This window comes from Coturnix japonica, chromosome 4, assembly GCF_001577835.2.
Source record: "Coturnix japonica isolate 7356 chromosome 4, Coturnix japonica 2.1, whole genome shotgun sequence".
NCBI classification, from domain to species: domain Eukaryota; kingdom Metazoa; phylum Chordata; class Aves; order Galliformes; family Phasianidae; genus Coturnix; species Coturnix japonica.
In genome coordinates, this window is record NC_029519.1 from 74187021 (window position 1) to 74259109 (window position 72089).

General features: G+C 37.7%; 1 long non-coding RNA gene across 1 annotated transcript; it reads right to left on the reverse strand.

Moving 5' to 3' along the window:
* Positions 1 to 17544: 17544 nt before the first annotated feature.
* On the reverse strand, positions 17545 to 28574 carry LOC107313879. The gene is made up of 2 exons (XR_004307251.1): positions 28522 to 28574; positions 17545 to 18406 (listed from the first exon to the last, which is right to left on the reverse strand). It is a non-coding gene; the product is annotated as an uncharacterized LOC107313879 (long non-coding RNA).
* Between the last annotated feature and the right edge of the window lie 43515 nt (positions 28575 to 72089).

A 72089-nucleotide genomic window follows, 5' to 3' on the forward strand; every position in this document is an offset into this window, starting at 1 on the left:
ACAGGGACTCATCTGTGCACTTGGCGCCATTGCTCTTCACTTATCCAGCTCCTGCTGTTGCAAGAGAAACTTTCCTCCTCCTTTTACTTCCATTGGTTTCTAGTGTCTACTGAGGTATTCTATCTGGACCCTGAAGCTGATCAAGCTCTGAGCCAAGTACTAAAACCCTGAATCCTTTTCAGAGGGGGATGACATCAATATACAGCCAGATAAAGGAAGGACAAGAAAAACAGGAGTTGCAGTAAGGCCTCTGGGAGAGTTGGAATTATCTTGGGAAAATGAGAGCAAAATAATAAAAAAAGTGTTTCTGTCTTCAAACTTCAATAAAATCAAATGTGTAAAAGAACAAAGGCCTTTCATCCTGAGCATATAACTCATATCATCAGTAAACATCACACTTTTCATTCTGAAGGCAGTCAGGGAGATACTATCCTTGTGTATTGACAACCATTGAGCCAGACCTGACATAGCAAGAAAAGATTTCCAAGTTTAGGACTAATATCTGAATTAATCCAGCATCCTCCAGTCACTCCTTCAGGCTCTTTCCAGAAAAATCATTCTTTGCCCATCAGTCCACTGCATTTAGTTTGCAAAGCCAAAGGAATCACAAACATCTGTGTATTCACAACTTGTTGCTCTACCTTCCCCTTTGAAGCAATCATCATGGGCCACTTTCCATAAAACCTGCAGCATGAGATACTGTGCAGAGAAACGTAATGAATTAAGGCCTCTGTTTCCAACATTGTCAGGTCAATGATTTTTTAGGTGCAGCATTAAATTAATTTATAGTAAGAAACATCTGCATGCGCTAACCTTTCCTCTATACACTACATAGGAGCAAAAAACCTGAAAAATAATTCATAAGATTTATTTGCAGCATTCATAATCATACTTGCTCAAAAATACGCCGTAAAATGATCCCAGACTGGCAGTTTAATAGCTTTATCTCTGATTACTGTTCCCATAAAAACCTTGAGGAAAGAGAAGAGCCTACATTTGGATGACAAAATCCCCAGCTATTGCGAAGACAACTGAAATTTTAAAACAATAAAGATGTTTCTGTTGTTCCCTACAGTAGAAGGATGACAGACTAAATAACAATGCTAGCATAAATTCAGGGAAAGCAGAGGCTGAGACAGAAATCACTGGCTCCAGGCGCTAGCTTAGTCAAGTACTCATAGCAATCTTCATAGCAATTCTTATTTCAAAGTAAAAACAGCCCAAGTTAAGATACATTTTCGATACTTTCTCAGCTTTTATCTGTTTTTTTCTCTTCCAGATATCAAAGTGCTTGGCATCAGGTTTTCAAAACAGTTTTCTACTCTCAGTACATTCTCCACTCCACACAGGCAGCATAATCACAAGGAAAACAGAAGTCCTGTTGCACAGTTTTCCTTTTATTCCAAAACTGCAACTTTAACGTCCACCCTTCCTGAGCTGTATGAGGGATCTCCCGCTTTCCTTCTCTGCAGGATTCTAGACTTCTCCACGCTCAGACAGAAGGTAAGGGTTTTCCTCACTCTAGGGCACAGCCCTATGCTTCCAAATGCACTCCCTGGTCTCAGTAGGAAGTCACAGCCCATGCATGCAGCAATGGGACAGCCATGAATCTGCTGCTGGACCTCACCTTCATGGAGATATGGAAAGAGGGTTATGCTGAGTTACAGGATCAGGTTGTAGTTTGTGTCATTCCAGATGAGAAATATTGCAGGATTTTGTATCAAACTCGCTGCTTTTATCAGTTACTGCTCATTTTTACTTTCTGGGATTCAAGGTGGAATTTCTCTCTCCAAAGTGAGGCTTTTACAGCTGGGCTGGAGGCCTAGAATTCCCTATATGGCCAGGAAAGAAATGGGCACTTCCATGGTGCCCACGGCAGATTGGCTAAAACACCACAGTTTTTCCCTCTGGTTCATAAATGCAGTTTGCAGAGTTAACTCAGACATCTGCACTGCAGACATGTACAGCTGTGGGGGAAAGAGAAGACAAATCCATGTAGTTGTTTTTTTTTTAAACTTTTATTTATTAACTATCCTTTTTCCATTTTAATTAATCATAATTTAGCTAAGCAAAGAATGAAGGAAAATGCCTTTCTGTTCCTAAAAATAAATAACCCTAGCATGCCAATGATGCTGCAGAGTTCCTTCTAAGAGATCATATTTATTCATCACTACATCACCAAGCCAAAATACAAGTGTGTCTATGGTGTCCACAGTGTTAAAAATTTCTTTGAACCACATTGCATGGCCCAGTAAAATATCAATGATTATATTATTCTAACATCTACAGAAGGCAATAATATTTCTACAAATCATATTATTCCTCCATTTACAGCCAAAGAAATGTCACTCAAGGAATAGCTGTTTGTCACTGGAATTATATCTGCTTTGCTGGTAATCTAAAATGTTCTTACTGGTAAGGTTTTATCTACAAAGAGGAAATAATGATCCTAGGAGTGCTCTGGGCATAAAAGAAAGATATGGGACTCATCAGCGATCGCAGTAAAAGTGTTTGGAAACAGAAATTTCTCCCATGGGAAATTCTAGCATTTGAAATGGTTTTCAGTCTTTTTCAGTCTGAACTTGAGAAGAAAAAAGAAAAAAAAAATATTTTCAAAAAGATGAAAATTGAAACAGAGAAAGAGATTGAATCATAACCAGCAAACCCAGTTATTATACTAATGTGAAACAACAAAGCTGATGGAATGAAATGAGCTATAAATAATTATTTTTTTTATGTCCTGCTAGATAAAGTCTCATATAAATGGACACTGTCTCGTAAAGCTTTTCTGTTGCTGCTACAATCCTTTCTGATTTTTTGCTAAATAAGTTTTTGACCAAACCTGTTCTAAGGGATCACACTAAAGGTGTCAGCAATCCACCAGGAGCACTCTGACATTGTACGTGACAACCTGATCTAAGGACTACAACAAGGAGGTGTTTGGAGAAATGTCCTAGCTTTCAACAGGCAAGCTGCAGTGGGCACAGAACTGGGTAAGCTGTAAAGCCTTTTGTAGGGTGGAAGCAGCTGTCTCCAAAAGATAATTGCATTTGTGGACAATTTCTCTGAGTTGAACTTGGGCTATTTAAGAGAAAGGCAGATGGTGAGTGAGGCATTAGCCACAATGGGAAGCAGCCACTATAGTTTTGTCCCCTAGGAAGTGCAGAGTAGATGGGTGGCTTTTCCCCTACTCACCCCACCCCACAGGTGTAGACTGGAAGAGGATGGGAGAGAGAGAGAAAAGGGATGTGCCATAACACTGATATCTCTGCTGATTTCTATTTTCCAGTAGATATGTGAGTATTACTCTCCCAGCTTGCTTCTGGAGGTGCTGTGTAGGCCTTGTGGACCAAAATGAGGGGTGAGACTGAGAGCAACCATTTCATCAGTAGCCATCTGCCACCCTTTCTGTTTCTATTGGTTATGCATCCCAGCTCAGTCAAATGTTTCGGCAGCCTGCTTGAAACACCAATCTTCTGCACATTTTACATCTAACCCCCTGGCCCAACCCTGCCTCATTCAGTTCATGATTATCCTGGAGAGGTTTGCAAGAACTACTCTCAATAAAATGCGAAATGCAGCAAGCATGAGCTAATCTGCTGGCTTCATACTAGGAAAAAAAGCTAATGAAGTCCAGTAGATAGCAGCAGTTCAATTCAAAATCAAATATTTATTGACACAAGTCCTCAAAGATGAAACAGAAAGGCCAGCAAGGTTTTAGGGCTCATTACTGATTAGAAAACAAGAAAATAAATAAGCAAGTTCAGAAATAAGCAAGCCACTCTTGTGTTACATTTGGTGAACACATGCATCCAGTTCAATTTAATATTTCTGTTAAGGATGCCGATGATAATGTGCAGTTTGCTGTACTTTGAACTTGTTACAAAAAAGAGCTGTCTGTGATTATTTGAGAGAATCATAGATTCATTAGAGTTGGACAAGACCTCTATCATCATCTAGTCTATCTAGTCAACTCATCCCCACCATGTCCCTCAGTGCCACATTTCCACATTTCTTGAACACCTCCAGGGATGGTGACTCCACCACCTCCCTTGGCAGCCTGTTCCAATGCCACAAACCTCTTTCAGAGAAGAAATTTTTCATAATGTTCAACCTGAAATAGGTTATATTTCAATATAAGTTTGAAAACTTGGAAGAAATTGTCTGAAATCAATAGTCAGTAGTGACATGCACTCATTCAAGAAAATCAAATGATACATACAAAACAAAGAAAATCAAATGATACATACAAAACAAAGAAAAAAAACTTCTTAGGCAGCATTGTAGAGAAAAAACTGAAGGAGGTGACAATGGGTCACAAAGTGAATGCAAGTTAATGAGATTTTCTCAGTCTTTGAGAAGTATCTACACAAATGCAGGAAGAGCAATAAGCACTGATGATTAATGTATCCATTTTTGAGCAATGTATCTAAAGATGTAGAATAAAAGAGAGAGAGAGTAACAAGGATGATAAGATGTTGGCAAGAAAAAATATTTGAACAAGAGTGAATATTTGGCATTTAAATATTTTAACAAATAAGAATTTGTACAATATGCTTATCTGGGTAGATCACACTCATCTTAATTGCCAAAGTATTGTGAATTGCCAGCTTCCATTTGATGTTACTGCATTGGTTTTTATCGGAATAATTGGCTTGGAGTCTTGACTTACAGTGAGGAAAAGGTAATTTTAGTGGAAGGATTATGCTTAATACTTAGGGCTACTACTTCATAAAATAATAATTGAAAAAAAAAAAAGTACTTTTTGAAACAGGGACTTGAAGGAACAAGTGTCAGTTCTGTGTTTCCTCCCTAATTTAGAGATAAAATAGTACCGCACTTGGTCCCAGATTACAGAGAATAAGGAACAGAAAAACTAATTGTCTTGAGCTGAGCATAGGGCAAGAAATTCAGCAGTTTTATTTGTAACTTCTTACTGCAGTCTTTGTGGCAGAAGATTTTTCTTTGATGCTAATATAACACTGATAGTCAAGCACTCTGATGGCACTCAATGAATTATTCTGCTTTGTATTGTGCCAGACATCAGCCAACGCAGAGATAAGAAGCTTAACCATGAGGACACTCATCTGACTTGCATCTTTTTTTAAAATGTATTTTAAGGGAAAAAATGATATAACAAAATATGTTCCTTGGCTAAATGGACCTTATCTCACTGCCCTACTGCACTATGTACAATTAACATTACTATAGATACCTAGTAGTGAAATTATCATCAGAAGCAGCTGTGAAATTTGGGGCTAAATTTCTGTCTAATGAGAGCAGAAATAAAACCATCACATATAGCATTTCCCTCAATGAATGACTGAAAAAAATCAATGATTTCAAACCCATTTGTAGCCAGCTTCAAATCTATTTTTGACGTTGATCCATCTCAGAACAATAGCCTGTAACTAAGGGCATGCAAACTTTGTCTGTGGACTTCTGGCTCACATGTAACCTAAAAATACTGCTAAATGTTTCCATTTCATATCCATGTGTTAAACTGATAATTATTGTAGTGCCCTCTACCACCAAACTCTGTCATCTTTATCAGATTTTGCCAACCAATGGCAAAGACAAACAGGCTGAAGAAGCACTTGCATGTGTTAAACCTGCAGCAGAGAGACCAGATGGAAGCACCGGTGTAATTTGGCACTCTTAAGACTGACCTACATTATAGGGGGTTGAGACCACTCCTTTGTAAATGAGACATGTGAGATGACAATGTGATAGTCAAGGCACTAATTGGCTTACATAATATTTCACAGTTTGGAACATACTCTAAACATCTTCTTCACAAAAGGCTAAAAAGGGTTTGATATGTTATACATTAGGAGCTGACAACTGTATTGACAGTATTTTTGCAACAGATCTGCTTTGCAATTTTGTGCAGAGAACAAAGATGTAGCAGGAGAGAAATCCACTTGAATATAAACAGACTTTGCACACAAAACCCTCACAAAATTTTAATGAAGTGAAATTATTTTGTTTGCAATTTGTGCAGCACAGTTACCTTCCGCATTTCCTATAACAAGCCTCCACAGTAAAATTTCCATGTCTTTAACTCACGCATCATTATTACCTCATTTGTCTAATGTTTAACGGCTCGTGATTGTCATGTACATAATAGTACACAATAAAGCTGGGATCTAAATCCCAGAACTTTTACAAGCCAGGGCAAGTTCTTTCACCTCCTGGTCTCCTCATCTGTAAAGTCGGATAGAAATGATACTTCAGAGAGGCATCGAGGTACCAACTCATCAAGTGTTCAATGGTTTGTACAGAGCTCTCAGAGAAGTACGGCTAGACAGTATTCACAGCAATGTTGAATAAGAACTTAAAAATAAAAATTGTCAAATAAAAGAACTTGAAAAAAAATTCCCTCACCTGTCAGTTTCAAAATTCCATTGCATTAAAATTTAAGGATTTGGGCCTAGATAGCTTGCTCAGATATACACTGATCTTGATTTTTCAAAAGACATAAATGAGTGTTAATGCTCCAGATTCCGGCAGTTTAATGTAAATTCCCTGTCCCAGCTGAATTGTCTGTAACGTCCCATGTTTACTTCCATAGATCTCTTTATCTTTTGGTCAACAGCAATCTCTGTCACCAACGCACTGAAGAGCAGAACTTAAAACTTTTTCTTCTCCATTCAACACACATTTGCCATATCCCATTATACCAATTACCAGCTTGTGATTATTTACTTTCCTTAGGAGATTTTTGGAAAACACAAGGGAGAAAGTCTTTATTTGAAGTGCTAGAAATTACACCAGTGTAATTTGCTGAACAACCTTTGCAGCAAATACCATTTTTCCTTTTGCTGAGCTTTCGAATTAGCCTTAGGTTTACAAAAGGGAATATTGAGCCAGGAAGCACCAAACATGTATTAAATAAGTTTTAATTTTTAATTTTGACCACCTAACACAGCAGGAAAAATGTCGGCCATTAGCAGTCCCCCAAATGATAACTGTTTCTTAAATTCTACCAGTAAAATAAAAAAAAAAAATAAATTGGGGTTTCCATATCTATGTTCAACTTCAGATAAGATTTGCAGTGTAAACCATTCCAAACACTGGCATCATGAGTATTTACACTACATAATTTATACTAGTGTTTATAGGTATACTAATGGGAGCAGCAAGAATATTTGGAAAACCAAGAATAATAGCTGGACTAGGGGAAATGGATCCAAGTTGAAGGAGGGAAGATTTAGGTTGGATGTTAGGGGGAAGTTCTTTACTAGGAGAGTGGTTAGGCCCTGGAACAGGCTGCCCAGGGAGGTTGTGGATGCCCCGTCCTTGGAGGTGTTCAAGACCAGGTTGGACGGGGCCCTGGGCAACCTGATCTAGTAAAGGTGTATGTTTGGTGGCCCTGTCAGGCAGGGGGGTTGGAACTACATGATCCTTGAGGTCCCTTCCAACCCAGGTCATTCTGTGATTCTGTGTAATTCAGCAGTCTGGAAGAACTGTTTTCTGTCTTATTGATTACCCCACAGATTGCAATTGTAGGCTTATTTGCATTTCCTTCCTGCAAACATGCAATGAAGGCTTTGAATGGAGGTTGTCTGGATCCACAAAAGTCCTGTCTGTTTGCATTCAGGAATCAGCAGAAATAAGCTTTTAATTTTTCTATGGAGCAGGACTAGGGATTACTACTCTAATATCTGGGATCAAAAGCCCCCAGTATTGGTGAGCTTATACCTGAAAGAAACAACTGCAAGTATGTCACTCTGAAGATAATGCCTCCCATTTCTTTCTATGGAATCTACAACAGATACAAAGAGCACAGTAACACTACTTGATAGAGCAAATTTTCAGATAAAAATATTTCAGATGCAAGGGAGATGAGATTACCTGGGAAAAACTACAAGTGCAGGTCTCTGAAGCCTTCCTTCAGCCAAGAAAATCTCTATCCTTGCTGCAGCATATTTAGTAGACTCGTGGTAAAAGTAAGATTAGGGGAGTAACAGTGAAAAAAATAGTGTATGCAATTAGAAACTGGCTCCTGAACATTTATGATGTTGCTGTGGTCTAATGTCAGGACAGTTTCTATGGTTCTGGCTGTATGAGTAATCAAGTGAATATCCCAAATGTATATTTAATGATAATGCATACATTCACTTGCGAATATGCATGAATTTTTATATTTCTTGGCTAATTTGTTTCCTAATGTAATACAAGCAGTGTTGTACTATGTATTGTAGTGCACTGATCATGAAAAGCACTGATCATGGACTTTGAACAAATCATACTGATGAATGCTTATTTTAGGCTGAAATTAAGCAAGTGTTTTTTCTGGTGATTTACTCCTTTTGAAAGATGTAGTGGCCAACAAAGAAAGATGTGAATAAATCTAAGTCCTTCAGTAGATTGCATCTGAACAAGAGTAAGTTCTTGATTCTCATCTGCAATTCTCCAAACAAAGCACTCTGAAATATTGTAATGGCTATAATCATATGAACAAGCAGAACTCCTATCTGACAATCTCCATGAAGGATATAACAATTGACTAATAAAAAGAAAATTAATCCAAGGCTGGGAGAATTTTACTTCACATCAAAAAGGAACTTGACCTGATTAAAAAGTACTTCAGATATTTAGTGCATTAAAGAAATATTCACAATATTTCTGCATTTGAACTGTTCTGCTTAGCATTTTTCTTTCTGAAACAAGATAATCTTGTCTGCTTTTGGATGGATGAAATCATGTCTTTTTCAGATTGTACTGGGAAAATTGGCCATGCTTAAATAAGTGAGTTACAGATAAAAAGTGATCTAATTTTCTGTATCTTCCAAATCAAGACAGGACGAGCTTAATTTTCATTTTCAATATATAATTCATAGCTATAATACGCTTGATCTTTTCTTCGGTTAGCATGAACTTTTACAAACTGGAAATAAATAACACTATTGTATTTACTGAAAATTAGGTTGACTTAGAAGTTGATTTATTTGCCATTTCTGCAAGAGGGCAGAGTAGCTACAGTGTTAACAGATTGGTAGTCTCCTACTAAATGGACATAATTTGGTTTGAAAGCACTGACTGACTTAGTTGATGCTTTCCAAGCAGAATATGTCAGCAAGTGTACTTCTAAAGAGTAAAATCAAAAAATGTGCTCATAGATTTAGATAAGAAACATCAGCAATATTTCCTACCACATCTATTTTGTGCCAGTTTGAGACCAACAATATCAGTTTTGCTTTATTTCCCCGAATTCCCCGAAAAGGAACCTCAGTCCATCTTAGGACTGTTCAGTACAGAGAATCCAGCTCATGCAAAAAGGATGAATACATTTTGATTTCCAGAAAAAGCCCCAGGTCATCTGAGGTAAACAAAATCCATCCCTACCACATAAGCAAAATATAAACACCTATAATTTTCACTTCAGTATTGCTCCAGACTAAGAGTTGCACCTTTGTTCAGCCACTGCTGGGCTCAGTGCCTGAGGATGCCTTCTGCTTGCTTACTCTGCAGCATTTTCTTTCTTTGTTGATTCTAGAACCATCTTCTTGCATTTGGCATTTGTACCATCCCACCGATAATGACATCAGTGTGTAAGGCAACTTAAAGCAAGATTTCATCTGAATGAACTCTCTCATTGCTATTTGTGATAGATTCTCCTTGTTCTCAGGTAGAATCAAAGGTATCTTAATTGTACCAAAAATTACAGTAGAAGTAAATATTAGGAAATTATCTAATTTAGATGGCCATATCCAGAAATTAAATTCTTTATTTCTTGTCCTAGCTTTAGTGAACGTAGAGAAAATTAATTATTGCCCTATTGATGAAATCTTCCTCCTGGGAAATTCATACTCTGCCTTCTCTTTTTTTGTATTTGTGTGATCCTTTGCCTCTTAATCTGATATACTCTGTACATAGATCCAAAGGCTAACTACTGAGTTTCAGTATGAAAATCTCTAAAAACTGTGTTTTTTCATTTCTCAAATGAATAAAATACATACAAGTCAGGAGAGGCAAAACAGCACTTTACTGCAGGAGTCAGGGACCCTAAACTGTTTCCAACTAACTGATGGCCTTGCATGATCATTAGTAGTGCCGAGTCATTAGTTACACTGCATGCTGAGGTTAAAGAATATTTTTAGTTGGATTTCAATTGTACCACCAAGTTCACTGTACAAAATGAGAAACTCATCTTGTTAGGGGGTCTTCACCTACAAGATAGTGAAGCTATCGGATGAAACTTCTTAGAATCTTGTGGAACTTTTTAGAGTCTGCATATTTTGGCAAAGAAACTTAAATGCTCTCTCGTTTCTCACACTGTGCTGAAAAAAAGATAGCGAGCAATGTCATAAGCACAAGATAGTACAGGTGCAGACACAGTTTAAGATCTGGAGTCTTGTTAAAGGCATCATTACACGCCACTTGTATGTTCATGATGTCAGAATTACATTGCCCATGCAAGCTGTAAATGTCAGTGAAATCATCAACAGTGAAATCAGGAATCAGTTGTCAAGGGAGTGAAATCCATTAAGAGATTAAATGTTGAATGATTCAAAACTGCACATGTTAATAGGCAACCAAAGTTCAGTTTGTTGCTCTGGACAATGGACAACATCAGTGCAAAGATGGTTGGCACTGTTACATGGAAATATCTAGATTGTTTTGTTGAAAATGGATACTGTATTAGATTATGAACATCTATAGATGTTTTATGTATAGAATGAACAGGAAAACCAGATCTTTGCCAAATAGCATAACAAGAAAATTTTGCTTCCTTCAAGGTAAAGCACAGGAAGAAACCCACCATTACCAACAACAGTAGCAAATACACAGAAGAACAACAGCAAGCTCTAGGTCAGGAAAAAAAAAACCAAAAAGCAGTTCTTCAGTCTTTTAAACTGATCATGGTTGTAAGGGTAGGGGTGTCAAGCCTTTTCATTGTAGTGTGAGCAGAATACAATTGACAGGAAAAAAATTCTGACTTGAACATTTGGCTTGGCAGTTTATTAAATAATCTGTCATCTTCAATGAAGTGCTATTAGAAACCTCAAAGCTGCCTAGTCAGCAGCAACTATCAACTCTCTCAAAGCCATCAAATGGATGTCACTAGGTGAAACAAAAGGCATGACAGCTGTTCCTATAAAAGGACATGTTGATGGTTCTTTGCAGTTGGTCACGCTACAGGTGCAGAGAAGGAATTGTTCTGAGGAAGGTAAACTATGTCCTTCCATTTAAAAAACTGGAAAAACCATCATTCATGCCTTGATAGCCTACTGCATTTCAGTGTGCTCAGAGATAGAAACAGTCCTTGGAAAACCAACATACATCTGCCTAGTTAAAGAAATTGCTGAGAATCTGTTTCTGAAGGGCAGTTGCGCTTTCAACATGATGGAGGCCTCACTGGTTAATCCCCTTCTGAAACCAAGGGAAGTCAGGTGAAGCATATAGCAAAATAAAGACATTCATATGGTCTGTATCAGATGAAAGCCACTGAGGTAAGTTACGAATGTCTTAGGAGTTTTGTTGGTGTTTTTTTGAGGGTTTTTTTTGTTTTTTTTTTGTTTTGTTTTGTTTTTGCAGAACTCCTGTTGTACACACAGTTTTATGAATATCACTCACTAATTTCATGGCATAGAGATGAGGGTTCCTCATTGCAGAAAACTAGTTCAATAAGTCACCAAATAAGGTTATATTTGCTTCTTGCTTCTCCATAATTTGCACAGCAATAATGTTTATACAGCAGCAAAGGAAGACTCGCATTAATTTACCAGATGGTGTTTTCACCTTGTAGAAACCCAAAGCAAAATCAAAGGCTGAGGATCAGCCATCTTTACTGATGACTGTGCTTTGCTCACCAACACATACTGAACTGCATAAAGTGCTATAGGCATATAAAAACCAAATACCAGTCAAATAAAGGTGATTAGTAAGAAATAAAACCTTAAGTCTTATACCTTTCCTAATTGTAGAGGACATTAAGCTTGTTGTGATCAGTGACAACACAATAGCTACATCCTGCTACACAGCAGCACTCAGCCCAACACAACTGATGGTGGAGTACGTAGAACGCTGCAGAATCCAGTATGGCTTTCAAGGAAATTAGAGTATCTGTAAAGAAAAAAATGATACTGCTTCAAGTAAAGTGAATGCATACTATGCAAATGTCATTATCGTTTTTCTCTGTCACTGTGAAAAATTTACCATCACCTTATCAGTCATGCACATGCTCTCACAGTATGTCCTTACTAGAAGGAATTTGAACACAAAGTTCCTGGGGGAATGAGGAATCGAAGTTCTTAATGCTTCATTCTGGGCATCTGACTTATGTGTTGGGCTAAAGACTTTCCAAGACTATTTTGTAAGACAAGTTAAATAAGATGCAGGTCTAAAAACTATATTAGGGAAAAAGTCTCAGTCGATGTGCCTTGCTCATAAAGAAAAGACTAAGATAATAGATTTCTTAACCATTTTTATTTACCACTAGGTTCTCTGCAGACAATCTGGGTTTCAAAACATTTAGTAGGCATGCATTTTTTTTTTTACATTTTACAATATCTTTAGCTTTGTTTGCCTACCACATGATACAAAACTCATACCAATGACACATACAGGACAAAAACGCATGCAGAGTCCGCACTGAGAAACTTCAGAAACTATGAGATAGTTTTCAACCTCCTCTACCTCCTACAGATGGTTCTCAAAAAAAAAAAAAAAAAAAAAAAAAAAAAAAAAGACAAAGAACGTAGGATCTATTAATCCTTTAATATTTTTACAACCTTTCCCTTAATTAAAAACAATGAAGGAAACTACAGTGCATTCTGATTACAAGAATATATGATATGAGACTGACAGTTGCCTCCTTTCTGCCCCATGGGTGAAGGCACTGGTGCACTCCCAAGCCTTCGTAAAGATTATTTGACTTCAATCAGAATAAAGGATGAGCTACTGGTCAGTGCCTGGAAAGACCTGTCATTATAAGGAACAGTAAATCATGCAGGGAATTCCTGAAGAAAATTTAGCACTCCAAAAAGCAAACTTTGACTTTAGCCAGGAGATACTGATTGTGACTGAATGCTGAATAAAAGGTTTAACAGCTAAAAAAAAAAAAAAAAAAAGAAAGAAAAAAAAAGGCAAAAATATCTCTGAAAGGTTGTAACAAATGGAAGGAAGAAAGCAGCATCACCACAAATACTAAAACAGGGGAAAATGGGCAGCTGAAGATCAGAAGGAAAAGGCACTTGTTTCCAGTTGTCACTATTCATGTTTGCAAAGCTGACCTAATTAAAGAGGAGTACCTACAAGTGTGAGGATGGAAAAATCCAAGAGCCCTGACGTACCTAGGATATTTGAAGGACAATTAATTGCCATTCTTCAGTTTTTATGAGTAAGGCCTTGTTGGCAATTAAATTTACATCCCAATTAGGCAGAACAGAGCTCGCCTCAGCTGCTCGGGCACTTTGATGATGTACTGAATTTGCAATATTTCTCACAAAGCTTTATGAAGCAAACCTGAGCTGAAATATTAGGCCCTGCTGCAAACATGCAAATCACTAAATGAATCAGGCAACCAGAATTGGCTCCTCCAGCCCCAGTGAATAACCAGAGTTTAATACTCTGAATATTTGATATTTTCAAGAATCTGATTAATGCGTTGGTCCAAAATCTTCTCAGCAAAACACAGAAGAAGCTTAAAAAATAACAAGATATTTATACGAAACTGAAGCAGAAAAATAAAGAATATTAATTTTAAAGCACAGGATTTTGTCTATTAAGAGGAAACATCTATAGTAGCTCAGAAAAATTAATGTGACTGTTTAGTTTACTGTAGAATAAATATGCAAATATTTGTTCAAGAGCCTAGTAAAAGATCCTTTAAATTCTGTTACAGTTCTGAAAGAAGACAGCTCCCAAAAAGACTGTAACAGTGTAAGAGAACAGAGGATTCTCCATAATCAAAACTGTTGGAATAGATTCTGAGCCGGTAGTGAGCATCTCAACTAAGGTCAGAATAAAATTTTACATCATTTCTCCACATGACATCAATACCCACATTCACCTTGGAATGCTATTTTTAAAAGGCTGTTCTGCCAGAGCTTGTTCCTCCTTTAAAATTATCCTATATTTGTGATTAAGAAGTGTAATTCACCTTGCCACTTGATCTCCATTACCCCAGGACAATAATGTCAATCTCTACAACCACGTGCAGTATGACTATTGATAGTAATGTAGTTTTAGCGTCTCCTCAAAACCTCCATGATATGCTGATCACAATTTCTCAAAGTAATTTACACCACCAAAGTACTGTTACATCAAAATTTTAAAAAGCAGGATATCAATTTAGATCAAAATGTGTTTTGAAAACAGTGGAGAAAGCTCTCCGACAACGTTGAAATATCTTGTTTTGACACTTGCAGCATGAAAATTAGGAGCAAGAGCTTGCTAAGCAGGAAGAGTGCTAAATGACTCTGCACAGCTCCAGAAGCTTTATTTTGATCATTTCAAAGCTCTGTTTACAGCAGCTATTATTTACACCAGATTTCTGCAGTGGGGAAGTTAACTCACAGGAAATTAAAGCATTTTGATGCGGACACTGAAAAACCATAATCTCAACCAGATGACACTAATCACCCATGCATGCCTTCAAAAGATTTTGCAAGAAAACAGCAAATTGTTAGTTACAATCAATCATTTTCTTATTCAGCTTTTTTGACAGAATAGAATGAACTCCAACTTATAGGCAGTCATCTTTAAGTCGCAGGAATTAAGGTTCACCTTCCAGTTGGTACACTCTTGTAGTGGACTCCAGTGAATCACAGAATGGCCTGGGTTGAAAAGGACCACAATTATCATCCATTTTCATCTCCCCTGCTATGTTCAGGGTCGCCAACCACCAGACCAGGCTGCCCAGAGCCACATCCAGCCTAGCATTGAGTGCCTCCAGGGATGGGACATCCACAACCTCCTCAGACAACCTGATCCAGTCATTCACCACCCTCCATACAAAAAATTTGCTCTTAATAATAGTGAGCAATGTCTTGTTAGATTTAGGGTGCCTGCTTACGTTCAGCAAAACACTTCAAGTCAGTTGAAATTCTGCCATTGCTGTCCTCATCTCTAGCTTCTCCTAAAAATATAGGGGTTTGTTTGTTGTTTGGCTGAAGTTTTTGTTTTTAGCGTTATTTATTTATTCAAACAACAAGGAGAAAAGGTAAAGCCACGAAATAAAAATTCAGGAAGGAAGGCATTTTCATCAAGGCACAGAATAGTTCTGTGCCTGGGTTGCTCACATACAGAAATGCCAACCAATAGTTCAGAGTGGATTTTTAATTCAGGGTATGTCTTAAGGAATAAATTACACACTGAAACAACTAATAGCATGCAAGTAAAGTAGATAATGAAATAATGGATGAGAGAAGGAAAAACAGTTCTCCTGTGTGTATGGGTTAATTGGTCTGCTTTGTTTTAGACATTTTAGTTTCTCTTGAGCTGTTTCTAGCTAAATTCTTACTTCTATAGCCCTCCACCAATTGAGAATGGGTTGTACACTGTATGTCATGTGGGAAGTAAGACTTAAGGTCAGGTTTATGTTGTACACATAAATACGATCAAATACATTACACTATCAGATTAACTTTTAATTAGTTACAGGATCTACCGAGGAACCATTGCTCCTGGGGATAAAACTGTTCAAATTGGAGTTCACAATAAACAAATGATATCAAGGCTATGGTTCAGTGTGTTGACAAGATAGTCATTATTTGCAAATGAGAAAAGACAGAAGAACAAATAAATATTTTCTATTAAGGTCTGAAAGAACTACTCAGAGTTTCTGATGCTGATATTATGTCTGTGCAGCTGAAATATTTGTTTACAACTGAATTTTTGATGTCATAAGAGTTGCATACAATCATTTTCAAGAGACATAAAAGTATCTGAGAGAATTATGTGTGCTACAGAAAGGTTTATTAATAAAAAAATAAAATAGAAATCTTGTCAAAGGTAGTTTCAAATGAAAACTGATTTAATGATTGAGCCAAACTGAATGCTTTAGGAATGCCTGGGACTTCTCATTCCTACAGATCAACTAAAAAGAGACACAGCTCTTTGAGACTGCAATTAACTTGACGAGCAATATAACTGCCAAGTTTTCATTGCCTTTGCATGCTAAGCTGTCAGCCAATTGCTGCCTTGAAGCTGGTGAAGGACACAGACTCCATTTTAGTCAAGACTGACTACACATCCACGGCCAAATTTATACTGTTTGCTATTCTCAAAACTAACTTTCTGCATAAGAAGACTAACTGGCCAGAGGAGAGTCATGCTCTAGAAAATACCTTAGCCTAAATTCCCTTTTTAGTTATTCATTTTGGGTTGTGCATTATGTTTGAATTGACTAATATTATGTCAGTTGTTTCTGTACCAGGTATAGAAACTCTTGTCACACTAGCAACTCTGGTTGGAAGGAGACTCAAGTATCTTCTAAGCCAAATCAGAAGATGTCTACATACTTATACAACCACTGAAAGGAAATAACTTAATATTTCCTGATAGGTAGCTGGATTTTCTTGTTATTTACAATCCGGCTTATATAGAATACAGGTATGGTTTACACTCTTAAAGGGTATTGGAAGAAGTAGACAATATCATTCCATATATGGAGTCATTCATTAGTCCTAAATTAAACTAAAAATTGTCTGTATGCTGTTATTTGTGATGCTAAAGAAGAACTGAGATTTCTCCAGGGAGCTGGCAGAGGTAACACACATACATGGCCTGAGGGTGAAATCCATTCAAAGATACATCCATCAAGATTTAGGCATCTATAAACGTATTTCTGCATGAAGTCTCTGAAATTCACAACTTATTCGGTGTTGTGGGATCTATTTGTTCTCATTCTGCGCAGCACAGAAGTCAAAAGACTTTTTTAATCAAGTCCAATAAACACTTTTCCACCAATTGTGTTTTTTTTTTCTTTTGATGCCACCAAAAAGATATAAATAATACTTACCCACTTCTGTCAGATTAAGTTTAAGAAGCAGCAAGGGAGGGATTTTTTTTTGCATTGACATGACAGAACACCCAACACAAAAACACTTTATGTCAAGTGCCTATCAATTCTCTGCATTTCAAGAGGGATGCAAATACATCTGCATCTTTTTTGGAGTATATTCACTTTCACTGACATATCAGTAATAGTGAACAGATAATTTCATTGTACCATTGTGATTGAAAGTGACATGAAACGTATGAAGAAGTAAATGTAAGTTAATATTCGGTATGTATTCATTACTGAAAAGTTTGGATATACGACAAGAGAAAAGCATAAAGTAGCTAGTAATAACAGTATTAACATGCTGATAACTAGTAATATCAGCACCTGAACCATTTAAATACTCCATTCTTAACTTAAAATAGGAAGGGATACTTAATTGTTGCATTTCAGAGTCCCAGAACAACTATAGAAATTGCCTGTGAAAACATACTGTGATTTCCCAGGAGTAAATGTACAAGAGCAAATAAGATCAACTCAGTTATTCCACGATAAGCTGATCAAAGGTGTAAGAAAAGATAGAATTATCATTAAAGATAAATAATCTTTATTCACTACTACAAAGAGTTCATCAGTCCTCAGCACAATGCAGATAGTCTGTTAACAATGATAAAATCATGTTTTGGACAGCAAGGACTGGAAATCACATTCTTCTTGTAACAATTTTCTCAGTCTTATCAAACCAGAAAATCTAGGTATCAAACACACACTTCTACTGCCCGCAAAAGAAATAATCAAGATGTCCATATCAGTGACAACATTACAGAAGAGAATCTTGAAAGCTAATAGCCATATAACAACAACAACAACCACCACAAAAAACAAACAAACAAGGCAGGAAGAAAGAAACAGCAGTTTGTGGAGCAAAGCTGAATCAATTACTCTAACACCAACAAGCTGCAAAGTTAAAGCAGAGAAGGAGAAGGTCCACCAGGAGAGTGGTGAAACACTGAAAGATGTGATGGTACCTACAGTCACGGGTCTAGACTAAGCCAGACAAAGCCATGGGGCTTTTGATCATAGAATCCTTAGAGTTGGAAGGGACCTTTAAAGGTCATCTAGTCCAACTGCCTGCAATAAACAGGGGCATGCACTGTCAGGTCACTTCAGATCTTCCTCTCTTCCAGACTGAGCAGCCCCAGCACTCTTAGCCTGTCCTTGTAAGAGAGATGTTCCATCCCTTGGATCATTTTTGAGCCCCTCCTCAGGATGTGCTCCTACAGCTCCATATCTCTTCTGTACCGAGGACAAATGCCCTCAGTACAGGAAAAATGTCAGATGTCTCTCCTGTACTGAGGATCCACTGTTAAATTTACTGCACTTGATCCAGTCTTACTTGGAGCAGGTTGTTGAACTAGAGACTTCCAGAGATCTTGTTCAGCCAACAATTACCTGATTCAAAAAGACAGAGAGATGTACAAGAGAAATGTGAACAAATTGAAAACATTAATCCGTAAAATACAACTGAATGTTGTATGATGTCAAACTGAAGACCTCCCTTTTGTCTAGAAAATGGACCTCTCTAGAACTGAACACAAGTTTGTGTAACATTTCAGAGATGCAATTGGAGAAGTGACAAGAATTCTTCCATCTTTTTGTAAAAAACTCTAAAACAGGATTACAGATATGGAAAATAATCACTCTGACTTTTAGCTTTGACTTGAATTTATTTCTGTGGTTACTTATCTCTTAAAATAAAAAAAATTACGAGCAGAGGGAAGTAAAAATTGCATGAGGTTATGCTTTGTGCCCTCACAAAGATTCATGTAATAACTCCACTGTAAGAACAACATCCTCTGGTCTTCTTGAAGTTTTCCTGATACCTTCCCAATGCACTATAGAAAAACCACTACCATCTAACAATAGGAAGAGACAGATTCACATGATAAAGGTTTGTTTATTACAGTAAAAATCCTTTAGTTTTCTTACTACTCACATTTTATTTCTCCTTTTTTCCCCACACTTGATATGTGGCAGTAGAATGATAGAATAGGACTCAAGTGAATTCACACAGAGAAGAAACAATCCGCATGGAAAGCAAGCAGCTTCAGCTAACAGCACAGACTGAAAATTGTTTCTATACCCTTTACAGTGAATTCTTTTCAATACTTTCACAACTCAAGGTCAACTCCTAAAATGACTTTGCAGGCCTATAGACAGACTACACTTACACTGTATGTTATTTGCAGCTGATAACCTCTCTCATTTGTCTCATTTTGTCCCTGCTGAAGCAGACATTTCAAAGAAGTTCATTTGGTGGATTTTAAGTCATGTACATATCCTGTGCCAACTGAGTCACATGAACATAAAATCCTTCTAATATTTACCTCCTAAAATTTATTCTTTTGCTCACTTAAGACACATGTCTGTCTGGTTAATGAAGTGCTGCCAAATAATCTGCAGTGTTGCAAAATGGGCATAAAGAGGTGGACAAGATAATTACACCATTTATCAAATGGCTTTTCAATCAAAGTCAAGGAGTCTTAATAAACCTTAAGCATAATGAAAATAAAACCTTGGTGTGCATGAAAAGCATTCTTAGGCTCCATTTGCTACTAGGAAGAAAATGCAAACATACCACTTAAATGAGCTGAATGGTTTGTATTTACATAATTATATATATGAAAACATTTATTCATATAAGTATCTATTTCTGGTCTTCCAGATAACTTTGCCACCAAGTCATAAGGGTAGGAGTATATTCAACATAGTACATTAGCATCATGTTCAGAAATTGCAGATCCTCTTGTCACCTTCACACTGAGTTTCATATCTCAGAGTTTCTATTTCTTCTAACTCATATTTGTGAAAATTTGTGACCAAATCACTGGAGCTGGTGTTATACACAGACCTAGTCTGAACAAGCACTGTGCACAAACAGTATATTGAGGGGAAAAATAATATTAAAAAGAACGTTACTGTAATCCACTGAAGTCCTAATATCATAAAAGCATAATTTCTAGATGTAATCCACATATAAAACCCAAATAAGAAAGAATAAGGAAGTAGTTATTTGGACAACAATCTTCTGTCAATTTTTCTCTCTCCCTGCTTGCCACCACTCCCTTTTTTGTTTTTTGCTTTTTTGTTTTTTTTTTTGACTGTCATCACTGAACTATCATAACTTTCCCAAAGGGCTGCAGCTGAGCTTGCTAACAAGCTACATCCATTACAATCATAGAATCACCAAGGAAAAGGTCTCTGTGTTAATCTAGTCCAACCATACATTTACAAGCAATATCTCCCAATTTTTAGTATCCCCACAAAAGGGCAGACAAGTAAGGACCTGCCAGGCTTGCACCAGTATACCATGGGGTTGTTGGTTCACCTGTGCTAGTCAAATCACAGTGAGTATTAGGAAAGGAACAATTTTAGGGGGAGGTAGTCAGAAACTAGATTTTGAAGCATGGAGATCTCTACCGTCTCTGCTATGCAGCTATAAAATACCCATTGCTCATTGTAAATTCTACTAAATAGTTCTTCTACTCTTCCCAAAAGTTCTCTTTGGCAGACCTAGAAGTCTTCTTAGACTGTAAGTATTCCGAGTACAAATTGATACCATTTTTTGTATTCCAGCAAAGTGTTCTGATATATCTATGGCACTGTATAAAATGAAAGTTACAATGCAAGACAAGTGTAGTACTGAGACTGAAGACCTGATTTTCCCTAAGTTTAGGGAAAACTCAAGTAAGGAAACTTTTAGAATAGGATGGTAAATACATAAAAACAGGATATCTGGGTTGCTATAGTACCTAATAAGATACATAAACTGAATCTATCATAACCATATTACAGTGTGAAAAGCACCTGGAAGGTTCCTTTCTATAATACTTGCCTGAGGATGAGTAATTAACAATGTATTCCATTTTGGAACTTGCATTGGACAACCATTTTGTTATAGGATAGCCATGACTCATGCAAACAATTCTTCAGGGAGTCAAAAGCAGATTAGTGATGCAAGTACATTTATCTTTGAAGTTGCATTCTGAATAGAATGGTTGGGGATTGTTTAATTATGAATAGATTATAAAAATCTGCCACTTGATAATAATTCAGTTAGAAACAACAGTCTGAAATTCTATTGTGCTCTACATGGACAAATGTTATAGAGCTTATATCCCATAATGCAGGTGCAATTGCAGATCTGTAGTATCTGAAGTGGGGAGCAGTGCATCGTTCATAAAAATCAAAGGAGCAGAACTGGAAAAAGTCTTAAGTCATTTACTTGTTAACTGCATCATAGTTGCACCCAAGGGAGAATGAAGTAGATTCAGGTCATTAATGAAAGCTGCTTTTCTATCTTCCACCATATTCCACTTCTTCCCTCCCAACACAATTTATTCCTTGCCTTCATAAGCATTATCATTCTTAATTCTTAATGTCCACTATCAATACTCCCAGGAAATTCCTAAGCAAAGTTAAATATCTTTTTGTCCTGACTACTGTGGACAGTGGGAATGGATAGTACTCCTTTTCTTCTAGGTAGTTATTAGAAATTATTACATAGCAAGACTAAATACTTCAGCTAGGAAATCATAACACTGCCATAACAGTAATAATGTTGATGAGGAAAAACTATGATAAGGTCACAGCCTTCTGACTTAGAGAGGCTGCATTCATTTCAGATTTATGAAGTATCTGGAAGTCATCACTTGATGATACTGATGTCATTACTTTATTAGTTTGGAAACAATAAACCCAGGGATGAAAAGTCAGTAACCAATCCTTTGATAGTCTGAAAAAAAATAAATAAAAAACAAACAAACAAAAAAAAAAACACAAAACCACCTACTGTGCTTTCTGGATTGATGTCAAGTAGCAGCAAACCTGTAAATCTCTCTTTTTGGTCTCTCCCCTGTAAAAATTTAAGTTCTGATTTCCTTAATTGCATTATCCTGAGAAAATAAGTCAATGACAAAAGGCATTCAAACATTTTGTTTTCCAGAATTGCACAGAGGACAAAGAAGAGTAGGGAGATGACAATAGGAATTGTAGACAGATGCTTTTCAGTCAGGCAGTGAAGGTAGAGTATAACCAGCCTTTGACACATAAATTGGATTGGCCCCAGGAGTTGGACTCAGAGATCCTTCTGGATCCCTTCCAACTCTGGATATTCTATGGCTCTATGATTCTTTGACATAATAAGAAAATTCAGTTATGGGGGTGGAGAGGAACGGCACCAGAAGATGATTCATATCCATAGACACTGGGGCCAATTTGGAGCAATCATCAGGGAAAAACAAAATCACAAAGAGAGGTGAGATTGGACTGAAATGCAATGAAACCCTCTGTGCTATCTGCCCTGAAAGGTTGGCTTTGAAAACACCTGCTACCAGAGAAATCAGAGGAAGATACAATACCTTCTGAAATGGTAGCTGGAGTATGGAAACCAATGAAAAACATCTGCAGGGTGGCTAAATCAGCATAATTAACTACTCCCTATATTTTTCTTACAAAAGCAACTTTATTGTGAGTTGTATAGAAGTAACACAGTAGGAAATTATCTCCACAGTTAAAAGGAACTCACTGCTGTGACAATTGATATACATTAGAAACTTTCCAATATAACCACTGTGTCAGAATTGAAAATATCCAATTCTGTATCATCCTTGTATGAACCATTACAGATCTTTTAATAGCATAGTGATATACTTTTGGAGGTCACAGTCAGAAGCAAGCATGAATTCAGTTATTACTATTTACTACATGCTGACTTCATAGTGTGGATTGGTTACACAAAAGACAAAGGTGATCTTTGCTCAAAGATGATCTTTCTTCTATGAGGCTCAGAAGCTAGACGTGTTAGCAGGTAGTGAAATATCAGCATTCAGAGAGTTAATATTATGAACTCGGCCCATCCCTCTAACAATTTCAACTACTGTCTTTGTTTCTCTGCATACCAATCTTGTTTTCCTTTCTTATTCTGAGATGAAAAGAATAAATGCTACAGAAGGGCTCAGTTCTCAAGAGAGGTCATGCTGCTCTATGCCCCTTAATCATTGCTGAGGCATTTTTCCTAGGCATTTTATGTATCCTGTGCCACTCATGTTCCTACCATACTTTAATATCACTTTCATACCTAAAATATCATTTATATAAATAGTAATAGGAAATAGAGTACAGAGAGGTATTAAGGCACAATGGGAAGAAAATGTTAATTACTGACATTGAGCCATAGGGTTGAACACACAAGCTCATTCATCACACTGAGCACATCTCCCAGAAAAGGTCTGCACTGACCTGATGTTGAGCAATGTCTATTGGGGGAGCTACGCACCAAATTCCCTCTTACCTTTCTGTCCTGTAGACATTTAATACAGATGTACACCCTTTGAAAGAAGACTACAGCAGGAACTGGTTCTATGAACCATCGTGTGCTGCTCCACAAAGTCTGTGATAAATTTTCTTACAGTAGGACATACCAATTTATATTCTATATAGACAGAATACATTCAGAGGTACTTCTGGGTGTATTTATTCAGCCATTAGAACACAAAATCTGATTCTTTAGCCAGGTCTGAACACATAAGCATCCTTTTACACAACTGGGACCTTGATTGAGGGACTCAAAATATACACAAAAATACTCATTTTCCTTTCACTTCAAAAGTGGATCCAAAAGACCCATAATTCCAGGCTCCGCTTTCCAGTCATTAATCTGAAAAAATATAGTACAGTAATACTAGAGTGAAATGGTATATATAAAAAAAAAAAACCTACAACAAAACAAAACACATCGCAAATACATCCAAAGCTTCTTCTGAGATTTTTCACTGTACTCCCCCCCCCTCCCCCCCCATCTCAAGTATATGAAATAAAAGAAAACATTGCCATTACTCTTCTCCTGCAACATAAATGGGATAAGGCAATTCCATCTCTGTTCTGCTATGTATCCCTGCTTAAATAATTGATCATTAGCTGGACTTTTTTCCCCTCAATCTGTCAAATATCTGAAAAGCTCTCCTCTTGGGAATCAGCACCTATTATATGAAGGTCCTGTTTTGATAACCCTTTACTTTCTGTTAGATTGCCATTTTGCAATAGTTAATTACAACCACAGCAGACCAAGAATAAAGAAAAGTTCACAGGATCATGATGGACATGATCCAGCGAAGTCAGACAAAGTACTGCAGTGTATAAATAGGACTGTAATATGTGGGGTAGAGAATATAACTTTTCCATGCTCCTCAGCCTGCAACTTGTGAATCCGGGGAACAGTAAAAGGAAAAAAACAAACAGCGTGAATAAAAACGTTCCTTGAAGAAATGTGTATAGCATTATGTTTGTTCAGATGTGAGAAAGCTGAGGCAGAGGTGGTGTATCTCTGTTCAAGCAAAAATACCATCTAAGTCCACTACAGAAAAGTTGTGAAGAAAATAATACATTTAAATAGTTTTCTGATAGTTGGGAATTTAGTAAAGATAGGCTCTGTATTCATTGCCTTGCAAGATTGTGAATCAGGCACCATTAATCTTCCCTTTCAAAAGAAATAGGAATGAGATTATAAAATTATCCTCAAAAACAGTAGCTTGCTTGGCTAGTTTTTGGGTCACTTTATAATTCTTTATACATTCATTTTCTCTAACTGAACAAATACATTTCCTGACGATCTAAATGTATTACTTTCTATGCACATACATGCTAAACTCACTTAAAAAAATATATGGGATACTAGCTGGATGAATGCATCCCAGCTTACTTTTGCTCATGCAGCTCATCCATGGGTACGAAGAAGGGTGGGTATATAACAAAATTCCACAAGTCATTTCTCCCCTCTGTTACCACTGGAGACATTTCTTACAAAATGAATAGTACAGTCAGCTCTTAAGTAACAAAGGAGAAAGGATTTCTCCCCCTCACCAGCAGCTGTGACTATTAAGGGAGTCTAAGCAGATACCGCTAAGTCAAGCCCTGAAGCTGCAGCATATGCTATTCAGCTGTTAACCAGATCTCTTCCCATTCAGCCAGTTCTGCTGGCAGACCTCAGAAATCTGCCACCCCAAAGCCTGCTGTCTAATTTACCAAATTTATCTGAAGGATGAAACAACTGAGAAGACACCTGTCAGCTTGAGGCAGTCTAGGTGGGAAGCAGGCTGTCCTTGGAGAGCCTATGAATGACTGTGGAGCTAAACTTGGAAAGGTGAATTCTTCTGGTGTGACAAGTAGTCACATGCGAGGTATGTCTTGTTGGCTTATAACCAAGATGACAACAAAATGTAGTGAGAGTGTTGCAATAGAGATGTTCTGAGTCAGCTGTCAGAAAATTCAACCATGTCAGCTGGATTAGGGCCAGCTGCTCCAAAGGCAAATCACTGGTTGCCATTCTGTCCATGGAGGAAAACTGTAGTCCAGCTCTTCTTTGTCTCAAGATCAGCACCATTTAGGTTGTGACAGAGATAGAAGATGGCAGGAAGAGACCTGTTGCCTTTTAGCAACTGATGGATGGTCCTAACTGAAAGTCGACCCCATTGTTGCCATGATGAGTTGTAGTCCTCCCCTTGCCTTAGCTAAGTCTCATTTGCTCTGATGCTCACACAGTAGTAAATAGAGCACTGTGTAGTTTGGCACACTTTCATCTTCATCAGAAGCCACAGAGATGCTTAGCAAGTGGGGAAAAAAAAAAGAAAAGTATAAACCAGAAAATTTGTCCCACTGCTTTTGAGACCTCCAACACCTTAATGTGAGCACAACACAACCAAAAATAACTCCATATCATGAAACACTGCGCAACTATACATCATGACCTTGTGTTAATACTCCTAAATAGTACTGGCATGTTGGCAGTGCATATTTGTGACAGCTGCTAAGGTCCCCTTCAAGGAGTGATGATCCAACAATTCCCTAATGTATTTGTTGACAACTATCAGTACATCAGTGCTGCCAGATACATGCTCCACACAGTGCAGTCCCACATTTCTTTATGCAAGTACACATTAAAATGAGACATAGTGTACTGTCAGCCTGTTACACTTTTAAGCATCTTTGTTTCTTCTCAGAGGCTAAGTTAAAATGCCTTCTGTTTTGCTTTTACACAATGCAGTTCTGCTCTCCACCTCATGCACCTGGCTGGCTAGACTAAGCAAATTCTGAGTATGCTCTGATCAGATTTTTTCATCCTTAGAGATTCCTGCTCTACAACTTTTGTGCTTTCTCAGCACCTCACTCACTTCCTTTTATTTACTTTAAATGAAGTCTGTACAGTGTGATCTAGTCAGGCCTGGGTATTGGCATTAGTTCACAGACAGCTTGTGAAAAAATTGGCTCTAAGAAGCCCTCGCAACTCATGGTATGCGTTGCATACGATGCTTTTGTTTTTCTTCAGCTTTCTGGGGAAAGCATTCTGTCCCTTCTAAATTACAGTTGGTTTCTTAAAAGAAAAGAAAACAATTTCCCAAGCTCTCATTGTACTGTTTAGCACTCTCCCCCTGTTCAAGTAAAAAAGATTGATATTTTTTGTGTATCCTTTCAGGAATAAAAGTAATTACTTCAACTAGGATGACAAATATCTCTCTCCAGTTACTAAATTTCATTAAAAACATTGGAATTTAGATTTGTAGACTCTTCATTTACTCTTTTATTATATTCAGCTCACATTCACCTTCAGTTCTAAAAGTTAAGAGGGGGACAATTACAGGGAGGTCTCTTTCTCAGAGACTTGTCCAGTCTAAGTACACAGTTTCTGTCCCATGAACAGAGGTGATGAAAGAAAAGGTGAGGAGGCAACCAAGAAACAGGAAGAAAGGAGAGCATAGCCAGAATACAAAAATTGAGTTTCCCTACACTTCCTTGATCAAATGAGACTTTCCCCCATTTCTTACAGGCATGCTATAACTGAGATGTAGTACCACCTATTCAATGCTCACTAAGAACGCAGAGCACATGTCTTTCAGAAGTCTCACACACAGGTGGAGATCAAACCTCTTCCCTTATTATACAGTAGTATGCCTTTAGATCATTGTGTAAGACGCAAATTGACTCAGGTTTTATTTTGTTCCTTTAGCATCATTGATTTTAGATCCTTTCCTGAAATGCGAACAGGTATTCTTTCACCGCTAATGCAACCATTAACTTGTAATTTCAATATTATATTGTGTTCCATGTTCATCTAATTGGCTTCATCTTGTTTAGCTGTCTCCTCTCCACTTCTAACACTGTCTGTTTCTAACACTGGAGAAGTCTTCCATAAAGCCAAATTGCCCACCTCACAGTATATCTAGTCATTTTTAACTCTTATCTGGGACACCTTAATTATGATGGCTTAAAAGAACATAACTAGTGTTCAGTGTGGTTAGATGATATCGCCATTGCTTTAACTATGATCAATGCAGACACTATGAGACACAGAACTGGCTCTCTGCCTCACCTTCCTTTGTGTCGACAAACAACAGTTATAATACTGTAGTGCATAAAATGCTATACCACAGTACCATACTACAATGACCAGACAGTAAATTGAAGCAAATTCAAAGCAGACCATCTCCATTCTCTTTCACTATAACACGTACTTATTGACAGCTTAACTCAGTTCAACAAAGTATTAGAGAATCCAAGAGCTACACAACATTTTGTTGTTCTTTCATCCCCTCTCAATTCATTAGCTACAAAAAAAATATCTTCTTTACACAGAACTGTAGATACAAATCCCCACAGCTCTTTACAATTTAAGTAAAATAACTAATAAACTGAGAAATCAGTTCATCCACACAATAATATTCTCTTTGAGAAACTGAAAGAAACTGCTCAGCATCCAGTATTAGGATCATAGTAAAGAGAAAGGTTTAAATTTGGGTCTTCCCTCTTGCAGATATTCTATCCAAGGCATTGACATTTGAGTCATAGGACATTCCCTTACTGCGTTAGAAGGGCTACTCATTTCCACTATGGAAATATCATTATATATAATTTGTTTCATTTTGGACACAGAGGAGTTTCAGGGGGATAACTCAACTCCCTAGCAGAAGAGGCAAAAATTAATTAACTTTAGATTATCGTGGTCCAGATACAGTGGGGATTGATGTGATAAAGCCTTATTAGTTTTCATACATATCCTTACTGAACAGCTGTAGAAAGCTGAATACACAAAGTTATATAACTTCCTCCCAAAGCTTTAGTTTGGATCTTATTTCACTCACCACTTGCAGTACACTGTGATGCTCAGGTACCTGGAAGGAGAATTATTGCTCTAAACTACTTGTCCAGATCTAGTCTTCTATATCTTCAATTGTAGAGTGTCAGACTTAACATACTGGTACTATCAAGCACCTTCAACAGATGAATGATCTTTTCTCAGGAAAACTGCCTAAAACAAATAAGCAGCAATTCTTACTGCAGTCCTTCTTACCTGTCCCTTCACATGCAATTTCCAAGCTATCCACATCTTTATAATTTTACTGTCCAATTGCTGGTCCTTGGAAACAGTAAAATTACTTCTAACAACTTCTTTCCAATACCAGGTAAAGCATTTTTAGGACCATCAACTATCTCATATAGAAAAAAAGCAAACCTACCCAACTGGTAACAGAGTCTCAGGCTACAGAACGCTCCTACTCAGGCAGCAGCCTTCATCCAGGAACCAATCTCTCTTCAGAGGCTAGCCCTTAAATGAGCCCAGGGAGTTACGTGGGAAGCACAGGTGAATTCCTTACACCTGCACTTCCTGACCCAGCCATCTCCCTTCACCAGGTGCTCAACCATCAGTTCAGGCCATGACATAACAGTTCTGTTACACCAATATAGCAATGCTTGGAGGTTTTCCTCCATTATGAGCAGAGTATTTATCTCCCAGTGAATCTCACAGCATTGTCCTGATCACTCTGAACCACATAGGCACTGATTAGCTACAGTTCCTGTATTTTGGGGGAAAAATGCCAACCAAAAAAATGGCAAGTAACATCCAAAATTAAGTCTTAGTTATTCACTGTAAAATTCACTGTCAGACTTCAGAAATTTGAAGTCTTCATAGAAAAATGTGCATGGTACAATTACATTATAAAACCATTCATTTTGCAACATTATTAATAAGTTCTGGGATTTTGAAAAATGGTTGTCATTAGCTACGTTCTATGGCAGTATTTGTCACTTACTGAACATTTTCTCTAGACCAAAAAAAAAAAAAAAGAAGCAGACAGCCTTTGTTGCTCATTCTTAGTAAGATGCAGTTATTTTCTGCAAGGAAATATGTGATGAAGACATTCAAAATCTCCTCTCATGTGCCTTCAGTCTTATTGAGAAGAACTAATGCCTGTCATTAATTGCTAATTACTTTCTTCCACCTCTGGCTTCTCTACTCCAGGAGTAACTGCTCTTCAGAGGTGAGGTTAATGCACTGCACTGACAATTTCTTCTTTGTCAACACATTCTGTATTAAGTTCTATCAGCACACACTTTGGTGCCAGCCACCATAGTTCTTGCTCCTTTCATTCCTCAAAAACCTGACTCTTCAGGAGAGAGAAGTCATCTAACCAAAGAAGAATGTCTTTGACAAAAAATCTTAGGGCTCCTCAACCTCTCTTCTGCTATTATAGCTGAATTTTTTCAGAGCCAAATGAGCCCCCTGAAGCTCAGTGCCTGAAATCAACATAAATATGAGATTTTTGTTCAGAAATCACAGTTACTTAAATGCTACTTGGAACTGTTTCTGCACTACAAGGCACACCAATCTCTCAATGGCAACTGTCCAGTTGACTGCTTGTGCTGAAGCGCACAATGACTGTACAAAGGTTAATTCAGCAACACGCTATCCAGACTGAAAAGTGCTCTAGGGCAGAAAGCCCAGGTTTACGTTGCTTGCCAGGTGGCCACCTGCATGGTTATTCACACCAGTACCACAATGGCAGGTCGGCATCATGCAACCATTAGTAAAACATTCCTAGATTAAGCATTCACTTTGTAATTCTGGAATTGCCTAGGTTTACAATCTCAGACAAGCACTCAAATCATAAGTGGGATTTAAGGGGACTGGCAGCTTCTTAGCATGTTGTCCAAATTCCTTACCCCTCATGCTGTGATTGGACTTGATGATCATCGACGTCTTTTCCAACCTGGGTAATTCTATGATTCTATGACTGCTACTGAAATTTAAAGAAGATCTACAGCTAAAGGAATCCTGATGAGACTGGCAGTCCGAGAGACAAGGTAGAAAAAACAAGACAAAATGATTTGAAAGTAAAAGAATGGAGCTTTAGAGTAGGTATAAGGAAAAAGTTTTTTTATTATAAAGATGGAAAAGGACTGGAACTGGTTGCCCAGAAAGATTTGGAGACACTCAAGGTCAGACTGGACAGGGCTCTGAGCACATAATTAAGCTGCAAGTGTCCCTGTTCATTGCAGGGCAGTTGGACTAGATGGCCTTTAAAGGTCCCTTCCAACTCAAAGGATTCTATGATTCTATGAAATATGCTTGTAGATACCACAAAGGCAAGGAACTCTCCACACTTGAGAGCCTGCAGTGTATGTACATTTGGGATATGAGTACACAGACAATCAGCAAAGTATCAAAGAGTTCCAGCTGCTCATGGCTGACTCTCTCTTCTAGGAACTCACAGGTATTACTGTAGCTTTAGAATAAAACCCTGAAAGAAGAATTGCTTTCCACTTTATCTTTTTTAAACCAGAGATTAAGCACACAAAATCTAAATATGTGAGACATATATATACACTAATATTACAATCCCAGACAAATCATCATCTTCTGTTTTGTACTCTAAAGAATAAAATCCAGCAAATGGATTTCCATATCTCTTTCTGCAGCAAGAGACTCTCTGAAAAATCAGGCTGCTGGAAAATGTAAAATCAAGCAGCTGCATACTAAATACCAACAGCTGCAGCCATGGGTAACACATGCCACTCACTTTATGTAAAGTTGCTTGGGAGGGAGATTTGTGAAACAGACGGGCTACAAACAGAAAGGGAAACATTTTCTTTCTTGGAGCTGTTTTTAAATTGCCTCTCTCACATCTTTTCAAGGCTCCATTTGCTTTTTCATGTTAAACAACAGCAGAAATTCATATGATAATACTACTGGCATAAAGCCTATACAGATATTTCCTCAAGTCCTCCCTTTTCTGGAAAATCCCTTATTCTCCTCAAAAATGGTGATATACAGGAGTTTTAGCTTTTGAAACTTGCATGCACAGTCTGTGATAGTGATGGCTGTATCGCATACATGGGTTTGTCAGGGTCAACAGACAAAGTTCAGCCCTGGTTTGTGAGGAGGTCCTGCAGGAACAACCTAGAAAGCACAATGTCCAGTTACAGCCTGGGGTTCCTAACATTGGTAGCTCAAGACATGAGCTGGAGCTACCACCAATGAAAGCGAACAGAGCAGAAACAGCAGTCATTTCAGTAAGTTTTTTCTCAATGCAGCAATACCAAAGAAAACCATGGAAAGTGTTCCATTATCATAAAGTTGTTGAGGCCCCAGTGCTTTACTGTCAGTCAAAGAGCTTCCCAATTAACAGTGATCACTGGAGGGATCTCAGAGGAAGCTCCCATTACTCAGAATCCCATACTGTGGATATTTGCAATTATATGGTTTTGGAGTATTTGCCAGTATTTTCTAGTCTCGGGGTTTGAAAGAATGCCAAGCCTGTTTTAGTAAGTTGTCATAAATCATAACTCAAGGTGATTTATGGAAAAATTCCCAAATTCAGAACAAATATGACACAAAAGGAATTATAAAGACACAGGCATGCAGCACTGAGAGAATACAGAGCTGAAAACGTAGATCAAGTTTGAAGGATTCCCCTTCCTTGGGTAGTTCAGCTAATAAGCTAAAAATTTTCTGAGAGTCCTCCCAGCTGATTATTTCTCATATGACTCAAACACTGTCTTTACAGAGGGATTCCAGAGACACCTTTTGTTATACTGTTGAAGACACCCATTTTCCTTCCCACTTTGCCAGACATTACACTTGGCCCTAGACTAAGGAGATATAAACAAACAAGATAATTTCACCACATTATTTGTCCAAACTTCTCCCCAAGTGATGATAGTAAAATCCCCTGCCTAACCAGCCCTAACAAAACCACCTTTAAAATGGATTAAGTATTTTATCCTTGAACTTCTGAGAAGGATTAAGCTTGATAGTCATATTTTAATATGAAGAAGCATAATGGCTTTATTCCAGTAATACAGAAATCTCTGCTAATTAATGCTTTTCCTCTAGTTTTCTGAACAGAGTACACACTTACTGAACAATGCCAGTCATCTCATCACAGATACAGAAGTAGAGAATTTGCATTATTATTATATTTCCCATACATGGAGTGATTCGTCAGAAGCTTTGACAAGCTTCTGATTTATTGGAGTGGATCCTCCTTGGAACCTTTGTTCTGGTACGAAGTGAAATCCTGATGAGACTTTATTTAAGGGTGAAGATCCCTGATTAATTGGTGTAAAAAGAAAACTGTGATGGTACAAATACTTAAAAATATATCTGTAAAAGAACAAAAAGAGTTTTTGCTCAAAACTCTCTTTTACAATGGATAGTGACATCTCTTATATGTGCTGGTATATAAAGGGACTTGATTTTAGTAGATCACATCATGATACCATGTACATTCTGAAAATTCAAGGTTATTTAGAATTTACATTTTTAATGTAAGCAGCTTGGTAATGCATTAAGGAAAAGCCAGAGTGCTACTTTCTTCAGAAGTTTTCCACCTACCCTCAGTGATACAGCTGCAAGCAGAATGTCTAGCATTCTGACACCTTTTCCAATTTTTCCAAATACTTTTTGTTGATTAATTCATCTTATATCATCAAAAAATGTCATACTCCTTAGGTGCTTTGCCAGTGCTCTTCTTTATGAGTGCTGTATTTGCAGCATTCTTCATTTTGATAAATGGTTCTTCACATAAACGTTCTTCAAGCACAGAAAAGGGTTTGAAAAATCATCTTAGTATGCAACTCTGACCACTGCTTCTGAGTCATAGAATCATAGAATCATTAAGGTTGGAAAGTCCACTGTGGTCACTAATCCAACCAATACAAAGTTCACTGTCAAGTAACTGCCCAATTACCTGGTTGGTGTGCAGGGCTCAAGAACATGGTAATGATGGACATATTTAGTCTTCTGACAATCAATGGATTAGAGCTAATCTGCATTTATAAAACTACAAAGCTGATCAAAACCAGGCCCTACCCTCTATTCATACACCATGTATTCTCCAGAATTACTGCAGGTCTAAACCAAGCTCTAACTTGCTTCTACCATGATAATCATTTCGGTACTTTATGTTAACAAGCAGTAAGCAGAGTTTGTGCTGCCATTTTTTCCTGAATCCCAAAGCTAAGTTTCTGGACAATGCAAGTTCCAGAGGATTTTTGTTTCAAGTTAAGGAGCAAAAACCACTATGCAAATGAGAATGGCAGGGACAAAACCTCCATAAATCAAGACAGACAGAATCTTGAGCTTCAGAATCATGTCAGGATGAGTTATTGCATTTATCTTACAGTGATGTCTGCTGAGTACTAACAGACAACACTACAAGCCTGCCAAAAATGAGACCATTAAAATGGACTCCTCCCAAAGTGCTGCTCTCCATAATCTCTCTTTCTGCCTCTCAAGTTTTGTAATGGTCACGTTTATTAACTTAAGAGGGTATAGAAATAAAATAACATTCAGCTATGAAAGCAGCAATGAAAATACTGACATTGCTTGAAAATGCACCATCATTTTGTTGTAGAAATGTCTCCAGTAAAATACAATTATTCAGATATTCACTAATTCAAAGTTCAATGACTAAACAGAAGGTAATTCTACCATAGTCATCACCAGGGCTGCAGCAACACAGAGATCAATCGGGACAGCCCTGCTGTCTGCAGAATCTTTTATCCTCCATCTAATGGATAAAAGCAAAACATTTCATTGTGCTGCTGCAATCTTCTCCTGAAGGTTTTCATCACCAGGGGAACTGAAGAATCACATGTAACTTTAAAAAGTGACTTTTAGGAAACAAAGGAAGTAGGAGCTGATGTTTTGAGAAGACATCCTAAAACTGACATCATGGAGTGTCCTCCCTCCAGCCCAGTCTCTTCACGGTCAGACAAAGACATTATTCCTGAATATGGAGACGAAAGACTAAATCTCTGCATCCAAGATATAAAAATGAAGAGATAAAAAATGTCTGACGAAGGTACATTAGACTTGCCTGCTTCCAGAAAATAAATAAACTGTGCCCAGCCAATCCATCCTCTGATCTGAGGCACACAAGCACTTTATGCCTCCATCAGGCTCATTTTATTCATCTATATATTCTTTTTCTCCTCCTTCTCCCCAAATGCTGTGAAATTCAGTCTTTGTGAAATTCTGTCCAATTACAGCATATAAAGAGTGACACATGAATTCTTAAAAAAAAAAAAAAAAACAAAACAAAACAACAAAAACCACCTTGAAATGTCAGCCACTTTTCTGCTCCAGTTGGTATAAGAATATCAAAACATCTTCCTCTAGTCTGGTCTCATGGCCAAGATATCACATTTAATGAAACATACTGTTTGTTTCTTAAAACTCAGCAGCACTAAATACTTTTTTTATTCATCTAATAAAGCTCTGACAATTGCTGAATGATATAGCTAAAGTTGAGAGAACGTGGACATAAAAAAAGGAGCAAATAAAGGGAGGCTGTCTCTTAAGCTATGATTCTGCCTCCATAGTAGAGTGTGCTACTCATGAATATGATTCCCTCTAAATTCCAGCTGTCACAGAGCCATCAGTGTCTTCATGCTGAATGTGAATTTCCTGCTCCAGCACTCACTCAGCTCCATGTGCTGTTCCTGTCAATAAATGGCTGCATAAAACAGCTTCTTTAATACTTGTGAATTAAGTGCTACATGTGGAGCAGCACTCCTACAGAGAAAATCTGAAATTTGTTACCTTAGCAACAAAAGCATGTTAATTTAATATGTATGTGTGTTTACTTTCACTTATTTCTTCAGAACTTTCACAGGAATAAAAATATACAAGGAGATATTCTCAGTTTCTAACCCTGGGATTCCAAATTATAAGAGTTACAGTCAGGATAAATAATAATAGCATGAGTAGGTCACGTTCCTATTCCCATCCAGCTCAACTCACCAGTATCTTTTCAAAGAGAGGCAACCAGAGATGCTATAAATCACAGCCAATTCAAATGGGGTTTGTCTTTCCTTGTGATTCACAGGATATTTTTGTTTCATGTAAAGGTAGTTCTGTGCTGGACCAATCTGCCACTATCTTTACTGATTATTTGTCTACAAAATGCACTAAAATGCCACTTACATCTGTTCAGTTTTCTAACATCTGTGAAATGAATTTTAAAAAAAAAAAATTGCACTAACTAACAATTTTGGTTTTGATCTGGGTTAAGAATACATTAAGTATGTTAAGGGCTTTATCTCTTTCATACCACCCCATGTCTGGTATGATGCTATGTTTCAGTTCTAGGAGGAAAGCTAAGTTGATAACACATCAGTGATTGCAGTTGCTGCTAAGAACGGTTGTACAGAGCCAAGGCCATTCACAGAGAATGGCCCAAGGAGCTGGGGCAGGATTAGAACAGATGACTTAAACTGGCCAAAGGGATATTCCATTCCATATGACACCATGAGGAAGAAACTTTGAAGGGGCTGGGAGTTCATCTTGCTCTCTTCTGCTGCTTGGGGTGCCTAACTGAGTATGGGTCAAGGGGTAGTGAGCAATTTCTTGTGCATCACTTGTTATATACATTAATATATATGTATTCATAACTATTATTCTTTTCTCTATCTGAGTAAATAGTTTTATCTCAACCTGTGAGTTCTACCTATTTTTCCCCCAATTCTCCCTCCCATCAAATTAGAAGGAGGAGAGCAAACAAACAACTGTGTGCTGCTCAGTCACGTGCCACATTAAAACCACAACACTCAGTAACCTGAAGCATCTAATACAACCAAGCAATTTGATGCTCATTTCAAGGTTCATTTTTGGTTTTATTTTGGAAGGAGGATCTGAAAGGTCTCAGCATGGGTGACCAAGAGGAACATAAACTTTCTGCTTGAGCTTCCTGGCGGAGAAATAAGTGGGGCTCAGACAGACTGTTTTTCTTATCAGTGTGTTTTCCTTCAGAGCATAGAAAACCAGCTAAAAACAGCAAGCTGTTCTAGCTCACTTAAATGAGTAGACAACAAAAAAAGAAGCACCACTGCTTGGCAGCAGCATTTCAGTCCATGAATGACAGACCTGTGCTGTTCTACAAGATCATGATCTGCCCAACTGCAGAGGCAAAGAGTCAGTCACTATCTCCAAAAAGCAGAGCACTGAGCATGCAAATGCATAAACTTGCTCTCAGGAGGCTGAACGTTATAGCAGTGCCTCAAAAGATGGTATTTGTCTTTTCCAAAAGGAAATGTAGAAGGTAGCTGGATGTTTATTGGCTGATTGGTGCTTGAGGAGGAAAAAGAGGAGCTGATTAAATACTATCAATTTTTTATAAAAGAAAGCAAATTCCTGCTCAACAGAGCATACGGATGCACAGCAGGGATGTACTTAAAGTTTTTTGTTCCACACTGCAGGAGAGAAAGTATCAGAATCTGTAGCAGAGGAGACTCAAATCTCAAACCCAAGATCTCAAGTAGGATCCTTTTTGTTGGAGCACAGCCCTAACTCACAGCTCCCCATGCATCTGCTGGCCTCATAACTGTCCCAGAAAGCTGCACTGTCACTTTGATGAAGTGGGACAAATCTAGCAAATTCCAGAGTAAAGAAACAGCTTTTTCAGCTCCAACAAGAAACAACAGCATCAGCAAGTCCTTAATGCCCCATTGACTTAACTTCTGCATGATAGCAGTGCAGATGTTACAGTGAAAAACTGAGAAGAGCTCCACAAAATGCAGAATTGCAGGACAGTTGTGCAGTGCCATCCTGTTGAAATACATCCGTTCAGCTACAGAGACAAGTTGTGCTAGTTGCAGATTTATATAACTGTCTTAAGAAAGTACATTACAGTCTGCAGTAGCACAAGTAGGGGACTAAAAGCAAACACACAACAAACTAGCAGCAAATTTTGACTCACATTAGAAAGAGTAAAACAAAACAAGAAGCTGGGACTGCATTTGAAAAAGAGTTCTGCCATGAAGAGTTAAACAAGGCATGGTTTACATAGGCTTTTATTTAAAGATCAGAAAAGAAAATCAAAGTTTTAGGTTGTACTCCGTATAAAAAAATTCTACTCGGCAAATCAAAATGCAAAATTTCATATTAGCTAGTGCAGATTAAAAACTAGCTAGAACCTGCAGAAACAAGTGAGAATCTGACTTCAATTCCCATCGTTGGATAAAGGTTTTAACATTGGACACTAATATAACACTAATGGTAATGACAGTAGCATTGCAAGGGTGTTAAATTAACAGCCGATGGAATGCTCATGTAATCATAGAATCATACAATCACAGAATGGCTTGGATTGGAAGGGACCATAAAGCCCATTCAGTTCCAACCCCCTGCCATGGGCTGGTTGCTCCACAACAGATCAGGATGACCAGGGCCCCATCCAACCCACCCCTGAACACCACCAGGAATGGGGTACAGTATTGAATGTGTTCTTTAGTAATCAGAATATTCTGCTGAATAATATTTAACACAGCGGAAGCTGGAGGAGGGAGCAGAAGGTCTCCTGCTGCAGCCCAAATGACAAAATACAATGCAAAGAGAACATAAAGCTGTCCAGAGAGAAATGATATTTAATTCTCACATGTAGACATTATTGAGGGCCGAAATGATATCAGGAAGACCAAAGCAGCAATGAGAAGAGTCAATGCACTATATCTTCTCAACTGACAGTGGTAGTTAAAAGAGATTATATGGTGTAACTATATGTACACCTATGGATAACATAATCCTATATTCAGCTATTATTTAATCCTTTCATGTATTTTTACTCCAAATCTAGCAGTCAGTTCCAACCTCTTCTTACTATATAAATCATTGGAATTATAAATCACTGGAAGTGCTGAAAAGTATATGAAGGCTTCTTTATAGAAGATATTAAAAAGTAACATCTCAGGAAATCAATGAATATAACAGTGAAGTGGTGTGTCATATGGTTCCAATTATTACAAAGGACACTTGTCTCCTAATAGCTTTCTGAAAAATAAACGAAAAAGTGGTTAATCTGGAAAATTGAAAGAAATTCATTTCAAAATCAGACTAAACCCATGCAGTTCACTAGTGTGTGTATATATATATATATATAATGTTGGTGGTGGTTTTAATTTTATTTATTTATTTATTTTTTAGTGGTTGAATTTATAGGGCAAAGAAGTTATTGGTCTACTACTCTGGATAAAACGTGTTCCAGTCCTTCAGACATAACTATCATTTAGAACTGGAAAAAAAACAAAAAAAAAAAACTTTAATTAAAAATTATCCAGACAGGTTTTCTTGCACTTTCCTCTAAATAATCCGGCTGCTTGTAGAATAAGAGAGCAGAGTGACAGGTTTCCCCTGAAGTGATGTCTGCTCTTTTTGCTGATGCTCCTAAACTGTGTAATTGGGAAGTGACATAAAAGTCTCTGACATTAGGGATGAAGAAAGTTAGTGAATATTCTACTGCATTTCTTAGTGCTGAATATAGGCTATTAAGGTCCTGGGCATGGTTCTTCATACTAGATTTTTATTCTCAGCTGTTTTCAGAACTGGAATAAACATACTGTTCCTGCACTGGGCAATACCATATCCCTGAAAAATATTGCCCTATAGAGTACAAAAGAACAGCTCAGTTCCTCTGCAGCCCTGCATACTGCACAGTAAGAAGGTAAGTTCACTAAGTAATTTTTCAGTCATCACTTTTAAAGATACTGAGAGAATACAGATGCTGGTTTATAGACTGTAATAACTTGTATATTTCTTAGACTTCTAATTTAATTGTCAGCTAATTTTTTTCCATTTCTCAAAGCTTGTAAGAATGCATTCACATTTTCTCACAAAAAAAAAAAAAGAAAAAAAAAGTTAAAATTAAGGGTAAAGATCATCTGGGTATTTCCAGATTTAAAATATGTATATTTATTAGAGAGATAAATTGCAATTAGTTGCTAGGTGACAACACTTTTACCTGTTCTGTCTGAGTATTTGCAAAATGCTTTCAGCCAAGAACATGAATGTTTTAGGATCTCATCAACTTAGCATCAGGTGAATGTACACAAAAAGAAAGAAAATCATGGATGAGTAGAAGAAGCCAATGCTGGATTTGGGAGGATGTATTAAATTTAGAAATGTAGAAGTAAGGTTATGAAATGAGATTAAATTGATTAGTATGTCATGCATATTGTGGGAGAATATACAAAAGAAAAGATAAAAGAAAACGGAGAGAGAAACATCACACCCACAGATTAAAGAGCCCTTACTGAGTGTGAGAGGATAGCAGAAAAATACAATCTCAGGTTTCACGTACTTGTTAAATGTTCTGGAGTTAGAAGCTGGCAATACAGCTGGTAAAATACAAAGCAGAGCCATAGGAACTGCATTACCTGAAACCAAAAAGGTGCTGGAGGAACTCTGTGAAAGTGCACAAAAGTGGTACCTAGCAATTAAAATGCTACATATACCTTGATTAAGTGATTACTAAAGTAGCATGCAGTGAAATGTTCACATATGGAACCAGATGTACAGAATCACATTTTCATAAAATTTTTACCCCTCCAGAATGCTATTTTAACTCTGTATGAGAGCAAAAGTAAATAATTTTAAACATGTAACAGTCAAATGAAATGATTACTTTTTTTTTTACATCATGAAGACCAAAATTAAATATGAAAAGAATAATAAAATACTTTTGGCTTTCATTAATTATATACAAATTCATTCCCCTCAAAGATATGTTCAATCTGGACATGAAATATAATAATGATTAAAAAGGGAATTGAAACATAAGAGTATTTTTCATATGAAATGTAAAATATGAGAATTAATCTTCCAGACCTTAATGTCCATTTGTGACACTTCCACCACATTTCTAAAATCTCCTGGCACAGAACCCAAAGCTAGTGCTGTCTTTCAGCATGGTAGGAGCCAAATGGCACCACTGCCTTGCTGCTTGCAGACGAGATATCACTAATAGGATGACAATTCCCTGTAGTTTCTGAACTGCAGATACTGGAAATCATATATTGGACAATTACTCCTTTGAAATAATTTAGTACAATTAGTAGTATCTTTCACCTACCAGTACAAATTATGAACTTGGCAGTTACAGGAAAATGACTGGATTTTCTCAGGTCTCTAAAGGGAGCACAAAACAGACAAATGATAAAACACATATAAAGTTTCATTTAAAATAGCTCGGTACATTCATGCCAGATTGCTTTCTTAATTACCTTTGTTCTGCATAGAGCACCTTTCTTAGTCACTCTTTGGTCCTATACATAAGAACCCCCATATAATTATGCTGCTTTAAGATTGTACTATTTTGGATTAGGAAAGCTCCTCCTTTGCTCTTAGTGATAATTGCTCAACTCTATAGAAAGAAATTGGTTACTTTTTTGGAGCTGACACCCATCGTTATATCAAAAATGTTTTTTGATTAGTTAAGTGGTGATAATTTACAGAAATCACTGTGTGATGATTATTTATCTTTTTCTGATACCATCCTTTTAATGAATTTGACTCCAGATGTGATGTCTGATAATTCCCTCCCTGCCTTTAAGCCTAAGTCTTAATAAGGTCATAGAAATAAAATCAGGTTCCTTCTCCTGATAAAAAATCAGAGCAGTTTAACTTCACTGTCACTTTCCTTCTGAGAAAACAGCTCCTACTGAAATTCCTATTCTTTTATTTCTCTTTATTTGAGTGCAATTTGTTAACCCTGTAGCTCTCTGACTGCTCACAAAACATTATATCTAGGCCTAAGGATAGGCTTAGGCCTGCTTACACCATATGGCCTAGTCAAAATGGGACACTGTGACTCTAAGTGGACATGCATTCATATCTTTTGGTAGCATCAGCAAAGAAGTGTAAGAATAAATAAATTGATTCCTAGCTATTGTCTGCCCTTGGAAATTATTGGTGTTGGCAAATCAGGGATGCTGTGGAGCCTGCATGCAGAGCGAAGGCTGCATTGCTACTAACTGCACAGTACTCTGCAGCTGGAAATCCTACTACATCTGAAGTGTTCTTTTAGGGAAATAAAATGGAAACATGCTTGCAAAAAAAACAAAAAAAAGATTGCTTTTACCACTTATATGACCTAAATTTAGAGAAGTATGGAATGACAAACCATGATTCCAATTTTCCCAAGGGTCATGAAAACTTGATCACTGTAAAATATTAAATATGCTTCCACCATGTGTTTCATTCAGGAGTATCTTCAGCTCCTCATTTAAATCTCATTGAGTCACCATATGCTTGTTTCAGATTGAGTTGTGACGTATGGGGACTGAAAAACGGTGGTAATTTATGGCTGAATAGTACTGGTTTGTTTCAGAAGTAATAGAGTAAGTGCCACTATTCCTTGGGAACATATCTGCAACTCCTACTTTATGGCTCCTTTAGAAGACAATATTTCTGCTTTGATGAGGAATACTAAGAGCAGTGGGGCATCTAATGCTGATCTCTTAAGATTATGAAATCATGATGTTCAAAGAACTATGAAGTTCTTTCAAAAAACTTTAACTGCTGAGCTAATCTATTCAATGATGAATTCAAACTCAATATGAGATGAGATGCAACCAGCAGGAACTGTTTGTTCCAGCATCTGTGCTGCTTCATCATAAACAAATACGCACAATAAAATCTCTTTATGTTTAAGAAATTAGTTCATTTCTTTTATTAATTATCTCTTTTTTTTAAATTTTTATGAAATGAGCGCTAAGTGTGTCAGACTGGATCTGCCAAACTAATCTTCAATTATAACAGAAAACGAATATATTTCATTAATTATAAAATTAACTATAAAATCATTGTACCAGTTATCAAAGCTCAATGCGGCAGGAGTGCCTTGGTTTTACTTCTTAAAGAGATAAATGAATTTTATTGTCCTTAGGTTATGTCAGTGATAATTTCTGAAATCTTAGGTACCTTAAATAGCTCATTTTCCCACATACAGAAATTCTTTAAACATAAGTTCCTTATGAACATTATCATTTTACATCTCTTAGGATTTTCATGCTTATTCCCCACATTTGAAATGTCTCTGGATTCTACATAACCTTTCACAAAATTATTGCAATTCTCTCACTTCTTCCTGTTTTGACATTACTTTTTTTTTCTTATTGGCCTTAAAAATTATAATTCCCTGGGAAGAGCAGTGTTGTTTCCAAACTGCCCTCATGTTTGATCTTCTGCCATTAGCTTCTCTGTTCAACTCTCAACCAGTAAATAAATTGCATTCTGCCAGCTGAAAAAGTTCCTATCTAAAATCCCATGTTTTCAAAAGCAAAGTATGATAAGTAACTGCAGTACACAAAGAGCAATATTGCTTCCTTCCCAAAGCTGATTTCTTCTTTCTGAGCCACCTAGTTTCCAGCTCACCCACCCCAGCCCCACTCCAGGCTTTTGCCTGCATGTGAAAGCTCAGATTTGAAGAAAGGAGCATCTGGACTCAAATAAGTCACCACTTCTTTCTGTTTCATGAAACTAACAAGCTGCTCAACCTTCACTCAGAAGAGAGATCATTTAGCAGAAATCAGAATGAACAGTTGACCTAGTCACCAATAATCTAAGCCCCATTCTATGAAAGACATGATACACATCTCTGAGCATGGGGGAACCAAGAGTGAGGGCATTCATTATGTTTCTAGCTGAATAGAAAGCCAAGTCACTCAAAAATGCTCACTGGAATTTGCCCATAGTTTTCTTTTAGCCAAATTCCCAAATGAACAAAGCTAATGTGTTGCTCAGCTACATGCTTCTGACAGAAACCATCAGTGGGTTCATAACAAAACACAAGAAATTGCCAGGGAACAGCACTAAGAAGTTTCCCCAGTGCATTCTCCTACCTTCCCTTTGGAAAAAAAAAAAAAAAAAAATGCAATTCAGGGACTTCCAGACTATTTGTATTCTTATTTTTAATGTTCCTTCCTTCCTTCCTTCCTTCCTTCCTTCCTTCCTTCCTTCCTTCCTTCCTTCCTTCCTTCCTTCCTTCCTTCCTTCCTTCCTTCCTTCCTTCCTTCCTTCCTTCCTTCCTTCCTTCCTTCCTTCCTTCCTTCCTTCCTTCCTTCCTTCCTTCCTTTTTCATGAATGCAACTTTGAGAATTCTTATCTTTCAAGGTCCACATCATCCTGCAGCAATGCAAGAACAGCAGTGCTTCAGCCTGGCAACAAATCACTTTCTTTCTTCTAAATTCTAAAATCCCTATGTGATCATTTCAGTTTCTGCCCGACAGGTCTCATCCTGTGAGAAATAACAAACAGTTGTTCCTTACTCACTCTCTCTGTGATATCTGTGGTTTCTCTCTTCACACTCCCTTTATCTAGAAACTGTTCTGCGCTTTTGATCATCTTCAACAACTGTATTCTATATTTGAGTAAGACAGAAAATACAATATTCAAAACATGAATACACAGTGGATTGTAGAGTGACACAATGGTATTTTTTGATTTTTTCACAGTAGCCTTCCTATTAATTGTTTAATACACTGTCTGCCTTTTTGACCGCTACTGAACATTGAGTTGACATTTATTTTGAACTATCCACAATAAGGGCAGCATATTTTTTCTGCATGATAATAGCAAATTTACAGCCCAATTTTTTTCTGTAGTTTAGTTGATTCTCCCCCTTCTCCTTTCTCCCATTATTTGGAACAAATCAACATCGAATTTCCTCTGCAAGTGTGTCACAGATCTTTCAGCATGATTGAATCCTCCTGCTATCCTGCATAGCCACCTGTTGTGTTTACCAGCCAACAGAATTTCATTCCATCTGTAGATGCTTTCACTTTTCTCATCTCATCATTCTTTTCCTAGATTTCTGATTTTTCATCCTTGCCTAAATGTTTCATATGAACTTCAGAATTATATTCCTATGCTTCTGAGCTTCTCCTACAAGATCAGGATTTATAAGTACCACAGCAGGTGATGTCAGAGATATAATAAATAAAAAGGAATATTTAGAAGGAACAGAAATAAACATAACTGTTGTTTGTGAGGCTTCTTATATTTGAGATTATGCCTGAAAGTGGTTTCAAGTGAAATGAACCTGATTTATCTTTCCTCTTTGTAGCTGGTAATCTGAAGTCTACCAAAGTCAAAACTGTTGATCTCTGAGGTAATGGAAAGAAAAAAGTAGATCTATTGGGTAATTCATGGGTAATTCATTGCCACCACAGTGCCATTTCCATTACAAGCAAATTCTGAGGTTAAAGAGAAGGGGAAAGAATCAATGCAAATTGTTGCAGACAGCAATAGGTTCAGTCATTGGAGGCACTCGTGATAGGGAGACCAGAGATGACTACTATTACTGAACAAAAATATTGCCACCTAAGTTTTTAATTGAGGTTGGAAAAATATCCTCCTCTTTTATTTTTAGTTCCAAGTACATTGTTCTGTATGTGGCAATATTCCTGTGAATGTGAACGAGTTTTTCTTTTATTTCTCTGAGCTTTTTTATTTTAAGAAGCACATCACTTATTCTGCTACCTGATCTCCATTCCCTCTGTAAACTCACTTTATAAAACACTCTTTATAAACAGTCATGTACCATTCTCTCCTCCTCTGGATATCTGCCTCATTTAATGCAGAATCCTTTAATGCTTAAGAAAGAAGTGATGTTCATAGGGCAGTGTCATTTTTTCTTATCCTTTCAAAGAAACACTTCATGTCTTTTTGTTTTCTCCTTATAGATATTTCAATAACATTGAATACCTTAATCTGTGAGCATTTCATGAGCTGTAATGAGTCCTAGTATCATCCTGGGAGATGCTGTAGACTTCAGACTGCTTCACCAACCAACCCCTTTCAGGCTTATAACAAAGTGAACAAGACTGCAAAATAAGGTAATTAGATAACAGTATTCCAGTATTGTGCAGCATGCTGTAAAAAAGGAAAGAAAATCTATAACATTCAGCTCTTCGGTTTTCTGCACTGAAATGCATAATAATTGCAACACATAAGACAGGTACTGTCATGTTCTCAATACACAGCTTTGGAAATGCTCTTGTCTTCACAAGTCAGAGCAGACATTCACATTAAATCCATTAATTTAATCCATTAAATGCCATTAAAAAAAATCAGAGGATGCTGGACACCATTTAGAATCTCAGCACTTACAGAAGTCTTGTAATGGGAAAACCTTCATAATTCACAGAAAAGCTTTCAACCACTGACACACCAAAGTGAATAAAAGTTAAAATATTCTTTTACAGCTTATTTTTATGCTTTTAAAAGGATCTTGGGTCAAAAATGCTTGGCTGGAGTGCAAACTTACAGGTTAGCCATATACACCTGTGGACAAATCACTTTAAATAGCATCTTAACTCACTTGTCCCATACCTGAGTACCTCTTTCCTGGACCTATCTTGATAGATTTATAGGTAAGGATCAGTTGTGGGTTATCATCTCTACTTGTGAGTGCAAGTCTTACTTTATAGATACAAGTTTTTCATAAAAAAAACCCCACTAATTTAAGACTAAAACAAATATTTTCATATATAACACACATACGAACTCCTGCACCGGTTTTACCCCTACAGGGCCATCATTAACAAAGCCCTGCACAGCTAATGTCTCTGCATAGGAATGGTGTGAAAGAAAATAAGTTCTTCTAGCAATTACACAGTCTTTGATTAAAATCAGCAGCCCATGCATATTATGAGCACTTATTTAATGAGTATGAAGCCAAAAATGGAAGAATAGCTATCATCTTTTATCTAAACACAGTGGCAATATGAGTGCTTTCACAGCTATGGACTGGACCCTTCCAGCTATACATTTTGCTGTAGGATTTTTATTGCTTTTTTAATTTTTTCCCCCCCCCAGTTAGGATTGTGATAGAAAATGAGCATAAAATGTCATTGAATTAGCCCATGGATGCCTAATGCAGGGTATCTTCTTCCATGTTGTCCATTAAAAACACTGTAGCACTGCTGGTTTACATGATGCTGTGAATCAAGCTTGTACAAGCCAGCAGTATTTGCTTTGGGTTAGCCATGCCATCCTTCCTCAGTCTGCAGCAACATTTGTTTACCCTTATTAAGGTAGCATCAGTTCCAGATCTTGATGCTCCTCTAACAACTGTGTGGCTTGTTTTAAATCTAAACTCTAAGGAATATAATTTCTGACCATAGAGATAAGCTACTCATCCAAGACAAAAGTTCTCCTTGTTACCTGTGAAAGCACTACACTGTACAGGATGAACAGTTAATTCAAATAACAAATCATTGTCAGTGCAAGTAACATAATGGGAATAATGGTAGCCACCCATTTCATAAAAAATCATACTACCACAGAATTATAGAATGGTTTGGGTTCAGAAGGACCTTAAAGTCTATCTAGTTCCAACCCCCTTGCCAAGGGAAGGGACACCACGCAAGAGATCAGATTGGTCAAAACTCCATCCATCCAACCTGACCTTGAACATTTCTAGGGATGGAGCATCCACAGCTTCTCTGAGCCATCTGTGCCAGTGCGTATTCCCCCTCAGTGTGAGGAACGTAGTGAACCTGATTTAGTAGGGAGTTTGGACTAGGTGATCTTCAGAGTTCCCTTACAGCCCCTACAATTCAGTGATTCAGTGAGTTTCTTCCTAATATCTAACCAAAAGTGACCCTCTGTTAATTTAAAAGCTTTATCTCTTTTTCTGTCACTACAATCCATGATAAAGAGCCCCTCTCAGACTTTCCTATAGGCTTCCCTAGGTACTGGAAGGCCTCAGTGAGATCTGCCTGGAGCCATCTCTTCTCCAGATTGAAGAACCCCAATTCTCTGGTCAATAAAGTCTGTTCCAAATCCTGACTCTTCCTGAGCAGTAGTATGACCCAGATATATTAATGTACTGTGAGGCTCATGAGGAAAGAAGGATAATAGTTCTCATCAACATTAGTATGTACAGTAATTACTGTCTTTAATATAGTATTATAATTTTTATTTAAAAATGGATCCCTGTCTATACATGTATTAAATCTCTGAAGCAGTAGTTAGTAAAGTGTGAAAAGCAAATAGTATAGCTCAACTTTGAGGCTGGCCATTTTTCTGCTCTACTGAAATATGATAAGGCAGAGAGATACAGAGAGTAAATGTGAAACACTGTGGAAAGAGGAAAGAACTGACAGCCTTATCGATTCCCAGTTTCTTCTCATCCTTTTGTTATCCAGTCTTGAGCAACCTAGTCAAAGATGCTTAAAATTGTAGCAGGTTCCATAACACTATAGATTTCTGAAGTTTACACTATAACTGCAAAACCAATTTGCTTCCCTCTCCCTGCACCATCTGCTTTTCCCCCCTCTTTATTCCTCAGGGCAAAATTGCTATCATGGTATCTTCAGTATTCTGCGCTACAGATATGAAGATAATTCTGAGCAAGATATCTGGGGGTGTTAATGAACAATAAAGTAGTTTCCTCACATAGGTTGATCTCACATCTACCAAGTCCAGCAGAAGAAAAAAAATAAATAAATAAAACACCCAAAAAACTGTAGCTACTCTAACAAATCCCACAGCCAGATTGGGGTATTTGGGGAAGGAAGAATAGGGAGAAAGCTGGCGGTGACAGGAGGGAAGGTCACAAGGAATGATGAAGTTACTTGAAGGCACAGCATTGTGTTAAGTTTTTCAGGACTATCATGGCAGGAAACAAAATGGATCAAAATTGGCTTCCCACAGATTTTCCTTTCAGCAAAATTAATCCACTTGTCCTTCAACTCAATCTTTGCCCTATTAACCCTGTCATACTTGTACAAAAATAAAAGTGCCATTTTTTTCTGTGACCTGAGAGCTATATAAATACTTAAGGGTCAACTCTACCTCTGTCAGATTTAGTGCAATGTTTCTCAAAGCCCTCCCATACCTGGACACAGGCAGTCTGTGAGACTGTTTTCCTAGGTCTAAGTTATGAGGTAAAAATATATCTTTTTATCTTTCTGGAAATTAGTGAAAATAGATTACGAAGAGGAGATAGATAGTTTGGGTTCTACTTATATCTCATTAGAAGAACTGTCTTTTAAGCTAAGGTTTGTTAAACCTACATAAAACCATTGGAGTAACTGAGATGGTGCTGAGGGCCAAAACTGGCATGTAACACTTAACACAACTCATCAGTAGTCATGTTATAAAGAACTGATGTTGAAGGAAGAGAACTTCAAGAGTGAGAGGTGACTTTAGAGGGAAAACACAATCCAACTCTCTTATTCTGTGAAACCAAGCACTTTTGTCAAGGGAACCATAAAAAGTTCATGAGTTTAGGACTGTGATACATTTTCATACAGTATATTTACAAAGATGAGGAATATCTCAGCCCTGGGGTTATTTTGATGGAGGAATTTTCCACTCTCAAAAAGTGTGTTCCATACTTAACACCAAAGGTCTGCCTCCTGACAGTACTGTGAGGCTTTGGTTATTTATGGACTTTCTGAGAGCAACTTAAATATTCTTGTTTATACTAAGTCTTGATGGGAAAAATGCTTATTGTTGAGTAGTCCATGTGTACTCAACTTCCAAACTAGAGGTAATGGACAGCACTCTGCCACTCCTGCTCAGCCATCAAGAGCAGCCAGCTTTGCACTAAAGCAGGTAAGTCACCATCCTCCACACCCAACATGTGGGGCAGTAACCATTTGACCCTTGAGCAGTAGGTTGTCTCAGGTACCCAGGTATAGGTACAGCTATTTTTCTGCACTGACTGCACCTGTTAATAACTGTGCTTTAACAAACAGTAATTAGTATGCTGAAGAGCTTGACAGATACCTAGAGTAGTAGCATTTTTCTTATCTGTCTGATGGAGAGGACAGAGTGAGTGAGTTGAAATCTCCCAAACATGATAGAGAGACAAAGGTGCAAAGAAGAAATTTTAAAAGGTAACAGGGAATTATAAAGGGCACAGATATGAAAGTGGTCCAGGAGCCATCTCTAAAAGTATCACAGATCCATCCAAATGAATGCATGTGCAGACATGTTATCAAGTTAATTTATTTCCATGATTCATACAGCTAACAAATCCTCCATGCTGATATTTTAATTTTTTTTTTTATGCAGACAGAGCTACATAGCAATATGTAAGAATAACAAGTAGTTTAAAAAACTATTCTAAATGCTACATCCTGCATTTGCAGCTCAGAAACCAATATCTGAGGCAGCTCTCAAAAGTCCTGCAAACACTCACGTATGTACCCAGTTTTACCCAGGTGGACTATCATTTAGTGTGCACTCATACTGGTGTTCGTATTCAGAGCAGGGGAATGCAGTATACCTCCTAGTTGTCTGCATTCACTCTGCATTGGTTGATATGGTAAAGTTCTGGAGGTGACCTTCCAGCTGTAACAAAACCTAATACAGCTATGATTAGTCAGCCTGAGCAGCCCTCTCTGCCCACTCATAGTGGGAGTATGAACCTCAGACTCAGGTCTAAATTTCTGTTCCCACCATCCTGTACCATCTGCTCGTGGAAGTCCACCTGCAGAACTGGCACTGGCAGCACCTCTCTGGCTGTGCATGCAGACTGTGATATCCATGACACCAACAAAGCCTCTGGACTGCAAAGCAAGAAATTCATAATTCCAGTGCTGGAACAAAGTTTTTTCTGAGCTTGGATGGAGATGGGCACCAATATTTGTCATTATGAAGACAATATTTCAACTCCTGCTCTTGATTTCTTGCTACTCAGGCTTTCAGCACAGATTCACAGGTCAGGAGAGAGAAAAACTGCACTTAAATACTTGCACTATGTGCTCTGTTCCCTGTCACTTCACATTCTGCTTCCTATTTGTCAGACCTGCCCACTGCTCTGCTTTTTCCTTAGAGCTGTTGCTACAATAAACCTTACAATTTTGTAAAATATTGCTACAGGAATATTACTGGGATGAAAAAGAAATAATAATTATGCATCTAAAAAGCAGCAATATACACAAGAGTAAATGCCAGCATTAATTATGCAGAATTATTGATTTTCTTTATTTATTTTCTGTAGTCATATTTTCATCCTTTACTGTTTGAGCAGTTTGAGCTGCTGAATTTTGAATTCTTGTAAGAGACACATTCTAATCTTCTTTTATGTAATTTTTACTGCCATAAACTAACTAATTACACACATTTGGGATACTCATGGCCAAAGATACAACTGAAAGCAATGCAATTAAGGTCATTTCCTTTGCATAACCCTTTCTTAAATGGACCAAGTTATAGTTGTTCTTTCTTATTCTTAATTTCAGGCTGGGTCATAAAGTCTAAGACACTCAGGTAAGAATGAAAATGGCAGCCTATATCATTTTGTTGCAGAAGAGAATTGGTATTTCCTATTGTTTTCCTGAGATCCACAGCAAATGGCCCATGATGTGGGTAGTTCCCCAGCTTTTGCACCAAGGTGTTTTGCCGCACTGTTCAGGGAAACTGTATATAGCTGAGATATGAAGAAGGAAAGGTCTTGAAAAACAACATCCTCATTTACGTTACGGTAAAATTAGCACCTGTAATGCAGAGCACTTAAGGTGTAAAACTCATTTTGCCTTATGGAATTACACTGAAGTCATCCTCTTAAAAAGTCTGAGTCCTAATAAATGCTGAAGTGGCAATCAGAAGGCAAGAGTTAGCAAAGAACTAATGGACATTAACAAACATAAAATTCAGCCCTGGATCCTAGCTTTCATTTTACAAAAAAACCCCACACTAGGATGAACAAAGTGTTACAAAATTATTACTAATTTAATTTCCCCAAAATAGCATATCTACAAAGGTGCTTTAAGGACTGCATCATTTCAGCTCTCTTTCCTTCTAGTTTGAGACAGGACTTCAGGTTCAGCTCTTCACACTTCTTAAATCCCAATCCTGTTTGCCCAAAGCAACTCTTTGGACTTGGTAGTTTTCACACCAATATTACAGAGCAGAAGTTCATTTAATAGCCCAGGAGACCTCCTGTCTTCTTCTTTTTTTACCCTTTCCAGTTTAACTGTGTGAGTAAGTGGACACTATAATCAAAAACCTGTATCACGGTTTGCCTTTAAGCTATTTGAGATGGTGAATAACTGAAAAGTACCAGAGCACAGAGTGCCACCATAGAAGAACTAACCTGCCAGGTTCAGGCATAATTTCTTTAAAATAAAGGCATTATGGAATAAATTGCTTGGGGCTCTCAGGCAGCAAGGCAGGCAAATAGTATAAATCAGCTCCGAAATGTAAAGGGGGCAATTGAAAGTGGGAGTAATAGCAGAGTTTGATCGCTTTTGTTAGATATGTCATTTAAGCCCATGATAAAGAAATGAGCTAATCTGAAAGTGCACAATAGCAACTGGGGTAGCAGAAGGAAAACCTGGGGATGGGGAAGAGGAAAAGAAAATAACAATCTTCCTCCTAATGTCTGGCACCCAACTGTGAAACAATCCTGTTTAAATACTGCCAGCAGCCAGCTCTGCAGTCTCCAGATAAAGATAACTTGATTTTGCATGCTTCTTTTGCAGGGGGCAGTTTTATGCTTCCTTGCTCAGTTCTCATCTTACTGGAAAGGGAGCTAGAGGAGGAGGTTAGGTTTGTTTGGTTTTTTGTGTGATTTTTTGTTCTTGTTTGTGTTTTCTTTGTTACGGGGACAGGGGGGAGTGGGAAGTTTGGTATATTTTCTATAAAGTTTGAAGTGCTCTTGCCTTTTCAGCTCTGTAATCAAATTTCTGAGAGCATGGTAAATTATCTTTCTGACTGTACAGATAGGCCATTTGGTCATAGTCAGATATACTTGTCATCTCAACAATTTGACACCTCCTCCAATGAGCAATGAGTAGGTGTTATGGAGAAATCGGACTTTTTACTGCATGTGGAGCTTGGTCCAAAGCTTCAGTAAGGAGCCACTCAGGGAAAGGCAATGGCACAGAAGGCAAATAAATTCTAACTGAGAAACCATCTGAGATGCATTCAAGTATTTGAGTGAGTTTAAACCTATAAGATAAAGGTATAAAAAATAGAAAGAACCACATTTTTTATGATAATATCATAGAATCACCAAGGTTGGAAAAGACCTAAAAGATCATTCAGTCCAACCATTCACCTATTACCAATAGCTTCCACTAAACCACGTCCCTCAACACAACATCCAATCATTCCTTGAATACCCCCAGGGTCAGTGACTCCATCACCTCCATGGGCAGTCTATTCCAGTGCCTGACCACCCTTTCTGAGAAGTAATAGTTCCTAATGTCCAGATTGAATCTTCCCTGCCGCAGCTTGAAACCATTCCCTCTGGTCCTATCACTAATGACAAGAGAGAAGAGTATTTCCAAATCCTAACTAAGCTCTTGCATCATTAGATTTTTTCATCAATTATGTTAAGCTAAATATTTTTTTCTTCTATCAGTTTATTCTCTAGGCCATAGGCTGATGCTCTTTTGCCAATCCTTTCTAAAACAGGTAAAAATTACTTGACGTTCTTTCTGTTCATTTAGTGACTTACAATACTGGTGTCCAGCACTGTTTTGCAACATAGCAAGGAGGTTTTTTTTCAGTCTTTCCAGCTTGCTCTGGACTTTAAATGCCCCTGAAGTCTATTTGTGTTGTTTGGAATTGTTCTTTTCAGAACACAGTGTGCTTTGGATATGCCAGTTTCAGGGTGAAACTTTAAAATTCACTTTAAAATTCAGACAAGTTATATTCAACCTTAGCTCTTGATCACAATCACAGCAAACAAGAGAAGACTCCAAGAAAGAATAGACAAGCTCCAATGCTTTATTTATAACCCAATGGGTTATTCTTCTCAAACTTGCACAGCCCGTTGGTGCCTGCACTAACTCCTTCCCAAGCCTTTTCCAGCCTCTATTTTTCATTTCCTGGACAGCTCAGCCACAAAGCTCCCATTCCTAACTACACTTCATGAAGTCTGCTTTGTCCTCCCTGCTACTCATAGGTTTGATATCTTCAGCTTCCCCTGGAACTTTTCTGAGAACATATTCACCTTACATAACACAGCTCTTCCAACATGAAGGTTTTTCTCATAGGTCACTGTCCTTTTACAACTGCTACCATATCGTACTTTTTTCTTGAGAAATGCAGCACTTACACCTTAACTCACCATGTCTTCCTAGAGTCCACACTTGACATACTATCAAAGGAGAATTGAAATTAAAAGAGAAATCCTAAGTTACCTTCTCTTCATTTCACCCACACACTCATATAATTATTATAGGCCTGGAGGAGGAACAGGATTGCTAACACACAAGACTCTGGTGCCAATAATCATTATAAACAGCCCCACAATGCAGTTGCGGCATCTGAAATATTTTCTGCTGCTTTCCACACCTCTCCTTTCCTCATCCCCAGGGTGTGCAGCTAAGTGCTGGCTGCAGGCTGAAAAGTAGCATTAGGAGGCAGGTGTCATGATGGAAATTCATCTCACTAGAAGAATCTACTTCATTCAGCTCTAGGATGTGAGGAATAAAATGGAGATAACTGAGTCTCACCCACAAGGACTGCGCAGCCATGCAAAAGTATTTCTGGATAACCACTGAGTTATGCTGTAGTTGTATGAGAAAATAAGCAGTCATGGCCCAAATGCTAAAGAAACAGATTACAAATTGTTACAATTACTTACTATGACAGCAGAGAAGACCTTAAAAGCAAGAAGTGTTTATGGGGAAGAAGCATGCTAGCTGGAGCATGCTGTTTCGTTGAATATTCCATACTCAAGGAGGGATGTATTTGCCCTGAGTACAAGCAGAATTTGGACAGAAAGCATCTCTTTTTCCTTTCCTCTGAGATGAGAATGTACACAGGGCAAGGTCCTTCCTTCCCATGATTAATGAGCTTCTCACTTTCTTTTGCTCTGTTTGCACCATACACAGAGCACTCATTCCTGCCAGGCTTTTTTCCCCATTCACATTTGTCCCTTATGTGCTGCAGGTGTTGATACTGCCAACACAACTTCCTCCATATCCATGTGTTAATAGAAAAAAAAAAAAAAGAAAAAAAAAAAGGTAAAATGATGACTCACACTGAAGATACAGGAGCAAGAGTTTGGGGTGATGGATTTTAACATATTGAAAATATACATCCAATCTTTCAACATAAATCCCTTCTTCAAAGCAACATTTTCTTTTTTCTTTTTTTCCCCCCCCCCCCTTTGTGGGAGGGGAAGTTGGGGAATAAAGTTAGATACACAAATAAGATTTTGAAGTATTTAAATCTTATGTTTCTATGTTGACGTTTTTCTTTTGGATTACTGGCTAATAACTGCTTGTGAAATTTCTAACCTTCCCTTCACTTTCAGGCAGAGCCATGTTGTTATTTCTCTCCATTTGAAAACGTTAGGCAAAACTATTCCTTACCAGAGTTCCAGAGGAAGTCCTTGTAGGGCAGCCTCCAATGTAGTATCCATTACTCAGATTGTCCAGATGAGTCCATGCTCATAGTGCAGAGCAATTAGCTTCATAAGGCAATGAGGTATCTCTGAGTGATACCTGTCTCCCTGTCTCTGCCAGCTCTGCACATGGAAAAACAAACTGCCAGAGATATTTGAGACACCATGCAGTACAAAAACAAGCTGAGTAAAATTTAACCCTCCATAGATGATTTGGTGCAGTAGTTTGGTCACAGTAGTTCCAGATGAACAGAAATTATTTATATATGCATGTTGTACATAAGCACATATGGATAGGTTTATATATCTGATTTCTTGTTGAGAGGCCTCTGTGGAGCCAGGATTTGTATTCAATGATCACTATGGGTCCCTTCCAACTCACAATATTCTATGATTCTATGTACCTACACTTTGTAGACAACAAGCACTTATCAACCCCTTAAATTATACCACAATGGAGCAAGCAGAGGTCAACATTTTTATGGAGAATTGACAGCAAGACTGATTGTAACTAATTAACAAAGCAATCAGGCTGCTGCCAGTTTAGAAATTTTTTACACTTACAATGTGGAAAATGAGTATGTACAGGACAGTAAAGAGCCTGGAACAAGGAAAGCAATTTGGATTTACAGAAGAATGGCATTTATGTGCATTGACAGAGATATAGTAGCTGCTAATGTGCTCCTGGGCTCATGGCAGCTTGCTCTATTTGAACACCAACACATTTTAAGGTGAGAGCAAATTTAAACAGCATAACTTTACAGGCACAGCAGCTGAGCCTGATGCTATAACTTGCTTTGATTTCCTGCCACAGTGGAATGGTGTCCCTTAACTTACTTACAACTTCTTTGGGAGATTCACTTTCAACATTTTGGATACTTGATGAGCCTTCCCCAGATTAAATCATGATTGATTGTGTATTTGTTTTGTGATGGGAATGAAGAACTCAATTTAAACAGCAAGGTCCCTCTGGGAGAAGACATATGAACATAAACTAATAATAATAATGATAATTACATCCAGCTGGAATCCAAATTCCCTTCTGAGCTCCACCAGCACTGCTCATTAAGTGATGTAGTTATAGCTTTTAACTTCTCCATTTAGGCAGCAAATATCAGCATTACCTCAGGAGTATCTGTGGATATCATTACATTTTGAGGACACCATTTTCCCCATATTTTTGAAACATTTGTAGTTGCACGGAAAGATTTACAGGTTTTAATTTCAGATGTTGTTGTGGACTAATCTCCTTTAAAATAACTGATACATCTTATGCATAGCTAAATATTAAAAATGTAAAATAACCTTAATCAGCTACTACTCTAATATTCTCACAGCCCTTTGTAGTCACTTGAAGATATTGGAGAAAGGGAGCTTCCAGCACACTTTTTCCCCTAATGCAGCAAGAAAAGCTTTGTGAAAGCAAATATGAGCTCTCAAGACAGAAGTGATTATAGTTTCATATTAATTTGGTTGGTTTTCTTTTGGTTTTTTTTTTCCAAAGCCAATAATAGTGTTTCATTTCTGTAAGTACACAGCAAAGCAGAAGAGTGCACTGTGGAAAAGCTTCAGCTTTCCTGGCAAAAAAAAACCACAGCATAGATACTGCTAGCATCAATCCATGCTCAGGAAGATGACCAGATGAGCAGTCTTCCAAAGCATCCCATTGCTATTTTTCAGCTATCCTTGTTATGAAGAGAACAAGCATGTAGAATAGAACTGGGACATAAAACTATGTATCAGTTTTCTTAGATGTCATTTAAGCATCCACTGAACAGAAAGAATGAAGATGGTAAACACAATTTTTAGAACAGTTTTTTTCTTTGTTAAGATTATCATTTTCCTATTACTTTTCTTTTCTTTTTTTTTAATATTGGTAGTTCTGATTAATTTAGGTAATTGCAACTCAGTTAAAACAAATTATTTAATTCTGAGTAATATAAAATGACATTTAGGAAAAAAAAATCATGGTACTGTTGGCTGCAATCCAGCACACTTGGGTTTTTGTGCTCTGATGAGGAAAAATAGTGCTATGGTATTAAACACAACAGAATTGAAAGCAATAATGAAAATTCTATGAACGGTGCACTTTTGTTTGGACAGAAAATTTTAAAAAATTAAGAGGCAAATCACAGAATTTTCTCTTCACATTTTTGTCACACTGAAAAAGTGTTATTATCCTCAAACACTTTATAAAGCTTCTTGTTTTCTACAAAGAACGAAATCTCCAGCCCTGGAGTCATTTTGCTTAAAATATTGAAATCCCTGGATTTTTGAAATAGTTTAAAGTGGTTAAATCTTCCAGCAATACATAAACATGCTATATTAACTTCAGATATATTAGACTTCTAGGCTACTATTAATATATTCTGTAATACTAAGATTCTGAGGCTGAAAAAGCAGGTAGACAAAATCCAGGTCATGGAAACATTCAGAGAGACCTGGTCACCTTTGATACAAACCTTTTCACTTGGTATACCTTCATTTTTAGCCACAAGCTCTTATATTTCAAGCTATCATACAGATACGAACAGCATGGTGGCTGTCCCACAGTGCATCTCCGGACTGGTAGTTACAGTCCTTGCACTTTCATAAGACATATTAGATGAAAGAAGAGAAATACAATGACACTGAGCAGAGTTTTGGGTGGTGAGCTGGTAGCTAGAATAATGGGTCTGAGTAAGCTGCTACAGAAAAAAGAGTGTAAATACAGCTCCCCTGGAAGTACCTGAAACAGACCCAAATCCCACAGCAACATTTCTCATTCCATTTGTCATAGAATCAGTAACTGCTCTTATGTATGGAAACAGCACAGTGCACCTCAAGACTTGCACTGCAGTGACTTTACCCTCCTGTTCTGAACAAACAGAAAGGGGAAAATATGAGGTTTTTAATCCTTCTATATAACCTTTTTTCCTTCATTATCAGAAAAAAAAAAATCCAGAGAAATAATTTAAAAGTGAAATAAACACTTTGAAGTAAGAAATACTGTTTAAGAAAGAGAAGTCGGCAAAGGTTCCTATAGATTCTCATAGTTCCTATAGCCAAGAAACCTTTGGAAGCACTAGAGGACATTCAGTCTAGGAGGAGAAAACAAGAACCATTGGCTAAATTGGAACCAGACTTAAATTCAGATGAGATATTAGGCAACATTTGTAACAGTAACTTTATATTCTGCCTTCGGCTTAAGACAAGATGACTTTCTGGAAGATACAACTCAGAAAAACACAAGTTAATGACTGAACAAGGGGTATATTATGAGAAAATTAATGTCAAAATAAGATAATGTAAGGATCCCTTCTGATCTTTTGATCTACCATTTGTAACATCAAACATAACAAATTAATACTGAATAGTCAACACCATGCATTTTGGAGGAAGGTGGTCTCGTTTCCATGGCAACATGTAGGCAAGCCAATAGATGTTCACAAATGTTTTCTTGGCTCCTGTAAGTCTGCCCCCTGAATACTGTAAATGTGACCTTTTCATTTAGTTCCAACAATTTTATGAACTACACAATACATGCAGTCAAATCTTCTGTTTGCATGAGATGTAAGAAGACCTGAGCATTTTCGCTTTTTTCTTGGGATCATTCTTTTCCTCTTTTGTGATTCATAGATTCCAGCAGATGCAGCAAAAAGTTACATAAAAAGCTTTTTAGGGTAATTATGTCTTCAGCTGGAAATTTTGACATTTGTGATCTCTCTCTTTGATTGCTACTATTAATATCTCCTCAGCAGATATGATTTGCCCACTGCTGAGAGTTAACTAATTGGTAGAAAAAGCTATTCAGAGTTGCAGGAGTTTTTGCTTCTTTATTTCAGTTTAACCAATAGTTGCTCAGGATTTATTTGTTTCTCATTAACAGAATACTCAACAGACATGATTATGAACAGAAAAAAAATCTGGTATTTTTGACTACTAGGTAGTATTTAGTTGTTTGTTTGCAATGTGCAGTTCTTTACACTAATATTGTGTCTGCAGCTACAGAGAATTTCACCATCCTATTGCTTTAGCAGTGGTACAGGTACAAAGTAACTGTCCTAAAACAAAAGAACAGATGATATAAAGAAATGGGATGGAGAATTAAAAATGCATAAGTAAAGCAGCTACACTGATAGACAGCAAACTGACAGAGGTCATTGCATCCAGCTACACATTAAGAATGGCAGTGTTATAAACTCAACATCCATAGGTACATAGACCACCTATTATGGCTATCAGTGTGTCTAATAGATGAGTACTGCTTTTGACTAATGCAATCCATACGGTAAAGTTTGCTTTCATGTGAAGTACGATATGCTCTTTATGTTTCAAATATACCACACAATGGTTAGAACATCTGATTAGAATAAACAAGCAGCCTTCTTTCTCTGCCCTTGCTAGAAAAAGATCCTCTATGAAGATATCCTTTTCTTGAGTGCAACACTCTTGTCTAAAATTCTGCACCTACTTACTGTTTTGAACTGTTTATCCTCCACTTAAGATCAAACAATACTTGAGGGAACAAAACCACTGAATCACAACTCATCCAAGCATAAAGTCCTAAATACCCATAAACATGTAAGCATTCATTTAAATGAAGTATATAAATCACAAGCCGAACTGTTATAGCACATGAATTGGTTAGATGGGTTAGATGTGATATGGCATATCCTTTTGCTAGCACAGCACTTTATTACTTCTTTTATAGCTGAAATGTCAGCTTCTTAATAAAAGCTATGCACCATCAATATGGTAATTTACTTACACATCCAGGAAAAATACAGATTTCAAACCCAGCTTTGCCATTGTACATTATTTTTAAAAAGCAGCTTTTTATTTTATTTTATTTTATTTTATTTTATTTTATTTTATTTTATTTTATTTTATTTTTTTCTTTTTCCCCCCTCAAATCTTCTAAGCTTTTCATCATGACCATCCTCCCTTACCCCTCTCACTCCCAAACCCAGTGAAAAATAAAAAGTGGAATTAGAAAAGAGAGATTTCAGTAGGGGTAAAAAGAGGTATTAATGTACAACTCTTAAGGTTAAAGAGGAATTAACTGCTACTAACATCAGAACAAAGACATGCCTCTGTTATCAGACATATCAGATTCTGCCCAGCTGGACCCCAAGACAAAGTTAAATCCCCTCCAGTGCATTCTGAAGCACCTTGGCCTGAGGCTGCCAGGTTCAGCAGAGCTGCATGTTGTGAGCAGCAGAGCATCACCTAAATTATGAGCTACACCAGAGGTTCAATATTGTCCTGACTTCAGGTTCAGAGGGATATAAATCCAAACAAGGAATAATAAATAAATCGTTATTCATAATTTGATTGTTGAAATCATATACATCACCTTTTCGTTCCAGCCTGGGGGTTGAGGTGCATCTATTTCTTCATACACAGAGACTATGCAATAAAAATGAATGCAATTTTGGGGTGAAAAACAGTAACTTGTCTAAATAACAGAACCGACTGCTAGCAGTGACATGTTTATAAGGTTGTGCAATATTAAACATCTCATCCCAATAAAATTCCTGTTGCATCTATGCTGACCAGGCTGGGAGGAAGATCTGCCTTTATTCTGCACTTTAGAAAACTCCTCAGGACACCACTGAATTTGCATTTCAGTTGAAAACCTACATGACCTTAGAGCAGTTATATATGTATGTATTGGCCCTTATCCCAGAATGTTTTCCTTTACTTCATTTCCTTTAGCACTTGAGTTAGTGCTGGCCAATAATGAGACATTAGCCAGTCCTCTGCTCTTTTGACAGCCCTGATGGCTGTCCACAGTTGCAACAGATATCATCTCTGACATAAACTGCCTCACCAGCAGGAAGCTGAAGAAACACAAACTCAAGGTAATTCAGGTCAGAAAAAGGACTGAATGCAAGACTAGGTTAAAATGCAAGTTCTCTAGGAAGTTTTCAACAAGTTCAGAGTTTACATCTCTCACCTGCAGAGGGTTGACTACAGTTCTTTAAGGACTCACTGTCACCTCACAGAGCCAGCAAGGAAATCTCTGCCCTTATTTTGGTAACTGCTGTCTTGGTTCTGCTTAGCAATGCTTTCACTTCAGCAGGAGAGCAATCATTCTCGTTAGATGACAGAGCGAGACAGCAGAGTGCTTTACTTAGAGTACAGCATGCAGAATGATGATTAGAGCACAAGAGATGGGCAGAGCACTCATGAAGTGAAGGGCTACTCCCTCTGGAAATTAAGCAACTGACAGATGTTATAATATTATTAAGCATATACAAGAGCTCAGGCCCTTCTTGCAAAGTTCATTGCTCTATGCAAAATCAGCTAATTCAAGGTGGAATTGAAAGGCATATTTGCATGCTGCAATATAGGTTATTCCAGCTTATCTCATGTAAATGCTAGACTGGAAAGGAAAGTGACAATGATGACCTTCCAAGAACACTGGACAAATAATCTTAGCAGCAGAGACTTTTAAATGTCAACAAAATCTCATCCATAGGGACATGCCAAAAAAAAGTTTTGGACTTCTGCACGAGCAAACTCTGCTGTGCAGGCAGTGCCTTCTTCCATGCCAGAGCAACAGAAGAGTTCTGCCATCATCCCTTGTGAAACAAGCAATTATTAATCGTGAAATTTTATTGACAACAGCCCGATATGAGAATGAAGCTCATGCACATAGTGTAAACCATGAGAGGCAATTAAGTTGTCTTGTTTGGTCTCCTGTATATTTAGTGAGACTAAAGAAAGATGAGCTGCAAGTCACTAAAGAGGAAACAAATTCTTATGGCCACAGTAGCAACTGTTTCTTTGGGTGTGAGCAGGAAAGAAGTACCAGGTTTAGACAGACTTCCCATTTTGGTGGGGAAAAAAAAAAAAAAAATGATTAGAAAAAAAAAATGGGATAAAAAAAGCCTGAAGAGTAGATAGGAGGACCTTCTCATTGCAGGGGAGTTGGGCTAGATAACCTTTATGGGTCTTTTCCAACTGAAATGATTCTGTGATGCCCAGTCCTGAAGGGTAAGACTCAGCAAAGGACAACTGGGAGACAGGAACAAAAGTAATTAGAGAATATATCCTGCAGTATCAGACCTCATATTTTTCTCCTACTAATGCTCTGGAGCCCTAGGAAAAGCATTCGTCTTACCTCGCTTTTAGTGCAGGTATTGACAAGGAAGTCAACAACCACAAGACCACAGCCAATTCTAGAACACTAATATACTCCCACCAAAATTGCTACTCCAGTAATCTACCACTTTTGCACGTGTAGTTACATCATGAACTTGTGTTTGAAGCACAGCATCCTCATCCACAAAGCAGAAAACAAGCTAGTTGTGTTTGCACACTTTGTTCTGTATGATTACTCCTATGAGAACAGACATTATTGTTAAAAAACACACCAAAAAGTTACAATCACTGTAACTATGGAAGAAGCCCTGGATGAGAAGATGATTTCCAAGATAAATGAAGTAGTTTAACACATCTGTCTTATTTATTATTTGCGGGTTTTTTGATAACTATTTGCATTGCAAATACTATGGTATTTTAGTCTTGTTTTCAGCATTGTAATTTTCAACACTCTTACTGTCTCAGTTAATCTAATTGTCAAGAAAGCAATATAAAACCATTAAAATTGGCTCTAATCTCTCTTTTACTGCCATTTACCAGGTATAAAGTAAAACAATTTCAGATTGAAATGGTCCTTACATGAACTTCACTATTATGTCAGAGAAAGGAAAAGGAAGACCTAGTTCTGCACAAACATTTTCCTGGTACAGTACTGTCAGCTTGCTTAGCCCATTGCTCTAAGGGTGGGGAAAACATTTTTTTTCCTTTAATCCCCTTGACCATTCCACTCTCATTACCATACAGCAAAATCTTCCTCAAAGAAATTAAACATTACCTCATTTCCATCAAATACCTCCTCCCCAGCTCATTTATCATTAACAATTCCCAGTTACAACATGAAGTAGTTTTCACATACACACAACAACGTGTGAAACCTCTTCCTCCTCAAGGAGTAAATCCAATCCTGATAGCTATCAATGATGGTGATAACTACATGACAGGTGGTGAAGGAATTGGCACAGCTGACTCCAAGCCAATTTCCTGGAAGTTATGCAAGAGTACTGCAATCTGGCAGTGTAGTGCTGTGCAAGCTCCATTTAATGGAAAGCTGGAGCTGTGTCATGACCTCTTCCAATGCTCTCCCCTCAAGTGAAATATATATGGCTGAGATGAAGCCCCTACTCCATTCTGTTGTGGAGTTAACAGAGTATTTAGTAAATCCCTAGTTTCCACAGAGGAAGAATAAATATAAATTAAGGCAGGAAGGAAGGAGTAAAAAAAAAAGAAAAAAAAGAAAAAAAAAGAAAAAAAAGAAAAAAACAGGCTTAGAGAGCTTGAACTAAATGGCCAAATCAAAAAGTAAGGAGGAAATGGTTGGACTCTCACAACATTTCTCTTCCACAGCAAGCAAGCACAACAGGGCCCCTCCAGGCATAGGCAGTAGAAAGCAGTTGGTTCTGAGAAGCCACAAGTCAGCAGTGAAGCCCTTAATTTCAAGCTATAGCTTTAACTCTTTAGGCTGTATATGCCCCTAAGTCAACAGCAGGCACAGTTCAGGAATTATTATCTTTTCTGATTAGAAACCATATCAGAATGTACTGGTTGTTTGATTATTTCACCTAATTCCCGAGGTTCTTTGACAAAGCACTTAAACTGCTTACTTTAGGTGATCTGCACAGAGCTATGGTGACAGCATCTGACCAGCCTTTGAGATTACAGCAGGAAGGTAAGATTGTTTAGCAGGCAAGATTTAATCTTACCAGAAGATGCCTTTGTTTATTACATACTTTTTCAAGCTGGTGGGTAGCAACAAGCCCACAGCAGGAGACTGGAACTAGATGATCTTTAATGACCCTTCTAATTCAATTCAGTGATTCTATGAAATTTTCAGACATACTTTGGCAACATCCTTGTTTTCTTTTGAAATTGCCTTGATGTTGCCTTTTAGGTTAAACAAATAAATATGGGGTGTTTTGTTTTGTTTTTGCCCCTAGGGTTTGTTTGTTTTCAGGAACTCACTACTGGAAGGCCATTACTCATCCAGTCTATACTCTGGAAGAAGATAATGCTGATTTTTACATTCATATAGACCTCAAATCACCCCTCTAGTTAGGCAATGATTGATAAATCTTGTCTAAACAATTGCAATGTTGGCTTCTCCTGCATGCAGTTAACTCTTCCATGAAGCAGAATTATTTCAAAACAAGACTGTTCTCATATCTATCCCACTGTATTTTCATTTAACAGAAAATCTTTTGCCACAGTTCAGTAATGTCATATTTTCTTTTCCTCACTGCTGAAATATGCTGCCTTGGTTTAATAATGTCAGCAGATGTTATAGAGTACATGAAAGCATGAGAAGCCAGCACTCCAATCCTGCTGTCCAAACAGATGGACAAGAGAGCAAGCCATGGATACCTAGGACAAGAATCTCTAGTTGTGGATGCAAAAAATTGCAGTTTTATATTTATGAAATATTATGATCACTATCACTGAGATTTAGATTTCTTCTAAAGAACGCAAACAACTGAATGGCTCCATTATATATATATATATATATATATATATATATATATAATATATTATATTTTATATATATATTTATATATCTTTTTTCTAGTTCTGTGTTCTAAAGGTCTGTAAGAAACAAGACATCAGCTTTCTGATGGCTGGCTGGCTGAAATTCAAGCATATAGGTGACCTGATTGCATAAATCTAATCTAAAGCTCTGAAAGTGCACAGAAGTGACACTTAATGACAGGACTGACATATAGCACATCTGACCTAAGAAGGCAAAAGAGGAAGATAGCTTCCAAGTCATTTGTAATGACATTTCATAGACTCTCAGAATCCTTAGAGTGGGAAGGGACTGTTAAAGGTTGTCTAGTCCAACTGCTCTACAGCAAACAGGGACATGCACAGCTACATCAGGCTGCCCAGAGCCTGATCCAGTCCGGCCCTGCAAGTCTCCAGGGATGAGGCATCAACCACATCTCTAGGCAACCTGTGCCAGTGCTTCACCACCCCCGCTGTAAAAGACTCTTTTCTTAAATCCAACTGAAATCTTCCCTCTTTAAGATTGAAGCCATTCTATCGCCACAAACTCTGCTAGAGTCTGTCCCCTTCTTTCCTGTAGCTCCCCTTTAGGTACTGAAAGGCCACTATCAGGTCACTTCAGAACCTTCTCTTCAAGTTTGAACAGCCCCAGCTCTCTCAATCTGTCCTTGTAGGAGATGTGTTCCATTGCTTGGATCATTTTTGTGGCCCTTTGCTGGATGTGCTCCAACAGGTCTCCACATCTGGACACAGTACTCCAGATCAGGCGTCACCAGCACAGAGCAGAGGGGCAGGTTCACCTCCCTCACCCTGATGGCCACGCTTCTTTTGATGAAGCCCAGGATCTGGCTTGCTTTCTGGGCTGTAAGGACAAGTTACTGGCTCATGTTCAGCTACCCATACACCAGTACCCCCAGATGTTTTTTTGGTAGGGCTGCTCTCAATCCTTTCATCCCTCAGCTTGTACTGGTAGTGAGGGTTGCCTCAACCCAGGTGCAAGATCTTGCACTTGGATTTGATGAAGCTCATGAGATTCACCTGGACCCACCCTGTCTAAATCCCTCTGAATGGCATCTGTCCATCTGGTGAGTTGACCACACCCTACAGCTTGGTGTCATCTGCAAACTTGCTGAGAGTGCACTTAGAGAACATCTCTAAAGAGGATCTAAAACAGTACCTGAAAGAAGCAGATACAATCCTTATTGAAACTATATTCAAAGAGAATCGTTGTAAAGAATGAAACAGTTAAATCATTTAAATATCTAAACCAACGATTCTACAGCAAATAAAGAAAACTCCAGTGTTAGTGTGGTGAATCAATCAAAGTAAAGCCAATTCCAAAGAGGAAGTCCCCAGTCAGCTATTTTGGTTCACACCATTATGTTTTCTGATACTAACAGAGCTGAGGGTATCTGTGGGACCTGTAGTACCTAACCACAAACTTCATGCCAACGGTGTTTTTAATATGAATGCATTTAATATGAATGCAAATAGTGAAGCAGAAGAGAATGAGCTGTCTTTGCTACTTAGGAGTTTAAGTAGGATCACAGAAGCTTTTGTTGGATGTTGCTCCATGTTGGGACTCTACAGACATATTTAGAAACCACTAAATAATCAGCTGAACTCCGTATCAGTCTTCTCTCTGAAAGAAAACCTGTCAGTTAATTCATTTTAAATCTACACATTGTTCAGGTAAGCTTTATCATTGAGTTCCCATGCCAAACTGCAAATTGAGATGTCATAATTAATCCACTGCGACTCATTGCAATTATCAGATCTTAATAGGAACTCTTTTCCAGAGGTCAGTGTAGATTACTGCTACTTTATTTCTTAAATTATAGTTCTTTATTAATTGATTTATTAATCAACTTATATAGACTATTAAACTGCTACTTAGACCTAAAATTATCCAAGCCTTCTCTATAAAGCTTACTTAACGAAATTTCTTGGCTGCCTGGTTAAAAACTCTTGCATCCAAGTTATTTTAGATTGCTTTTTAAAGTAATTGAGTTTAGTAGTCATTTTCCATTTCAACAGTAACTGATGAGAATGTATCATCAAATATTTTCTCAAATACATGGAACACAAACCAGAAATATTTATCAATTACAACTTTATGTCTGTATTGTTACTAGCCTGTCTATTTTTTGCTACATCTGTCTAACTAATGTCAGTTTGTGCTTCTTAATATATCAATTTCTAGCAGTATTTAGGTCCCAGGATTCCCACTTGCTTTCCTAATTTTCTGTGGTCTCCAGTACCTCTTGGATTCCCCACTTTTGACATTTGAGATCTACTGCATCTTGCACCTACAGCTGAAGAATCATGACAGTACAGGTGATTTCCTGAATCTATTTGGCTTAAAATTACAGAGCACCTCTGATAAACAGCCTGCAGCTGTACCCTGAGAATCAGAAGTATTTAAGAAGACTTGGTCCAAGAACAAGAAAGTCATAAATATCAGAGCTGAAGGGAGAACATTCTAGCATTTCAGTTTACTGTGGAAGTGACTGAATGATGGAACAAGCTGCCCAGAAATGTTGTGAAGTCTCCCTCCTTGGAGGACTTGAAATGCTTCCTGAGCATGGTCCTGCTTAAGCAGGGATTGGACCAGATGACTAAGAGATGTCCCTGCCAACCTCAAACAGTCTGTGTTGCTCTGAACTCAGAATATGTGGTACCAGAGATTGTGTTCCCAAAGCAGAGAGGTACTGACCTGAAGTGTTTTCCTCTGTCTTAACAGAAGCATAGAAAAAATACCAACGAGCTTGAAGTTGAGGAGTGGCTATACTTCATCTATGTCTTTTCACACTCACAGCAACCTTACACAACTCAGCTGGAGGATACAAACACTTTTAATTAGTTTTTCCTTAAAAGTTGCTGATATCACAAAAATCAGAACAAGCCAGTCATGTAACTGCAGAGAATGAGACATCAGGTTGATGGGCCAATAAATCATCAAGGAAATTCTATTAAAAAAAAAATCTCACTTTACATATTCATCAAATAGTATTGTTACTGCTTGATCCATGGAAACTGTACTCAATGTAACAGTTGCTACTGCTACATAAAAATACTTAATCTTTCTCAGTGTGCTGGTAGTGAAATGGTTATAAATGGATAACTTTCTGAACATAACACATTTTCTTGGAAACTCAATGTTTTCTTTCTCCGGCTTTTCTTTTTCATTTTGAAGTCATATAAAACCAACAATAAGGGAGAAGTTCAGATCAGAATCTACAATAATGCCCGCATTTGAAACATCATAAGTTTCAAGCCCCACAGGAGGAAAAAAGTCTCAATAAATGATGGGGAAAATCTATAAAGGGAAAAAGCCAAACAACTAGTGCGTATCTCGTATTAACAGGCTTCACACCCTAAGGAAGATATGAATGTCCTCTGCCTTTTGTCCAGACATTCTTGTATCTCAAACTCTTTATAAGTGATAGGATGGACTCAATTTTTCTGTCATATAAACAAGTTGAAGAAGCAACAATGTTTTCAAATTCCTTTACAGTAAGAGCTTGTTTCAGTTACAAAAGAAATATGAACTGTGTAGGAGGGTTATCAGGTACATGTATTCCAATGATGCTGCCAGAGCTGCTTTCCTAGGACATATTTAACTAACAGTGGACAATAAACAAAGCAGTATTGAAGTGTGATGCATGCAAGAAAAAATAATAATAAAATATGAAATGTGTTCAAGAAATAAATATATTTATTAAAAAGTCCAGTCTAAAGAGGTGCAATAGGAAGAAGAAAATGGTGGATCTGATTGAACAGTCAATAGATCAGATGTCCTCTGCTGTAGATGTCCACGGCATCTCTTAGACAAAAATGCTTTTACCAGTTAGAAGATAAGAAGCCCATAAGAAACAGGCACCGCAGAGAACTGTCTGCGCAGGTTACAGCTCGGATTTCTTATGAGAAAGAACCAATACTGAACTAAGAGTTTTAAAGATGTGCCTTTTTTTTTCTTCTGTTGCAACAGTTGGAAAATTAAATTCCTCTAAAAGCCGTTTTTGTTCACTGTAGAACTACAAGCCAGGGCTGGTCCCTGAAGCTATTTGTGCATCACCCCCACTGCAGGAGGATTAAACTATTTCTCAGTGCACTGAGCCGATTCATTTTGTTTAGCCAGTGCAGCTTCTTTCTGGGCAGGGTAGAATTACAGATTTATGATTCTCATTACCTAAGGCTAAAACTGTTAACGAGGTTTAAGTTGGCTGAGGGAGGTTGAGGGAAAGCACAGCTCTGCTTGCATAGCTGGGCTCAAACAGCCCTTTGGAGAAGGCAGTGGCTATTTCATTTGCTCAATATCAATACTTCTTTCCCAATTCAAATACTGTGGTGCAATTATGGGGCTTTTTCCTACAGCTGCATGTCCTTGCCCAGGTTAGACTGGCTGTTTTCCTTAAGAGTCAGTTCTAAATCTAGACTTAAAAGGAATACATTCTACCTGAAAGCAGACATCCTGAAAGCCCCTACCTTACCACTGCCATATCCTTGAGGGCCTTCTAACTTCAAAATTGCTCCAGCATATAGAGTTGAGCCTTTGTACTCAGAAAAAAAAACCAGATTTAATTGCTCTTTGGGTACTGTTTAGTGGGTATGGTGGTGATGGGCTGATAGTTGGACTAACATGATCTTAGAGGTCTTTTCCAGTCTTCCTGATTCTATGACCCTGCTCATACCTATCACCTGTAGGAAACAGTCATAAACCCACCATGGACCTCAGGCCAGCAGGCACTCTCACATCCACTACCCACTAATGTCTCTTTCAACTGCTGTGATGAGAGCTCTTTTATTTGAGTTAGCTGTGAACTAGGTAGCCTTTCACGCAGCTATTAAACACCCCCTGAGGCATCCCTCTCTGGGTTCTGAGCTGAGTTCCATGTGAAGCATTCACATTTTCCTGCTGAAGTTGTGCCACTGTGGGAAAATAACTCATATCTGCAGCAGAAAGTGTTAGAGGAGCTGGCATATGTGCTAAAGCCATCTCTCTGGACCTGCAGGGAGCTTGTCCTTCCAGCTCTGCACATCCCAGCAGCAACCCCCCAGGGACAAGCTGCTGCAGCGATGGAGTTCCTCTGGGCTTCAGATGTCTCAGAATGGCAGAGAAACTGGAACAGCTTCTTTTGAGCAGAAAATAAATGTGTGCACACAAGGAGAAGGCATTCTTCACAACTGGAGATGAAAAAGCTCTGAGTCAGCTGTCCTACCCCTCCTTTACCCCCGGCCATGTGCAACCTGCACACAGCAGTGAGCTACAGATGTTCAATTTTTATGGGAAAAGGAGTCCAAGAAAAATTACTATTAATGCTCCTTCCTAGGAAGGAAAAAGTTACTTTTCCCACATAAATGAACAGAACTGCTCCATTTGGAGGCCAGTTACATAGTAGAATGCAACTGCTGGGTTGTTGATGTAGCTGCTACAGAAAGATGAACTGCTGCATGAAGTAAGGACATTTTGAAGTAAGGACATTATGAAGTAAGGACTCTTTTCAGCTTTATAGCATGTACCACGGAACCGAATATATGAAACTATTTAGTTGTTACCTACCATGCCTGCTCAAATAGAACAAAGATGACAATAATTTTTCATTATACCACACAAGAAAGACCCATTTTCACTTTCACAAGACAGATGATATTCCTGAGTGCCAGGGAAGGATCCAGCTGCTGCTGCATAACATGATAGACAGCAGAAACTTGGTATTCTTGGCTCACTCCAGTGAGCTACAAAGCTCTTTGGAAGCCAAAGTTCAGCACATTCAGTATTTGCACTAAAGGGAATCTAAAACCACTTAGGAAGTTGATTAAAAAAGCTCAAAGAAATAGTACACTACAGGGATGGGGGCAACACTAGAAATAACAGAGGTGACAGAGCATCTGGGAGTGCAGGTTTCCTTTATTTATAGATCTTCACCTTTAAACTCATGTAAGACTGAGAAATCTACATTTTGCAGACCTCAAGCAAAAGATTTCTCAGTGTTGTTATCATTTTAATCATTGCTTTTGTCACCTACTCAGAGAATTTGGAGGAAAAAAGAAACAATTGAAAAACTCTGGTTTGGGGTTCATTTTTCATATATTACTGAGCCTAAAAAAATGCTTATTATGTAAGTTAGCTGTGCAACAAATGTGCTCTTGGGCAAGACACTGGGCAGAAATGCTGTGAGGTGAGGTGAATTTTACTTCAAAGTATGCAACAACCCAGCTGTGATCAATAAAAAATATGGGTAGACTTGAAAGCACACAAAAAAACCCAAAAACAAACAGTATTGGACTTCCCTGAATTCAGACTTTTAGGGGGGAAAAAAAAAAAAAGCATTTTAATAAGCCAGAAAACCCTACACTGAGGCATTTTGCTATGACATAGAAATTGGTGTTTTACAGTAGGTAGAGCATTTAAAAACACCTTGAATTGAAGTCTTCTATACCAAAAGTATCACACTGTGCCAAGTTTTGCTGAGTGTACCATGGGAAGAAAAATTATCCAGGTTTATTAAAGAAGGATGTCAACTGGGTTACACAGCATAGGTGAGTAAGACTGACTGAGGCTGCTACCAAAGTAAACTATGTCAGAGTGACTAGCACCAAGCACTTCAAATTGGCTTTTTAATCCTGTGTTTTTCTGTCAGACAGAAAGAATTCAGTGAAATGAAATTTTTATCCAAAGAATAGACTTGTGTTGCTTTATAGAAGCTCATAGCTGGGGTCATTTACAAACTCCTGTTGGGTTACAATTTGAAATGAGCATTTAATAACATATATGCTCTCATCCAGAAAAAACAAACAAACAAACAAAAACAAAAAGAAAAACCAGTTTAATTGCTGTATTGCTGACAGGTAAACCTAGGTAACCCGTGACAATAAGTACCCCAAATATATCAAGTATGCTGTCAAGGTAGTAGACACGTATTTCGTGCAAAAGTGGAAGATTCAAAATGGCAAGGGCTGGTGGAAAAAAAAATAAGTGCCTTAAGATTCAACTTCAGTTGAATCAGTCCAATTGAAGTCTTAGAATCCCAGAATCATAAAATGGTTTAGGTTGGAAGGTGCCTAAACCATTCAATGCTTCTGTGGAATCTGTGATTCTATAGAATCACTGAAAACGTATTTCTTGGCTGTAGTTTTGGTTTTGGTTGAGGCCTTAAATGGGTATCTGGTATTAAACACTTGCTATCATATCCATATACATGGAACTGCCAACAGTTATACACCTGAGCTATGAAACAAGATGTAGAGCTGACATATAGCACAGCCTTCTGTTCTATCTGGAAGAGTGGTGTTATGGAGGTAATTTAACTACTGTGGTGTGTGTCAAAGTGCTAAAAAACTATTATAATTATGAATAAATTCACTTTCTGGTGAAGGATAGAATTGATAACAGAGGATGTATCATAGAATCATAGGATCACAAGGTTGGAAAGGACCTACTTCACCTAGTCCAACCATCCTCCCATTACCGTTGGTACCACAAGTCACTAAACCATATCTCATAGCTCCTCATCCAGATCCCTCTTGAACACTGCAGGGACAGCAACTCCACCACCTCCCTGGGCAGCCATTCCAGTGCCTGACCACTGTCAGAGGAAAAAGTTCCTTCTTATGTCTAATCTAAACCTCTTCTGATATTGTGGCCATTTCCTCGGGTCCTGTTTGTTGCCTGGCAGAAAAGGCCAAACCCCTCCTCATCACAACCTCCCTTCAGGAAGTTTTATAGTATAATGAGGTCTCCCCTGAGCCTCCTCTTCTCTAGGCTAAACAGCCCCAGCTCCCTGAGCTGCTCTAGTACCAGAGCAAGAGAGGAAGAATCCTCAATTTTTTATTTGATTTTCAGTCTCTAAATTTTCATAATGCAGAGGTCTTGCCAAATTTTAACAAGTATAAGCCAAAAAGAAAATTATAGTTCATCAGTTTTGACGAAGAAAAATAAGGAAACTTGTTCTCCTTGTTACAGGTATAGCTCTGAAGTATGAAGCATAGCAATTCTGTATATTTAATTAGAGGTATGGTATAGATTGCAAATATTTTAAAGGTTCAGACTGAGA